This window comes from Diabrotica virgifera, chromosome 10, assembly GCF_917563875.1.
Source record: "Diabrotica virgifera virgifera chromosome 10, PGI_DIABVI_V3a".
NCBI lineage: Eukaryota > Metazoa > Arthropoda > Insecta > Coleoptera > Chrysomelidae > Diabrotica > Diabrotica virgifera.
The window spans coordinates 87,617,079-87,689,167 of record NC_065452.1 but is presented as its reverse complement, the minus strand read 5'-3'; the positions used below and the strand labels follow the sequence as shown (position 1 = coordinate 87,689,167).

General features: G+C 35.4%; 1 protein-coding gene across 1 annotated transcript in view; it reads right to left on the bottom strand.

Moving 5' to 3' along the window:
- Positions 1–70,224: 70,224 nt before the first annotated feature.
- LOC126878522 (uncharacterized) overlaps positions 70,225–72,089 on the bottom strand; it is a 19,779-nt gene continuing 17,914 nt past the window's right edge. The window contains exon 3 of the mRNA XM_050641277.1: positions 70,225–72,089. This exon is cut by the window's right edge and continues 3,086 nt beyond it. The gene's annotated coding sequence lies outside the window, so the exon portion shown is untranslated.

The following is a 72,089-nucleotide window of genomic DNA, read 5'->3' as shown; positions in this document are numbered from 1 at the left end:
CGAAATAGTATATACTGCTCAATATAATTTTATCAAAAAAAAAAGAAAAAAAAGTAAGACGTTACACTGAGAAAGGTTAAGTTTCCGCGGAGATAGTCCGAACGAGACCTTTATCGCAGTAAAACGAACCAGTCGTAATGAGCAGAGAAGATAAAAAATACGAAGAGCCATTTCGAATAGAAAGTGACGGTACCACGACAGACGAAAACGACAAGAAGGGGAAAGAGGAAGAATTGGAACGGGCTTTTAACAAAAGTCGAAAAATAAGCAGATCTCCCTCCTACAGAAATGAGAAAACGGAGGAGAATGTACAAAAAATTATGGAAATGATGGCAGGAGTAAGTTTAAAAATCGAGGAACAGTCAAGAGAACTTAGCGAGATACGTAGAGAGCAGAAAGAATATAGAGATGAAATAAGAGAGCTACGCCAGGAGAATATAACATTAAGAGAAGAAAACACGAAACTAAAACAATCAGTTTATCAAATAGAAGAACGGCTTGAAAGTTTAGAAAATCAAAAAAGGCGGGAAAATATAATTATACAGGGTTATAACATAGATACAAATGGCCCAGATATCCTAAAACATGCAATGAAAAATTTTATGCAGACAGAATTAGAAGTAGATGTACAAATAGAGAAGGCTCTGAAGTTAGGAGAAAAAGTTTGTTTGGTTGAGCTTGAAAAGGAAGAAGATAAAAGAAAAATCATGCGAAACAAAGCCAAATTGAGAAATCGAGAACAAGGTCTAGTTTATATCAACGATGACCTATCAAAGAACGACAGAATTGTACAGAAACGTGTCAGACAAAAAGCGCAAGAACTAAGAAAGGAAGGGAGAAAAGTGAAAGTAGGGTATAAGAAAATATATGCCGATCATGAAATATGGCGCTGGGATGGAATGAACCAAACGTTGGTGGTAGAGACCAAAGCAAAAAACTAAGCAATAGCAATGAAAGGAAACAAATGACGACGAAAAATGCAAAGAAGATGATTACGAACTATGGAAATAAAACAACTCAAGTCAGCAATAAAAAAGGAAAGCCGAAAAATGACAAGAAACAGTTTGCAACAGAGATAAATAAGACGGAAACGACGCAGGCAATGGACAAGGAAATAAGTAAAGATAACAAAAAGAAAACTAAAGTCAACTTGGGTACATGGAATGTAAGAGGCACATACGAAACAGGAAAACTCAAAGAATTAATTAGAGAAATTAAAAGATATAATGTAGAAATAATAGCTTTACAAGAGACAAAACAATTGGAGACAGAAATAGTAGAAGTAGAAGCCGTGGTATTTTTTAAAAGCGGGGGAGAAACCAGAAGGCTAGGAACAGGTTTTATAATACAGCGAAAATGGAAGGAAAGAGTAATGGCATTCCAACCAATATCAGATAGATTATGCACAATAAGATTAAAAGGGGACAAACGAAACATAAGTATAATAAATGTACACGCACCGATTGAAGATGCCACAGAAGAAGAAAAAGATGAATTCTACGAGTAATTGGAAAGAGAATATGATAAATTACCAGGGTTTGACATTAAAATAATAATGGGAGACTGCAACGCCAAAGTCGGAAGAGAGAATATATACGAACACATAATAGGGAAATATAGTAAGCATGAGGTGTCGAACGATAATGGCCAAAGAATAATAGGCTTTGCAACAGAAAGGCAAATGGTGATAAGAAGCCCACAATTACGCCGAAAAGATATATATAAAGGAACATGGATTTCCCCTGAAAAGAAGACAGTAAATCAGATAGACCATATTTTAATAGAGAAGAAGCATGCAAACAATGTAATAAATGTAAAGAGCATGAGAGGAGCGGACTGTAACTCTGACCACTACTTGGTGAGAGCAGAATACAAAATCGAGCATAACATAAAGCGAAACAATAAAACAACAGAAAAAATTGGAAAAAAATTCAACATAGGACTACTAAAAGATGACTACACACAGAAGAAGTATGAACAGGGAATAACCAACATACTAATCAGGGAACAAGAAACGTCAAGCCCAGACAAACAAGGGCAAAATATCAAAGAAGCAATCTTGAACACAAGTAAAGCAATCCTAGCGAAAACCAAAAGAAAACACAAAACAAAAGATTGGTATGATGAAGAATGTCAAGAAGTAGCAGAAGCAATAAGAAAAGTAAGACTCAAAAATCTCACAAATGACGAAGAAAGCACTAGAGAAGAATACAGAGAATTGAGAAAAATCATGAAAAGAAAATGTAGAAATAAAAAGAGAAAAAACAACGAAAACAAACTGAAAGAAATAGAAGAAAAATTTCAAAAAAAAGAAGTAAGATCATTCTACCAGGAAGCAAAAAAAATGGAAAGAGGATATCAAAAAAACAGCCCATATATGAGAGATGATAAAGGGATGTTGCTAAATGAGCCGGAAAAAATAATGGAAAAATGGCAAAACTATTTCACAGAACTGCTAAATAAGAGCGAAGTACAAAAGGAAACAAACCATGAAATTCAAGATGATCACATAGCAATAGAAATACCCACAGAACAAGAAATAAAGAACGAAATAAAGAGCTTGAAAAATAACAAAAGCCCAGGAATAACAGAAATATCGGCCGAAATGATAAAATCAGGAGGGAAAAGACTACAAAAAGAGATATATGACCTGATAAAAAGAATATGGGAAGTAGAAAAAATGCCAGAAGAGTGGACCATAGCAAGAATATGCCCTATACATAAAAAAGGTAATAGAATGCTATGCGAAAACTACAGAGGCATCGCACTATTAGAAATAGTTTACAAAATCTTGGCACAAAGTATAAGAAAAAGGCTAACTAAGTCATTATTCGGAAAAAATACTGGGGGAATACCAGGCAGGTTTTAGAAACAACAGATCAACGACTGACCAAATATGTGCCTTAAAAGAAATACAGACTACCTGTTACGAACATAAAACAGTACTATATGCTTTGTTCATAGACTTTAAGCAGGCTTACGACACAGTAAATAGACAGCAGATGTACGAACTGATGAAAGAATTGGGGATACCAAGTAAAATTGTCAGGATGATAAAGATGACGATGGAAAACACAACAAACGAAATAGCTTGGAAAAGGTATACATCCAAAAAGTTTGAAACCAAGGAAGGATTACGACAAGGAGACCCACTATCAACAATGGCATTCAATCTAACATTGGAAGGAATAATCAGGAAAAGCAGAATAAACATGCAAGAAACAATATTTAAAAACGGCCACCAATGCATAGCATTTGCAGATGATCTGACGCTATTAGCAACGAGCAAAAAATAACTACAAAAGTTAATGAAAAACATAATAACAGAAGCCAACAAATTCGGACTTAAAATAAATGAAGAAAAGACAAAGTATATGATAATGGGAGAGATCCAAAAAGAAACAGAGAATAACATCATAGTACAAATAGATGGAGAAAAAACATACTCGTTCAAAAGAGCCAAAGAAATTATTTACCTGGGAGCCAAAATAGATGAAAATGGGCATGAAGAAGGGGAGATAAAGGCAAGAATAGCTAAAGGAAATAAAAAATATGGAGCATTACGCACATTATTGAAATCCAAATACGTATCAAGAAAAACAAAAATAAGAATTTATAAGACTGTTATCAGACCTACAGTAACATACGCAAGCGAAACATGGGTGCTCAAAAAGTCAGAAACAGACCTTTTAGAAAGATGGGAGAGAAAAATGCAAAGAGCAATATATGGAGGTGTGAAAATAGAAGGTCAGTGGAGAAGAAGAACCAATAAAGAATTGGAAGAACTTTATCAAGAGCCAACGATTACGACGACGATCAAAGCACAGAGAATACGATACTTGGGGCACATAGAGAGAATGGGAAGTAAACGAATGCCAAAAATGGTACTCTTACGAAGACCAATACAAAAGAGGAGGAAAGGCAGGCCAAGGAAAAAATGGAAGGACAGTGTATATGAAGACTTGAAGAAAAGTAACATTGAGAGATGGAAAGAACTAGCATTGGACAGAAGGAGATGGAGAGAGGTGGTGAAGGAGTGTATAAAAAGACTGAAGTGTATTTAAATAAAATTTATAAGTCTTATAAGTTATGTAAGTTATATTAAGTTATTTATTATATTATTTATGTAATCAGAAATGTAAACATTTTAGCCCTAGGCCTACAAGGCCTGTTGCGCTTAATAAATAAAATAAAATAAAGTGTGCGTTTCATATGAAATTTCATTTGTTTTATAGACGATTCCCATAAACTGCCAAAATTTGGGCTATATGGTGTAGAAAAATGCCGTGCAATATTTTTAGTTAAAGCAAAATTGTGAATGGTATGGCTATTTGTTTCCAAAAAAAATGATTAATAGACTTTAATTATCTATTGGCTGATTTAAAAGTGGAACCACTGTCGGAGTAAACATTGGTGGGAATACCCCTGCGAGATATAAATCGTTTAAAACATGCTAAGAAACAGTCAGTTGTCATATCAGTTAATAATTCTAAATGTATAGCTTTTGTAACAAAGCAGACGTATAAACATACATAACCTTTTAGAATTTTGCTTCCTCGTCCCTTTTTCTCCTTTGAAGGGAACGGTCCTGCAAAATCTAATCCCACATTTTCAAAAGGGTGTGATATAGTAATTCGTTCATTAGGAAGTGGACCCATGGTCACTGAAGTATTGGATGGTATTACTCGAAAACACTTAATACATTGTCTCACTATTTGCTTGGTTAATACTTTTCCTGATATTGGCCAATAATTTTGTCTGATTAGTGATAATAATAGTTGTGGTCCTGGGTGCAAATAGCTTACATGGTAATGTGTACATATTAATTTTGTTAAAGCATGAAATTTTGGTAATAGGATTGGAGTTTTTATATTATTTGGTAACATTGTATGTAAAAGTCGTCCTCCTACCTTTAATACATCATTATCTAAAATAGGTGATAAATGAATTAATTTGGATTTTTTATTTAATGGTTTTTTATTTGCCAAGCTAACAATTTCATCTTGAAAAGATTCTGCTTGAACAAGTTTTATTAATATTAAAAAGGAGTCATTTAGTTCTTTTACACTTAAAAGCATGCTATCTGCCCTAGTTTTAGTTTTAATAGATATTGTAAATATTACAAGATATGCAAATACTCTTTTAGTTAGTTTATGTAAGTTTGAAAATCTACTAGTAAAATTCGAAATCCAACCTATGTGTATATTGGAAGATAAGGTTGTTTGAACTGACTGCTTAAGTTCTGGTATTTCTTTTAGTTCTCGAAGTGAATTAATCGGCAAATTATTGGGATGTTGTCTCAAGAAATGTGGCCCATGAAACCAAAGGTTGGGTTCAATGAAAGGTTCAGGAAGAATTCCGCGACTAGCAATATCTGCCGGATTTTCCTTAGTGTTGACATAATGCCAACTGTTCACAGTGGTGAGAGATTGGATTTTAGCTACTCTATTAGATACAAATACCTGTAGCTGGTGCGGCTCTAGTTTCAACCAACATAATACTATATTTGAGTCAGACCACATATAAATTGGAACATTTACAATTGATAAGGCTTTTACAACCTTATTAATAAGTTGAGAACCTAAGAGAGCTGCACATAATTCAAGTTTCGGGATTGTTAGTTGTTTGAGAGGTGCAACCTTTGTCTTTGAACATAAAATATGAGAATTGTACTCATTACTTTTACCAACACTGGATATATAAATGCTACTTGTATAAGCTTTAAGAGAAGCATCACAAAAGCAATGGATGCCAATGATTTGACTGTATGGTCCAACAACGGATCTTGGAATACGTAATGAATTTAACTGAGGCAACTGGTTATATAACTGCCTCCAGGATTTATTTAACTCTGGAGGTACAGGTTCATCCCATGGTTTTTGAAGTTGGAGCAATTTTTGAATAATTATTTTGGCAAGTATAATAACTGGACTAAGAAGACCCATTGAATCCCAAATTTTAGAAATAGTGGATAAAATTTGACGTTTAGTAAATAAAACAGGCATTTCACAAAGTGATATTTTATAACAAAGGAGGTCTTGGCGATTCATCCATTGAATTCCAAGAGTTTTGGTACTCTCAGAGTTTCCAATATCAATGACATTATTGGAAATATCATTGTTATCAACGTGAACAAGGATATCAGGAGTATTAGAAATACTGCTGGCTGCAGTATCCATGGAGTCTCCTAACAAATCAGCTGGAAACTTCAGTGGAAGTTTTACTATAAATTGGCTACTTACGGACCTGGCAGTGCTTTTGTGATATATTTCTTCACATGTATCATCATCTTTCGACCATGGTGTAGAATCTTGCATTTCTTCCATTTGCCAGAAATGTTTTAACTGGTCATCTTCGGCGATCACTCTGGTGAAGTTACATGACTCATGAGTTGTCTGATAGGGAACAACTCCATTTACAATCCACCCTAAACGTGTATTTTGAAAATTTGGTAAACCTTTTCCGAAGTTGATTTTGCCATCAATAAGGAGGTCCCAGAATAAATTGGCACCAATAATGGCATCAACATTAGTGGATTCATTAAATAAAGGATCAGATAGCTGAATATTAGATGGGAGAACAAAACTTGAAGTTTCAAAACTAGCTGACGGAATTTGGTTTCAAATGACTGGTACAACATAAAATATGGATGATTTAAAGCTATTGAACTTAGACAACAAAGAAATTTGGCATTTCTTTGTGATAACTGACACTATCTGGTTTATACCACTAACAGCAAGGTTAGATGGAATCAATGAAAGATTAAATTTTTTACAAAAGCTCTCGCTTATCATATTTATCTGAGCGCCACTGTCTAGAAGCACACGACATGGTATTAATTTATTATCACTTGACCTGACATTAAAAACAACTGTTGACAAAAGAACTTGTTTATTTTGCAACTCTACTGCTTGTGCAGATAGCTGGTGAGTTGCCATTGGTGGCATATTAACATTCTGTATACTATTTACTGATGTTTCACATGGCTGGACATTGTTATCAGAGTCCACTGAAACATGTTGAATGTCATCAAAGTGTATTAAGGAATTCTGTTTTAAATGGCACTTCAAATATGGTTTTAGTGTACACTCTTGAGCCCTGTGCCCAATTCTTAAGCAATTGTGACACAGTTTTAAATCATTAACTTTATCTAATCTGCCTTTGGTATCTAGTTTGCGGAATTGAAAACAAGAATATATATAATGATTTCCTTTACACAAAACACAACTCTTTTTCTGTGCTAAATTTACTTGGGCCGCTCTCTTATGACCTTCACGCTTTGTATATTTGTAATTAGAATTGGAATCCAGATTTAGCCATACGGCCCGCACTCCCTGCAAGGGGAAAATGCACTCATCCCAGATACCTAGGGCAGGGGTCACCAATTAGCGGACCGAGGTCCGCATCCGGACCGTGAGCTAGTTTTGTGCGGACCGTCAATAAATTCAGAATATACCTAGTGTTTGGTAATTTTGAAAATGTTTGGCCATGAAAATGTGTCCTATGTTTGGCTCAACTTATGTGTGCGAAGTCGCTTTATCAAGAATGAATTTTATTAAAAATCGGTAGAGATCTCACTTAACAGATGAATATCTTAACTCCCTAACGAGACTCAGTTGCACTAAACTTACTCCAAACTTCAGACAGGTTGTACATAAAAAATGTCATTTTTCTCTCTGATAATTTAATTTTGTAAAGTTTTTCCCCTTATTGTTATACTTACTAATCATTAATTTTGAAATTAAGTAAGCTGTAATAAAATTGTCATGTGCATTTTTTTATATTCATTTCTTCTCTACTATATGTTAAGTAGGAGTACTTTTCAGATGTGCATTTAATTAAAATATTTTTTCTAGGAGCGTTCAAAAATGTCTACTTTCGCGCACGCATTTTAGTTTAGAAAGTTTCACTTTTCCGCACACGTGTTACTTTTCCGCACGCGTGTTACTTTTCCGCACGCGTTTTTTACTTTTCCGCATGCGTGTTAATTTAGATATGTTAATATGGCCTTAAAGTAATTATAATACATGCAATAAACTAATATTTAGATATTATTTACTAATTTATTTCAAATATATCTTATTGTGTTCCTGTTTTAATGAAATTAACGCGACAATTCGATGAAATAAAATTATTTTGACATAATATTCGAAAGTCAAATCGGTAGACAATAACAGTCGTTTTGAATCATCGTCGTGGAAACCAAGATCGTCGTCATGCTAACTAATTATATTGAAAGTTTGGTTTTGACAACCTTGTCATAGAATTAATTTGTGTATGTATTTTCATATTAATTAAATTAATTGATTAAGATTTGGTAATTTTTTAAAAGACTCTTAGAAAAAATATTGTTCCTAACTCTTGCAGAAAGTCTCTTTTCCGCACTCGACTGCTTGCCGAACTCCCGCTTCGCGTCGTTCGGCAAACTGCAGTCGCGTGCGGTAAACAATAACTTTCTGCACTTGTTAGGAAAATAACTATTTCAGATTTAATAAGTTTGCAACAAACACCTTGCATTGAAACTAATGTAGAAAAGATAACACGTTAATTATCATTTTGTACTATGATTATTTCTTTTAAATTCCTCAGTTTCCTTTCTACAAAATTGAAGATGTCTAAAAACTTCATTACCATTCAAAATATAAATCCCTAATTTTTAAAATATATTCTCAGTAACAATTTACAATACTGCTGTTTTCAAAATATGTATACTGATCAGGCCCGGACTGGCCCGCCGGCCCACCGGCCATCGGGCCGGTGCGCCTTTTGCCTTGGTTACTATCTATCCATTAAAAAAATTAAACGCTGAAAAAAAAATTTATTTTGAACTGTTACACAAATATGATGCAGCTACCATTCCCCTAAAAAATGTTTCTACTTGCTTGTGATTTCGCCGTTTAACACCAGAAACCTACATAATGAAGCCAGTGGGTACAACAAAATACCAGATATCAGATAATCAAATATCGTAGGCTATTCGGTCGCCTTTCGTGGATACCAATATCCGCTCCGGGAACGCGCAGCGCCCTCGAAGACCATTTTTACGATTCGGGCGCCTTTTGTAGGTATTAATGTCCGCTGTTTCTGTTATAATAAATTGCTTAGATGCGACGAACGGCGCCCTCGAAGATCATTTTTACGATTCGGACGCCTTTGTGGGTATCAATATCTGCTCCGAGGACGCGCGCGCCCTCGAAGACAATATTTACGATTCGGGCGCCTTTCGTAGGTATCAACATCCACTGTTTCTATTATAATAAATTGCTTGGATGCAACGGGCGGCGCCCTCGAAGACCTTTTGTTGGTATCAATATCTGCTCCGAGGACGCACGGCGCCCTCGAAGATCATTTTTAAGATTCGGGCGCCTTTCGTATCCACGGTTTCTGTTATAATAAATAGCTTAGATGAGTCGCGTGGCTATTTTACGATTCAGGAGCCTTTCGTAGGTATCAATGTCATCTGTTTATATTATATTACAATAGCGTTACATCCCACAGTTGGCCTAATGAGTGCAGTTTTCTGCGCGCCATAACTAAATCATACATACAGGATTTTTGCACCCTAGAATCCTACATCATAATGAAGCCAGTGGGTACAACAAAATTTAACTCGTATCAGGTAATCAAAGGCCAACACACATAGCTCGAAAATGGCACCCAGGTTTTCTGACCTCTTTGGTTCAGTTGTGCGGCGAGCCTTAGCTTCTCCGGTATGACTCCGTCTATGCCAGGTACCTTTCGGATCTTTATCCATCCAACGGCCTCGCCGAGTTCCAACTCAGTAAAGGGTACCGCCTCTATGAAACAAGTGTGTCTTTTCCCCTTTTGTTGGATACACACCATCTTGAAACACTGTCCCCAGATATCTCTTTTGAGATCCTGAAACAGGTTACTTCACTTTTCTCTCTTCAATCATGTAATCTCATTTCTTTACTGGTTCTGCATTCGCTTTAATTCATTGATTCTCTTTTTCCTGCTTGAACTTTTAATAACATCTTCCACTCCATTCTTACTCTCATACAATTCGTTCTCTGATATTCAAGCCCCTCATTCTACCAGTATGGTTATTTTCTTTCATACCACCCATTTGACCTAACACAAGCCAACTCCGGTGCCCCACTCAGATCCTCGATCAACTCACTCACATCCTCGCATCTCAGACCAATCAAGCTAAAAGCACCCACAAAGACTTACTCATTTAAAAATCTCTTTAGATCGATATCTTCATCTTTCCGTTTCTTCCTTTTACTCGCTAGTTCAAAACTCACATATTTATGTAAGCTGAGTGATTCTTCTTTTAAAACAGTCCAGCTTACGACCCTGTTTAGAAGTAACGTTGAAACCAGCGAGATGTCCGGAAAGTATTTACTATTACCTACGAACGTAGGCGCATGGATCCATTATCATAGGTATTTCCCTTTCCCATCTTGAACTCTTTGGTTCCATGGACGATCGTTCACATTCAGGTTACCGGCGCATCCCCTTGTCCATCCTTTATTTCAAAAGTTCTAGAATTATATTTCTCTATACTTACGCACTCTTTTCAGTCAGACATTGTCATTCTAGTTGGTCGGAGTTGGTCATTCTAGTTATTCTGGTATAACAAACTCATGTATTGATTGGTATAGTACTGTTCTCTTAGCATTGTCGTACGCGGCTTTGAAGTCAACAAATAGACGATGGGTTTTACCATCGGTAACCGGAGACCGGTACACTCTCTGTCCCAGCCTCTTGGATAATCGAGTCAATATACTCTTCATATACTCAAAGCTGGACATTTGGTGAAACATAGCAATTGTACACCATCAGGTATCAAACTTGTACTTCAACATACCGATCCTTAACAGAGTGTCTGGTGATGCCAACTCCTCGGTTCATCACGTATATGGTCACGTTAGATCTCTTATCTTTAATGATTCTTTGTCGAGAGACTAAATGTGATAACATTCCCTTCGTGTAAGTACCTCTGCAACGTCGTGAGCGGCCCTCGCCCTTCCCATATTTATTTAAAGGAATTTCTAATTAGATGGTTCTTATCTCTCTAACATACCTATACGCTGTCTGAGTTCTGGTCCTTGGTGCTTTCATCCACCCTTTCCTCATCCCTTGTGGCCAGGTGTCTCTTAAGCCCCCGCTTTTCGAGGATGAGTTTTTTATACTGCGGGCACTGTAAGCTGTCGGCTCTGTAACCGGATTCTTTACAAGTGAGGCAAAAAGTCACCTCACTACTGCACTATCGTGCCTGGTGCCCCTTTGCCACATCTGTAGTAGGAGTCCGTCATGTTTTCTCCCTTGCAGTCGGTTTTACTATGCCCGAACTGCAGGCATCTAAAGCAGCGCTGGGCATGCAGTCTCTCTCGAATCTTGCACGAGTTCCAGTCAATTGGTATATGTTTTCTTTCCAGGGGCTTCTTGGCTGTGATGCGTGTCAATCCTACCATGACGTTTGTGTTCCCTTCTCTATTTTCCCTTCATCCGTGCGGGCCACGATATTCTTCTTCAGGCGCTTGGCCTGTTCTTTCCCTGCCACTTTGAGGGTGAAGTCCTCGTCCGTAGTATTCTTAGCGCTTGTGATGCTAATCGCCTCCTTCTTTGTGTCTAGGCTACCCTTGATTTGCTTGAGCAACTCGGCATGGGATTTTCTACCTTCCTTCATGATCACCTTCTGCGTCTCCATCCTACTTTCCCCGCATTCATACTCCACCTACGCGAGGTGAAAGTCCATACCCATAAATGTAACTTCCAGGAGCTTCCTGAAGTTCCTACCTTTGTAGCCTCCACTACTCTTAGGGACGCCTCTCTGGTCCCCAGTGTCTCCATGTCTTTCCTCAATTTAGAAATAATTGCCAGTAGTCTCTTGTCCCCGTCGATTTCCGTCACTCCTTTCTCTACAGGGACCATGAAAATAGTCTGACGGTTTTCCCGGTTCTCTTCCTGCTGACCCGTCCTTGTCACCGTGCTCATAGTACGAAGTTGGAAGTACTCCACCTTTCCTAGTCTGTATGTACCTCCTGCACATACTCCCAGTTCCTGTTTTTCCTTGTCAGGTCGTGGAACCTTTCCCCCTCACTGAATCCATGACCACTACTAAGTCGCATGTAGGTTTATTCTATCTTCCCGGTTTGGCGACCCTATAGTGAGCTTCTTCCCATTCGACTTTATAATGTACTTTATTTTTTAAAGCCTCTTTCTCCTGAGTTCAGAACCGTTGCGATCATTTCTATCTTTTCTTCACTAAGTTTTTCGGGAAAGAACTCTTCGAAGCCGACCTGTGTGGACACTCCTGCCGTTTCCTTAGTCGTTCCTTCCTCACCGGTTTGCTCTACTATTCTATTTCGTTTCTCAATGCTGCCGAGGGCGACTTGTCTGAGATTGCTCTCCATGTCTTTGGTGACTATCTTTAAGTTTTTTACCTCATTCTTGATCTCGACCTTCGTGTTTGTATGGTCGGACATTAGTTTCACTAAATTATTTGTAACTCTGGTAAGTTTATCCATTGTTCTTACCATGACTGTTATGTCGGAGGTCTCCTCCTTCTCTCTAGGTCTTTTCTCCCCAAGTGAGGAGCTCCTTTGCAAGGTTGTCTCCCCTGGGAGATCCGTCTTGGTCAGGTCCCTACCACTGACTGGAGATCTTCGAATAGATCCCATTCTTCCGAAGATCATAGTCTCTTTCTTCCTCTTTCTCTCTTCGCTTAGAATTTTTCCTTTGTTCCCTTTATTAAAATGAACACCTTATTATCTCATTCATACCTTGTTAAAGCTGCACCACCACCGGTGACACGCTTCATTCTCACTTCGTTTTGTTTTATTTTTTCCTAAGTGATTAAATACTTATCCATATAGTTCCCGAGATTAGGAGAGAATTATACTGTCCGGCGAGGCAGTGAGCCCTTGCCCACGCTAAGTCTTGAATTACAAAGGACTTTCTCCAGTTCTCCGAGGGCTCCGTTTGCGAGCGACTGACATTAAAAATTTGGAACGTCAGACTACGAAAACGTCCCATGTATTTTGTCGGACAGAACTTCCAATTAATTTGTTTCCCTTTCATTCAACTCTTATGCAAAAATCAGACTGCTATTTATCACCAACATAATTTCTGTCATTTAACATGTTCTACGTGTCTGACTTATTAAAATGCTCAGTTGGTAATAAATACCAGTCTGATTTTTGCATGAGAGTTTAATGAGTGGGTAACAAATCAATTGGAAGTTCTGTCCGACAAGATACATGTGACAGTTTTCGTAGTCTGACGTTTCAAATTTTTAACCTGTTACCACAATTAAAACTTCACATATTCCAGTGTTCCCATACATCCAAGTTTATCCGACTAGACATCGTTAACCTATTAACAAATTTTCAGCTTGCTATTATACAACTTTTTTTGGTACGCGGGATCCAGGCCTAATGCACTAGGATTTCAAAAAAGTTTGATGCAAAAGCTTAGAAGGGGGTATGGCGCCTTTGTTTAGAAATTGGGTTGGCGCCTTTTTTAGAATTTGGGTTGGCGCCTTTTTTAGAAGCCAGTCCGGCCCTGATGCTGATAATAACATCAAAACAATACACAATGAATTAATATTTTATTTATTGTACCAGGAAAACTTACAGAAAAGTATACAGTAACCAAAAAACAATAAAATATTATTAGTTTTCCTTTCCATATTAGTGCATGTGTGAGGCCACTTTCGTATGAAAAATGTTTCTGACTCGGTTTCTTTGCGGATTCCTGTTCAAAAATGTCCCCTTTAAACAAATCAGAAGGGTGCCGGATGAAAAAATTTTTTAAGCAAATTCAGAATTACTTTTTTGCCTCGAAAAATCTATTTTTAGGTTTCTTGGGTAATTATAAACAATAAAGGTCTCTTGTCATTTTTCTGAAAAGTTGATAGTTTTTGAGTTATAAGCGATTTAAAATCTGAAAAATGCGAAAATATGTATTTGCGATACTTGAAAACTCTAAATTTTAATAAAATGACAGATCTTTTTTATTTAAGATGACCCAAAAATGCTGAAAACATATTTTCGCGTGCAAAAAAGGTGATGTTTTGAATTTGTTAAAAAAAATATGAAACAATTTCTGCCCAAAAATTTCGCCCGGTACCCTTCTGATTTGTTTACAGAGGATATTTTTTAACAAGAATCCACAAAGAAACCGAATCAGAACAGTCAGATACAGGCAGCATAAATCCGGACCCCGGAAGTGTCATAGGTTTTCGAAACGGACCTTCAAGGAAACTAATTGGTGACCCCTGACCTAGGGTATCAAAAGGATTGAGCTCTGGTGGGACTCTTTCCGTGTTATCGAGCCCTAGGTGACTTGGTACGCCGGAGTATCTCCCAAAAATTTTCTCACGCATCTGGAGGTCGAGAGTAGCACAGCTTTCTGCAGAGTCTGGTAAAGATGTTCATTTAGACCCAGCTTTTTGATATTTTCTATAAGGTTCTTTGGAATGACTCCAGTAGTAGAAAGAATAATAGGTATTGTCTGGGTACTTTCCATTCTCCATTGTCTTCTTAGTTGTATTTCGAGATCTCTATACTTGGCGATCTTTTCGTTGTGCCTAACACGCAGATTATTGTTGTTAGGTATTGCCACCTCTATTAATGTTGTTTGCCTAGTAAGTTTATTAACTAGTATGAGATCCGGTCTATTGTGTGCCACTGTTTGGTCCGTGAGCACAGTGCGATCCTAGTATAGCTTGTAGTTGTCGTTTTCAAGCATTCTATCAGGGACGTATTGATAATAAGGAAGATGGTCGGTTTGGAGAAGTCCAAGTTTTCTAGCTAGTTCTTGGTGGAGAATCTTTCCTACTGAGTCGTGGCGTTCTTTATAATCTTTTCCGACAAACGCCTGGCAGCCCCCGGTAAGATGTTGGATGGATTCTTGGGCTTGACATCCATATCGGCATTTGTCGTTTTGGACTTGACGATCTTTTACAATGTACTTCAGGTAATTTCTAGTTGGAATAACCTGATCCTGGATGGCAAGTAGGAAACCTTCTGTCTCGGGAAACATCTTTCCTGATACCAACCAATAGTTCGACGCTCTACTGTCGACATATTCTTGGTTGACCTCATTGAGATGCCGTCCATGCAGTGGTTTACCCATCCAGGTGTTCATTTTTTCGTCCTTAGATAGGTGGTTTATGCGCATTTCTTGTTACCTCAGTTTAAGCGGTGTTGAGTCATCTACTGCGCAGATTGCACGATGTAAAGTAGATGATTCAGCCTGTGCCTGAAAATAAGTTCTTAAGTTAGCCACTTGTTTATCCAATTGCTCACCTATGTCCATGAGTCCTCTTCCTCCTAGATACCGCGGCAATGTTGTTATCTCTACTGCACTGCGAGGATGATGGTTTTGTGCCTTTGTGAGAAGTGTTCTTGCTTTCCGCTGAAGACGGTATATCGGTTTTTGACCACTTGATAATACCAAATGAGTAGCTAAGCACGGAAAAGGCGTACGTATTTAATGCCTTAAACAAATTTTTACTATTGAGATATGACCGATTAAGCTGTCTTACCCTTCGTACAAATTCAGAAGTTAGTTCGGTTTTCATTTGTTTATGGTCATTTTCCGCGCTTGCTTTACACCGAGATATTTATACATGTCATTTTCACCCGGCCTCGATGTTCTGGCAATTTTGCATATCGAAACCACCGGGCTGAACCTGTCCTCTGACTATATTTAAGATACGGCACTTGTCTAGACCGAAGTGCATACTAATATCATTAGAGAAGGTTTCTACAGTTTTTAGCATCTGATCTAGGTGTTTTCGAGTTGAAGCCGTTAATTTTAAATCATCCATATACAACAAATGATTAAGCTTCGCTACAACAGTATTATTATTTTTGATGCTAAAGCCTGAGTCAGTGGAATTCAATAGCTGAGATAGTGGGTTCATTGCTAGGCAGAACCAAAGTGGACTCAAGGAATCCCCCTGGAAAAGCCCCCGGTTAATTGGGATATCTTCAGTTTCGATATTGTTTTCACCAGGTATTTGAAGGTGAATTTTTGTCTTCCATTCAGTCATTATATGCTTTAAAAAGGTCAATATATTATCATCGACTTTATATATTTTCAATATATCGATAAGCCATGCATGCGGCACTGAATCAAACGCTTTCTTGTAGTCAATCAAAGCAGTAAAGAGATTTCGTTTTTTGATATATGCCTGGTTAGAAATGACCGAGTCGATAATAAGCTGTTCTTTACAGCCCATGGAACCCTTAGCGCATCCTTTCTGTTGAGGCTCTATGATATTGTTTAGAGCACAGTGCTGGTAGATACGCCGAGCTACACAGGATGTGACCAATTTGTACAATGTAGGTAGACAAGTAATTGGGCGGTACTTAGTTGGATCTTGGGTGTTATTTTGATCCTTCTGTATTAGATAAGTGGTCCCCTTAGTAAGGAATGATGGTATTTCCTGCGGATTAAAAATAACATAATTAATTAAAATTGACAATCGCTCATGAACACTCCAAAACTTCTTTAGCCAGAAGTTTTGGACTCCGTCCGGGCCAGGAGATTTCCAGTTGAAGCTCTTTGATAGTATTCGAGACTTCTTCAGTGGTGAAAGGTTCGTAAGGAATATTATTGTAATGTTGACAGTTGTTCGTCGTGTCTTCAATCCATCCAGCATTGTTGTTATGAGTAGCTGGCGTTGAAAGTTGGTTTCCCCAAAACTCATGAATTTCTTCTTGACTTGGGTATACTTTATTTTCATTTTGTACAGTGGGGTTAAGTTTCCTATAAAACGCCTTCTCTGAATGCTCAAAGAGTATGTTGTCGTATTTTCGGTTGTTACTGACTTTGTATCTCCTTAGACGGCCTGAATAAACGGAGAGTTTTTGTTTTAATGTGTCCATGCAATGTTCAGCTGTGTTGTTTTCCGGATCATGCAGTGAGTGTCTCGGAGTATTTCGCATTATTTCTTCAGCTCTTTTAATTAATTTTCTACTCGTTGTTCCTCGAATATATTCCGTTATTTGACCAATATCCCTACGCAACGATTCAATTTTTCTTTGCAGCCGTTTTTCCCAAGGTGCAATTCTGTCACCAGTCCTTCCGTTGTTAGTACCCCGTCGTGATCTGATCTTAACGCCCTTTACATTAGCAATATATGTTGCTGCACAGTAGATCAACATATGCAAATACTCCAATGTTTGAGCTTCTTCAACATAATTGGGTAGGACTTCAGTGTTCATAATTTGTAACAGCGCACTTAGTTTCTTACAAGAGTTTATTCTTGGTAGCGGTGGTCTGCTAATTGGGTTTGTTCCACTAAACTCTTGTACGGCTCGTGCTATTTCGTTTAACAGACTATCGTATTGGAATTATTATTATAATTATTGTGATGGGAATTATGAGAACTTTGGTCTTGGATTTCTTCCAAACTATCTACTTTCGTTTTTAAGAAATTAAAGAATTCCATTAAGGTAGGGAGTTCCTCTTTGGTGCGAAACTCTTTCCATTCTCTATAACTCTGTTTATCAAGTTTATCAGAAATAATGTTTACTAACAATAAATCACTTAGGCACTCTTTTGTTATCTGCATACTTTCAATTGAAGTGACACTATCTGACACATTATCTAACAATTGTCTTAGATGCTTTGGAGACTCTTTATTAATCGACTTTAAACTAAAAATGGTTTTAATGTGTTACTAACAACCTTTTATTGTCAAATCTCTGACAGAGAGCATCAAAGGCAGTTTGGTAATAGTCACCAGAAAATTCAATTTTATCTATTATACGTTTTGCATATCCATCCACATGTTGTCGCAAAAGATGAAACTTAGGACTCTTTGACAAAGGACTATTGTGAATGACACTAGTAAACATGGATTTAAATTCTAACCAAGTTTCTAACTCCCCAGTGAAGACTTTGATTTTCATTTTTGGTAACAAAAGGTGACTTAAAGAGTCTACTTGAGGAGTAGAACTTAAACTAGTATCACGTGAAGACTGAAATGTGTTACGTTCAATATAACCTTTCAAAAAACCCATAGCTTTAAAATACCTATTTTCAAATAATTCATTTTCCTCATACTGTTCTTTTAATTTGTCTTCCGGTGTTAAAATTTCAATTTGCAGTTGTACATCTTGAAATTCTTTTAATAAACTGGCATTCATTTCATATCTTAGTTGAATTTCTGACAGAGGTGGTTTACTACTTGGCGTAGCAGCTTTTATTATATTAACATACGACTCTAAATTTGTCAATTTTCCCTTTTAAGAACCCCTTGTTCTTATATGATTGGCTAAAGTCATTTTTTGGCAATCCCACAAACTTGTTAGCAAATTAATATTAATGGAAATTAAATTTATTCTATATTAAAACAAAACAACACTTCAAAATGCACTGTTTTGCTTAATTCAGAAATAAAAATAGGTTTATGATATAATAGCAAAAAGGACAGACTTATCTTCAAGTTTTGGACGTCGCTTGGTGTACGGTACCTTGAAAATAAAGGAATCTATTGGAATCACTTATATCTTCTAGTCTTGGAAGTCGCTTGGTGGACGATAACTTGAAAATATACCAATATATATGAAAACTTCAAACCCACTTGGAAACGTGGCTGTTGGCACCTTTCTTAATGAATATGCGGCTCTAATGACCAAATGTTAGGTTTTAAATCTGGTATGGACTGTAATTATTTGCGCTGGAACGGATATATTGCATTAAGAAAACTATATTTAAATTTGAAGTTTATTCTGACAACTTGGTAAAAATTCAATTATTTCTATATTGTTTATCAAGGTGCATGCATCACCATGCTAACGTGAATCTTCTTTTTATCTTTTTTCATCTTCTACGAAACTGTCACATAACAAAAAAAGTCAAAAAGTTCCTAACAGACCTGTCCAATGGAGCACCTAGTGCCCAGGTTCACTGCTAAGTCACGTCATCTGTAGCGTTGTCGGCACTAAATTGATGCAAACAGATTAGTCGGGGGCTTTTGGGGTTGCTGAATAAGAATACGCCTTCAGAACCGAGCCCCGGTGCATCTGGTGTCCAAAAATCCTCCAAAATCCAGAAGATAACATGCGTTAGCAGTGACCTTGGGCACCAGCTGGTCCGCGGGTCGGTTCTGATGGCGTATTTGTATACAGCGACCGCAAAAACCGCCTAGTAATCTATTCGCATGCATTCAGTGCCGAAAACCTTCGAAACTCCAGAAGATGACGTCCTCGGCAGTGATCGTGTGCACAAGTTGCTCCGGGAGTCGGTTCTGATGGCACGTTTGTTTTCATTCAGCAACCCCAAAAAACACTCGAAACTCCAGAAGATGACGTGCTTTAGCAGTAACACTGGGTACCAGGTGCTCCGGGAGTAGGTTATGATTTCTGATGTGGTATTCTTGTTCAGCGACTCCAAAAAACTCCAAGTAATCTGTTTGCATCAATTTAGTTCCGATAACCCTCGAACCTCTAGATGATGTGCCTTAGCAATGACCCTTGGCACTATTAGGTGCTCCATAGGTCGGCTCTGATGGCGTGTAGCCAATCCCCCGAGTCACAAAATATGACCCATAATTTTGACATGGTCATACACTTTTAGATGCATTTTATGCATTTTAATTTGCAATTATACATTTCCACCCATGTTTCTATAGTAGTCTTTTTTTCTGACATCATCCTGAACACAATGCGAAAAGTTGCAAGTTTCTAGGTGCTGTATTTAAAAATCGATTTATTTACGTGTTTTTTAGTGCCAAATACCCTGGTCTATGTGCGCAAACACATTTTTATTGATAGAAGACAAAAATTGAAAAAAATTGATAATTTTAAAAATATTTAATTATAAATTCATGCTATAATGTTTTAGATTCAATCATAATATCAGTTTTTGTGTGTTATTTCATTTGTTTTTATGTGCCAAATAAATATGTAAACAAGCTGAAAATGCGAGCATTATCATAACGAAAACTTTGTTTATTTGCGTATTTTAATTCATAATATGGAAAGTTGCTATTATAAAAAGTTGTTTAAAATTAAAAATTATGTTTTAATGTGCAATTATATCATTCTAATTTAAATATTTTGAACTATAAAGGTACTTTACTCTTGATCGAAATTTATATTTTTTATATACCTCGTATAAAATTTGATTGGTATATGATGGTTGCATCATAAATCTTAGACCATGAAGAGCTTTTTATGACGAATAACTTTTCTTCGCCAAATTAAAAATAAAAGAGTTATATATGAAGATGTTGTTGGAATCCATAATTTGAGAAAAATTTTCAAATATTTTTTTCCATTAGAAGGATGCACATATCAGACCATAATTTTTTATTCCAAACAACATTTCATATAGTCGGTTCGCTAAAAACTCAGACACAGCTGGCTAGTGATTTTAGTCAGTAATTTTGCCAATTTGGCAAAAAAATAATTACTAAATAGTTAATAATTACTAAATAATTAGTAATTTTGCCAATTTTGGCAAAATTGGCAAAAAACTAAAAAATTACCTACTAAAATCACTAGCCAGTTGTGTCTGAGTTTAGCGAGCCGACTATAACAACAATTTTCATTTCATAACAAATGGAACAGTCCATTTATCAGTAGGTACTCCCATTAAAGGAGAGGCCATATACTCCTATCCTATAAACCTTTTTAAAGTTTTTAATAAATTATTGCTTTCAAAATATGCTCAAATTGTATTTTTGAACATCTCATTTATTTTATGTAATAATTAAATTCACTATCAAATTAATGTCATTGATATTTTATTAATACTTCATTTAAAATTTAGTTTGACACTCACGAAGTGTCAAACGCAAATGTAAATTGTGACGTCACATTTTAGACTTTGAGGTCGATTATCTCGAAGACGGTTAGATATATCGAAATGCCGTTTTCAGATTTGGATTCAGAAGACAAAACTACATAAGAAACACATAGCATTTGTGAATTTATAAACGAAAAGTTTTCGTTGAAAATATGAATGTTTATATTGTATATATTTTGTGTTATATTTTGTTCTATTTTTGAGTATTTTTAATATGCATTTACATATTCCAGAAATTTAGAAAATATACCAGCATATTTTTAGTAAAAGTGATGCATATTATTTTAGTAATATCGTGTTGCATATTTATTCTGCTCTCTATTCATTACAAATAAAATGTAAAAAGCATATTCAAGGTCAAAAGTCACAAACGTGGGTTTTTTGCGTTTTCCAGCAAAATGGTTATTTTTATTATAAAAACATATACATATTACAAAAAAAAATTAATTACAATAATTGAAAGCATCTTGTGTTCTATGTAAACTTTTTTTGTTGCGTAATGATGTTATCTCGGGAGCAATATCCTATCGAGCACTGTTTCTAATTTCACTACCTAAAAGATCAAAACCATAACAAACGGAAAGATACAAGTGCAAAATATATAAATCGTGAACATCTGTTGGGAATTTTCAACATAATGCAGATTAAAATAGGTTTACGTTTTCAGATGAAAGATGCCAACTCGGAATGTGCACCACCCAAACATGACATTTTAAAACTCAAACGCAGTGTTGCCATTTATGAATTTTGTTTAGCAGGTACAAGGGAAAACAATATTAATACACGAAGATGATATTGTTAAGCTAGATATAATGGACCAGGCGCGGATCCAAGGGGGTCAATAGAGTCAATTGCCCCCTCCTTGAGACCTCGCCTGGCGTCTACTGACACTGTTTTTAAGAAAGAGATTACGATTGAACATAAATAGAGAATTTTGTGTCTTGTTAACTGAATAACTGAAACATAAATATGGCAGAATTCCTTGGAATCGAAAATTAATAAAAGTCTTTGGGACATAATAAATTAAAAAGTCCCACAATAAATCTGTTTATTGCTATCTATTCAATTCAATGCCAGAGACCAGATAAAAATAGTAATTGCCGGTGCTATGTAATGGTAATTTAATAATTTAATAACCCCCTCCCAACCCCCCAATAAGCGCCGCTTTTAGAAGAAAGTCCAAAGTATTATGAAATACAAACGTAAAATTGGCATTAAGGATCCGACTACTCCGCTGCTACTTGTTCTCGGTCTTACTGTATGGTGTCGAATCTTGGACTGTGAATAAAATCGATCTAACTCGCCTTGAGGCTCTCGAAATGTGGTGCAATAGAAGAATTTTAAGAGTTAATTGGATGGAGAAGATTCGAAACTCCACAATACTAGAATGTCTCAGCAAGACTACTGCGATTATAAAAAGTATCAAGAAGAGATAGCTGGATTATTTCTGACATTTAATAAGAGGCCCCAAATATAGGTTGCTACAAAATATTATTCAAGTGAAAATAGCAGACAAACGCAGTTCAGGACGTAGCAGAACTTCATGGTTGATTTAGGGTGGCAATAAATAAAATTAAGATACCTATGATGGTAACCAACGTTCTGAAAGGACATGGTACATGAAGAATAAGAAAATAACAGCCCATCCCGAAAAATAATCCTGCGTACGCCAGTCACGAGAAAAATTTTATTTCATTGCCTCCACCTTGCAAGGTTGCTGGATCCGCCGTTACAATGGACCGTGATTGTGTGACGTCAAAACGTCAAAAAGGTTTTCAAACAAAACAAAGATGTTTCACTATTATACACGTGGGTTGTTTAATCATTTGTAATTTTATTTCGTTTTAAAAATAATCTGCGTTTGATTAATTAGAATGATGGCAAAAAATAGTTAATTAAAATTAATGAAATTTTGAACTGTTTTAAAGATATTTCATATAATATTTTAGTACTTACAATATCAAATGATAATCATTGTTTTTGAACATCAGTCTCTTTCGGAAACTTAAAAGACTAGCAAGTTCTCTTCTATGAGCAGTGGTTACAAGTTACAAAGAAAACAAACATTTCTAGGAAAAGGCTGTAAAAATGTCTTCTTCTTCTTCTAGTGCCGACTCCACTAATGAAGGTTGACTATAACCATTGCAAATTCGTCTCTATCCTCTGCTTTTCTTAAAAGCGTCTGTCTGTTTAACCCTGTTCAGTTGTGACTGTTTTTCAGCCAGGATATTTATAGTCTACCATGACGTCTTTTCCTTCGATTTTACGCTTCATAATCAACTGCAACAACTCCTACTTATCAATTCTTATTTGCCCCAAATATATGCTGTATTTCTCCTTTTAATGGTGGTCAAAAGTTCTCTTTTGAGATATTTTGTGAATTTTAAAAATTCTTCTAAAAAGCCACATCTTAAAAGCTTCCAGCTTGCTCTTCAAGTCAACATTAAAAGTGCAAGCTTCGGCACCATAAAGAAGAACAGAGTGTTCCAAACTGTTCTTCAGTATCACAAATTGTGTTTACTAGCGTCTGAAGGTCCTTCTCAGTTTCAGTGATAATAAATGTATCGTAGGCATTACTAAATGTTATTTATGTTTTCACCATATTTATCTTGATCCTTTCAGTTTTCCAGTGCTTGTGTAAATTACTCTTCTGCGTATATAATATATAGTAATGGTGAAAGTGGACAAAAGAGTCTAACACTATTTAAAACTTATTGAGGTCATACATTTTCACTTTTGCTAAAATTTCTCGGTGCCTTTCCCAATAGCTTTGGTATATTGTTATGGTTCAGTTTCCAGTAGTCAGTAGATGCTCAATCTTGGGTTGCTCGTTTTTTTTTCTGTAAGCCTTGTGTTGTACACCGATTTTACTGCAGCTAGCTGGCTTATTGGGTAAACCTTACATACGAGTATACATAGCAGATCGGCAGATAGATTATCTCTTTTTCCTTTTTCTTCCGTATTAGGCCTGGATCCCGCGTATCAAAAAAGTTTATTAATAGCAAGCTGAAAATTTGTTAATAGCTTAACGGTGTCTAGTCGGACAAACTTTAATGTATGGGAACACTGGAACAGGGAAAATTTTAATTGTGGAACGTGATTTTAATTGTGGAACGTGTCATCCTGACAAATTTATGATTGTAAAAACTAGCAGGTTGTTTTTAAGTTTATTCAATAGCAAACTTTATATAATATATGAAAAAATGTTTGTCCGGAAATATCTTGGGCATTTTAAAAAGTCCGACACGTAGAACATGTCAAATGGCAGGAATTATAATGGTGGTAAATAACTGTCTGATAATAGTAATCTGATTAATAATGGTCTGATTTGGTTCACCATCTCCCTTATTATCAATAGGTCCCTGATAGAATGCTTGAAAACGACAACTACAAGCTATACTCGGATAGGACTGTGCTCACAGACCAACGAGTGGCACATAATAGACCATATCTTATACTAGTTAATAAACTTACTAGGCAAACAACAATAATAGATGTGGCTATACCTAACAACAATAATCTGCTTGGTAAGCTGTACGAAAAAATCGCCAAGTATAGAGATCTCGAAATACAAATAAGGAGAAAATGGAGAATGGAAAGTACCCAGACAATACCTATTGTTCTTTCTACTACTGGAGTCATTCCGAAGAACCTCATAGAAAACATGAAAAGCTGGGTCTAAATGAACATCTTTACAAGACCATGCAGAAAGCTGTACTACTCGCGACGGTCAGAAGTGTACGCAAATTTTTGGGAGACACACCTGCATTCCAAGTCACCTAGGGCTCGATAACATGGAAAGAGTCCCACCAGAGCTCAATCCTTTTGATACCATAGGTATCTGGGATGAGTCAATTTTCCCCTTAGAGGGAGTGTGAGCCGCATGGCTAAATCTGGATAGCCTAATTTTTTGCATGAGAGTTTAATGAAAGGGTAAAAAATCAATTGGAAGTTCTATCCGACAAAATACATGGGACGCTTTCGTAGTCTGACGTTCGAAACCTGTAAACCTGTTGCACAGTTAAAACTTCCCCTGTTCCAGTGTTCCCGTACATCAAAGTTTGTCCAACTAGACACCGTTAAGCTATTAACAAATTTTCAGCTTGCTATTAATCAACTTTTTTGGTACGCTGAATCCAGGCCTGTATCTACACCATCTACAATCGACAAATCCCAAAACAGCCGCAACTCGCAACACAACTAACTTACCATACGGAAGATTTTTGTAGTGACTAATTCGCTCTCCAATCCCATTGTATAATAAATAATAATGTACCCACAGGATCTATGACACACGGCGAAAAGTGTATTAGTCTCACTTTACCCCGTTGGTAGTTTCAAGTATATTCGGTTTATCCAATTGGGAATCATCCTCAGTACCTCAGCAAAATTCCTTGGACTCCAGCCGTTATCGTAAGGAATTTGACTGTACTGCAGGTCAGGTCAACACATTGTTGATCTGGATTAACAGCTCTATCTAATTTATTGTAAGTCCTCCTTCTCTATCTTTTGCGTCATGTAATTTGTTTGACTATTTCTTAAAAGACAAAAACAAACTACCTAAGACATAAATAATAACTAGTACCCACAGGATCTATGACACACGGCGAAAAGTGTATTAGTCTCACTTTACCCCGTTGGTAGTTTCAAGTATATTCGGTTTATTCAATTGGGAATCATCCTCAGTACCTCAGCAAAATTCCTTGGACTCCAGCCGTTATCGTAAGGAATTTGACTGTACTGCAGGTCAGGTCAACACATTGTTGATCTGGATTAACAGCTCTATCTAATTTATTGTAAGTCCTCCTTCTCTATCTTTTGCGTCATGTAATTTGTTTGACTATTTCTTAAAAGACAAAAACAAACTACCTAAGACATCAATAATAACTTATATGCATTAAGCTCCTTTAATTTTTTTAACTAGCGTGTTTATTGGGTTGAATTTTTCTGTCTGGGGTTTAATTTTCACGTCAGCTAATGTATTTTTATGTTTCAACAATTTTTTTTTCTTTCATTTTGGACCCTGTTAGTTGGTGAAATTTCCCCATTTCCCCTACCCGTAGATCCGCCACTGGGCGTAGTCATAATTTGTTCCAGTTCTTCTGGTGAAGACGCCAATATAACTTATTCTAGTTTTTTAGAAAGTATTTTTACCTTATATTCTTAGCCGATTCAAGTGATGTTAAAAAAGTTTATATTAGATGGAAGAGACTGGATATCTGTATTTAGTATTTTTTTTAAATCTTTTGTTATATATGTTGATATTTGCATATTTCATGATCCTCTATTACATAGATATTTAATGTTAATTCACATTTTCATTAGTCGAATTTAGCTTACAAAACTTTACCTGCCCTTTTCTATTATGGCAACGCTGTTAGCACATCAAAATAAATGCACAAGTGGTTAGTAGAACCAGGCGTCAAGCTGTCTGTCTTTCTTTGGACTTGGGCACATTTGGGTAGTTTTTATTTATAAGTCAATACATCGACTGGGTGTAACAACTGAGTGAAAAAAGGTTTTTGGTAAACAGGGACAGGAGAAGGTAGTAGAATAATAAAAGACCATCATAAAAGTATTTATGGTCAGTTACGATGAGTTGTTTGGTTGTACAAAAAATACTGCTGGTTGCATAAAGAATAATTATTTTAAACCATTTATTAACAGGTGATTTCTGTAAATACTTTCCTTTTAAATAAGTATAGAAAAAGAACGAGAAGAACAAAAACAGTTACAAATACAAGAAAATTGCTAATTTCATCTTCTATTACTTTCTGAGCATTTATATTTTTGATAACTTCAGCTGATATTTATGTTTGCGTGGATTTAATTAAAAACTCTTGCTGCGGCTTTAGCACAATAAGCCCGTAAAAAATAGCTAAAAAACCATATATGTACAGGTTTTTGAAGTCTCTAAATTTGGGTCCAGGCATGCTGCGAATGGCGTATCGAACTTCGTGGCGAACATCAAAGCGATCAACAGAGGTTCGCGACGTTATTGCACGGGGTCTGGAAATAAGTGACGAACCGAACCTTGTTCCGTACTTCGTAGCAAACATTTTGACGTTATATCAGTAATTGCCTTAAAACCGTATAGCCGTATACCCAACTTTTATACTTATGCATTATTCAGTTAATAAAAGAAAGAAAAATACACGTGAAAGGAAAGGTGGGAAAAACAATTATATAAAAGTAAACAATTCTCATCCATCCATTCCATCTTGATGCACTAAATTTTAAAATAACAATGACTGGAACGCCGAAAGCCGAAAGGTTCGCAAACTAGTCCAGATGTAAATTCACGGAGAACCTCGTCCTTAACCTTTCGACGACCATTTCCTTTGATACTGAAGCACGACAAATTTAATAAACATAAAAATATACTTAGACATTATTGCTATGTCATAGGCTTGATAAATTTCGTGTTACATAACTTTTCGTATTACACCGGTAAGCTAACAGTCTCAGAGAATTAAGGGAGTGAGTTTTTGAAATAAAATTTAATATAAAGAGAAAAAATAGTAATTATTGGGCGCCATCAACAAATTAAAATATATTGTCATCATATGTCTATACGAAAATTACAAAAAAAAAACTACTTGCAATGACATTCCATTGAATAGAAATCGGTACTTACCATTGATGTCTGAGGTAGTGTGTATGTTTTATTACAATAAGGATCATAGATAGATTGTGCAAAATAAAAATACATATAAGTTTAAAACATATTCATTGTTTATTTATATAAAAAAAATAGTTAAAAGGTAAAACTGAATTGGTAAGAAGTGAAAAAAACGTATTAAGTCCTTTGCGTTTTCAAAAGTTCGAAAAAAAAACTAAACAGTTAGTTACAAATATTACCTGATGATCTGCGGTTGTACTGTGGGCTGCTGGCCTCGTGTAGCTGGGCTGGAGCTCTGGTAAAGCGATACGGCGACACTTCACTTTACAATTTCTGATCGAAAGTACTATTACACAAGTTGTTTTTTAGTATTAAAATTCCATAGTCTTGTTTCATATTTAAAAAAAGTAACTGCTTATTTTGATTATTAGTGACACATTTCATCAATTTGATGATAAATAAAATTAGTTTGAGCAATTGAACTTTAGTTAAAAGATCGGAACCACGTCCCGCGAAGATTGAATTAAGTTATTCTTGGAAGAGGCATACTCTACGCCACTACTAGAAACACTATATCACTTATTTCACCTTCACCGGAACAACAACACAGGAAGATACCGGTATGGTATTTACAACAAACACATCGCTCTTGCTACTTTCACTACAGAATCTACACAAGATTCCATCTGAGCCTAACTTTGGCACAGACAAAGAAAACTGGACTCTTCACTGCATGTCAGCTCAAACTTGACTCTCTGCCAGACCAAACTTAACTAACTCTTTCAGTTCTCCTTCAAGCCCAGGTTCCTTCTCTCAACAAAAGAATTCACCTCCCACTTCGGCAACCATCAGATACATTATCGAATAAGAATAAACCAAACATTTTTTCTGCCAATAAGATAGCGAGAGAATGATAACAAGAACATCCTACTGAAGCTATAATTCTTCTTCCTAACCAATGAAAAAACGCTCATTTTCCGTAAACAGATTTCTCGTTCCCACCAAAACTGCTGACTCTATTCTAACGGCCAATTTTGAGAATTCAGACACTTGAGGATTTTATCAATACTATAGACGTTATCCATGTCGACATTCCAGCTCTAACATAAACAATTTCCAGACTTTCGTCTCAAGAGGTCATTAAATCCTTTTGATACTTAGCCGAAAACACACACGTGCTCTTTCTCGGTATTTGAACGGCAATGAAAAATATCATATCGTCACAGGTCGTGGGATATATAAAAAAAGGTTTCGTGTTATAACATATGCGTCTAAATTTATTCGTCACTACAGGATCGGACCTGATATATTTATAAGGCGGTAAATTTGAGATCGCTACAATACGGACGGATTTACCTACAACTAATGGAATGCAGTGCTTCGATGTTGCACTGCACCCTCATGGCGACGAGGTTCGGTACGTTGTTGCAGGGTGCCGTCCACACTTAAGTTCGCGACCAGGTTCGATACGGCATTCGGAGCATGTCTGGATGCACCTTAAAACGTCCCATATATCCCATGCATAAAGTGGAGCAAATAATTTAAAAATCTCGAGAGGATACAACAGATAAATGAACGTAATATATAGATTTTAAAAGCCCTTTTCATACAATTAATCGGACCAAAATGATGGAAGAGCTAGAGAATGTGGGAATCCCAGAAAAATTAAGACATGCTAACAGTGAGCCTAAACAACAGCACAGCAAAGATCAATTTCATCGGAACAAACTTTACAAACAAAAATATTATTACAAATCAACTTCAAGTAATAGCATATGCAGATCATCTAGTCATCATAACGAAGACGAAGATGACACTCATAAAAGCAGTTGAAAAATTAGATAAGGAAGTGAAGAGAATAGGGCTAGAGATAAACCAGCACAAAAAACAAAATACATGACGATAGGGAAGGACGACACAAGAACTCAGAAATATCTAATAAGACAGAACCATAAATTTGAAACTGTATCCAGCTTTAGCTACTTGGGAGTAAGAATAGGGAAAACCGGAAAAGAGAGAACAGAGGAAAGAAATCTGAAAGGCAAAAAAGCATATGGAATAAATAGAAATCTGTTGTGAAGCAAGACTCTAAGTAACAGAACAAAGACGTTATGTGTTACATATGGGATGGTAACAACCACGATTAACAGGAAGGAGGAAGTTAGCCTTATGAAGAATTAAAGGGAGAAAATATAGTCAGATATTATGTATAGATACATGTGTCAGATACATAAAATCTCTTCGCTTGGAATGGATGGGACATAATATGTATATTATCAGAGATGCCTCCCCTCAGATATGTTGAGAAGGATAACTAACTGGACCCTACTATGGCCCAGGTGTAGAGGAAGCTCTAGAAGAAGATGACTGGGTGATGTATAAGAAGACATAAGAGTAATGAATGTTAAAGACTGGAATGTTCAGTGCAAAGACAGGAAAAAATGGAAAAGAGTTACGATAGCAGCAAAGACACACAACAAGCTATAAATGACATAGAGGAGTAATCTACCTCAACGAAAAATAGAATTTTGAACGCCATGGCGTTAGCTATAATCCCTAGGGATTGAATGGTTCATGAATGAATGAAAAGTGTAAAAATAGGGGTAACTGATGACAAATTCTTAAAGACGTGCAGCTAATTTTGCTTTGTTTTTTTAACAATCATAAAAATCATTTTTTATTTTAAAAATGAAAAAATCATTTTTGAATGTAAAACGTTTCTTATATATTTGTGTGCTGTATCAGGTAAAATCTTTAATGAAAAAGTCCTTTTCGCCTTTTAGTAGATACTGGTACTATCATTTATTAACTCCCTTAACAGATGAAACATAAAAAACCGCAAATATTGAAAAAACTCGACATAATTTGGCATTTATTACCATATTTTAATGAACTAAAACGAGAAAACAACTTCCTGTTATACACTATACTATACACCAGTTACACCAAGTACAAGTTAATGCACCAAAAAAGCATCCGTTGTACGAAATGACTTCCAAACCATCTAAAAAGCTTTTATAGTGAACAATGTCTTAGTGTCTTATCCAATTCAAGTTGTAGGTGAATTACTACAAGAGAACAAGTTATTTTATGTTATTAGATTTTCCAGTTGGTTTATCAAATTTAAGGGAATAGCTGACTTAACTTCAGATTGCAATTTTCTCCAATTTAAAGCGTAATATTGTAGTCGAGGAAATATAACATATTAAATGTCTTGAAATTGCGTATGCCTTCCCGAGAATTTCCTGAAATTGGAAATTCTTATCATGAGCGAATAAAGTGAAACAAGTTATGACCGAGTTTTCTCTCCATTTCTCGGAGTTAAATTCAATTTCTATTCCATAATTACTAGATTCTCTTTATGGGAAGGAAAGGACTGAAACAGTACTTGAAAAACCATAAAATTATTTTCCCTTCAATCAATTTCAATTGCCAATAATATGTTGGAAGTGATTTTTATATGGACAAATAAAACTAAGTTTTTGTTGGTTTAAGAAAATTTTTGGTATCGGAAAATTGAAGAAAAGAGGATCTGAGGATGCTAAACAAAACTCCAAAGATAAAATGTTTTCTTAGAGTAGATATTTGAAATTTTATACATAATTTAGGATGCGTATGTGCGTCAAAGTTAAAAGACTTTTACCAAATTGGAGTTGCAGAATTAAGAACCTAGACTTATACGAAATTTAAAATCAATGGAAGTGTACCATTCTTCGTTGAAAGTTAAATGCAGGTATGTACTTTACGTGGCAGTCAGTTTGAATATTAATTATAACATTAGATTAAAGTTCAAATAATAAGGAAATAACCAGACCAATGAACTAATACGTAGAATAAAGTTGACTTGGGCGGCTTATGGAAAGGTAAGAGACATTTTTTCAGGTATTCCTTCCTTCTTCTTCTTCTTTCTTGTATGTAGACTTTAAAGCCTGTTTTTTCTTCAGTATTAGCCTACTTATTCGTTCATTTGGTGACTTATCTCGTGCTATTCGTACTATCCTATCTTTTGCCAATCTACTAATGTGTTCGTTCCACTCCTGTTTCCGTTTTGTCTCCCATCCATTTATGTCTTCTAGATTGCATGCTCTTCTTAGGTTTTTGCTTCTCTCCCTATCCAACAGACTTGTCCCTGATATTCGTCGAAGTATTTTCATCTCTGTTGTTTCTAGTAGTCGTCTCGTTTTAGATGTGTCATGTCTTGTCTCCGCTGTGTATGTCAATATAGGTCTAATTTCTGCTTTATAGATTCTTGCTTTTGTGTCTGATCTTAGGTGTTTGTTCTTCCAGATTGTGTCATTAAGAGATCCCGCCGCTTTACTTGCTTTTAAGCTTTGTGGTCGTACTTGTTCTTGAACATCTCCCAAACAAATTATATCTATTCCCAGATATATAAACCGTGCTTCCTGCTTTATTATTTTCCCATCAATTTCCATTTTACGTCGTAGTGAGTATTTAGATGTTGTCATACATTTGGTTTTTTTGTGCTGATATTATCATATTGTATTTCTTTAGCTCTACCAGCTCTTCCCATCTGCCTAAAGAGAAAGTTCTTCGATCAATGTGTGCGGCCGGTTCTAACCTATGGTGCGGAAACGCTAACGCTCGCTTCCGCAAAAAAAAATTCGAACAACACAGAGGGCTATCGAACGGTCCATATTGGGATTAATCGTTAGGGATTAAGAGACCGAATAACCAACACTGAATTACGCCTTAGATCGGGAGTAACCGACGAAATCAAAAGAATATCGACCTTAAAATGGAACTGGGCAGGTCACGTCGCGAGAACGAAGGACGACAGATGGACAAAACGTATTCTCGAGTGGAGACCCAGACAGGACGCCTATCGGAGTAGAGAACAACCAACAACAAGATGGACTGATGAAGCGGATATACCAAAATTGGATGCAAGTGGCTCAGGACAGGGATTTGTGAGGTGAACTAGGGGAGGCCTACATCCAGCAGTCGACAAGGATAGGCTAAATGATGATGATAAAGAGAAAATACGTCAGATATTCTTAGGAGATTCGCCAGATGTGTGGATAATCAGATATGTTTAATATATTAGGGGATTTAAACAGCTCACGCCTAGTAGCGATCTTTGCCTGTCTTGAGCGTACTCTTCCTTCAAATTCCTGCGCTCCAATGCCTTCCTAATATTTCCACTCCAGTACAATTGGTCTTTTACGTTTTTCTAGCAGATTCCATCTAAATACTCTACTGGCCTATCTACTTTCTTCCATCCGGAGGTGTCCAAATCACTTATGACTCCTCCTTTCCATTCAGGAAATCAGACATCAGTTGTTTTGTCTGTGGCATTCAACCTATCTCGTATCTCGTAATTGTGTCGCGCCTTAATATTCTGGCGCTTCTTCGAAGATAGTCTATTTCTACTACTCTAAACTTCTATTTGCTTGAGCATTTAAAGTCTAATTTTATACGTTACTACGACGATAACCATGAAGACGTACTGCTTTTGGTCACTGTTGGTTTTATCCATACAATTTCATAAACATCACTATAATGATTATTATAATTACAATCTGGTCATAAATCACCAATGAGCAATTTTAATTTAGCCTAAATTACTACTGTTCCTTAAAATTAAAAGCTTAGTATATAGCGTCTTTTATCTAAACTAACAAGATAGAGCGCTATTGAAACATGAACACGCGCACAAGCACTATGCTCTGCTTTTCACTATCACTCAAACTAGATCAAAAGGCTTTGTTCTCTTCAATCTTCTAATTTGCCCAGTAGTATCGAGGATCTGGATTGCCTCAATTATCTTGTGCCTATGAAGTCGTTGCTTGTAACTTCCTGCCATTTTCTTGATGATTATATCCACAGTTTTCCTTCCTAGGTTCTTATGGAGGTCACTGTCTGTCACGTACCAACGAGTATCTACAACCTTTTTCTGTATTTTGTTCTGGAATCTTTGTATGATTGTTATATTACTTGGTTTAGTACACCCCCATAGTGGACATCCAAACGCCCATACAGGTCTCAATATTTGTTTGTAAAGTAATATCTAACTTATTATACATCAACAATGTAAAGTTTTTTACAAAGTCAAAGGCAGATATCGAGCACTGAATTTATTTAATCTTGCCCAAGTATACTTTCGCTATCTAGAGCAATAATTTCAGTGCTCGATATCTGCCTTTGACTCTGTAAAATTCATATATTCGAGCGTTCAACCATTTCCTATTTTAATGTAATGTTTCTTCCAACTAGCCAATACATTTTATTTCTTAACGTGCTCCTTTCAGCGAAAATTATTGACATTTTAATTATTTCTATCTAAATATTGTTTTACTTTTTGCAGTATTTTTTCTGAAAATTAAATTATATCGTTTTTTTTTCTACATAAATTCCAACAGAAAGATTTTGGCTTGTTTGCTGTTTATGTGATTTGTGTAAATGTTTAGTAATCCTCCAATGTTAAACTCTATTTTCAGGAGTCCTCCTCGCCAATTTTCTCCGCGATTGCATTTTCGTACAGGCGGTCACCCCGTCCAATATAAATCTTGGCACTAAAGGCGGACATCGCATCAACAAAAACATCCACAGTATATCAATTTTAACACAAGGGGGCACACGATTTAAATTAGAGCGAAAAAGCCACAAGTTGTAAGGAAATTGGATTTATTTTTCAATATAGTAGGGCATGCGAGCGCTGCTGTTATTAGATTTGGGTAAATTGAACTCAGCGGAAAACCCACACCTGACGGTTTGAGTGAAACACAAAACCGCAAATAAGAAAAGAATGTTTTGTGCTCATCACTCATCACATGTTTATTTTTTGCTCAAGGCAAACTTTGATATGCATACCTCATTTTTAAGATAGCAATGGTGGGAGTGTAAATAATTTAAAGAAATCATTAAAAACATTACAGGGTAAGTCTTGGATGTTTGCCCTTGCCCCACTTACCTAAGAGAAACCTAATGTACAAACTGATGACTTTGTAGTGCACAGAAGGTATTCTACTTTAAAAAAAAAAATGTAGAACTTCACACAAATTATTAATATAAGATGAACATTTTTTTAATCAAGATCCCATTTAATTTGCAATATGTAAACTTTACAATAGGCAAATGCTAATGACAGTAACAAAACATTTAGGAAAACCGTTAAGTGACAGTTCCCTTTTACTTATCTAAGGTTGGGTTTGGGAAACTTAACCACTACACAACACTACATTATTACTCCAGGGTAATAAGCTAGAAATAGACCATGTTCGGGACACTCAAAGATCCAGGTAGCTGACTACTTTTTTAGTTATTGTAGACCTATAGGAAGGAAACTTACCTGTTTCCTGCCTAGAGTTCGCGTTCGTTTTTTAATTATTAACAATTTAGTTCAAAAATCGCGATTTTTTAGATTGTTTGCACCCCATTCAAAAGCTAAATAGTTGACATAAAATTACAAAATTTAATTTTAAAAAACCTTCAAAATGCCGATTTTTGAAAGTTAAAAAGTTAATTTGTTGCTACGCAAACTGCAAAATAAGTGAAAATCGTTATTTGTTATCTAATAACTTTTACTAAAACTACCTTAGAACTTTAGTGTTTCACCCAAAGTTAGGTATTTCGGTACTTAACAAACCCTCAAAATTTGAGACCGATCCATTAATTAGTTGAAGAGTTATTCTAATGGTTTGTCCCAGAGACCTTTATTTTGCAATAACATAAGACAGAAAATAATGAAGATAGGGCAATTCTGAGTATGTCAACTGAAAGTAGAAGAGTGATAGTATCAAAATGTATTAAAAAAGATAAAAATTAATCAATATAATCAAAAATCCTAATGCCAAATTTTTGAAATTTTGTAGTTTATAAACATTTAGAATAACTTTAAAAATATTGTCCGTAGAAAAGATCCTTTACATATTAGAAAAGCTGGTATTTTACACGAATTTGTAAAAATGTAGTTCAATTGGCGACTAGTCGTAGTAAGTGAAGGGGGAGCTGGGAGCCGACAAATGAACGAGTTCAAAAACTAAAAAAGGCAACTTAAAACTACTATCATTTTCTATATCTCGAGATCTTCTGAATATATTTTGATCGTTCTTTTTTTAATGTGTATGTAATTTGTCTGTACATTACAAATATGCAATTTGTCTAGACATTTATTAATTAATAAACAGTCTAATTTGTTTTTGAAATAATAATTTTTTCCCAAAAATCCATGATTTTAATCATACTATCGTTATTAATCATAGAAAAAGTTAAGGTATACTTTAATAAATAAATTATCTTCAATAAATAATTATCTAATAAAAATCATTTATCTATTAAAGTGTCCTTTAACTTTTTCTATGATCATTGATGTTACTATGATTAAAAAAATAGATTTTTGTAAAAAAAAATATTTTTTCAAGAATTGTTTAAACAAATTAGAATGTTTATTAATTAATAAATTTATAAAAAAATTGCATATTTGTAAAGTAGGTATCAATTACATAGAAATTAAAAAAAGAAAGATCAAAATCCATTGAGTTGATCCGGAGATACAGAAAATTATATTCGTTTGAAATTGCTTTTTTAAAAAAAATCGTTTTTTTGAAAAATCGTAGAGGGTGCTGTGAAGGTACAATGATTGTGCAAATTTTTTAAGCAAAAATACAAATCCCATTATTTATAACGGCATTAACGAGATTCCTTAATTATTATAAACAAATTAGCTGTGAATTTAAAAAAAACATATGGCTGACTTTGTCCCAAATGAACCCAGGCTAAATTTTTTTATTTGAAAATTCGTGTTGACATAGGTACTATCTTTTCGAATATATAAAAACATTGTTTCTACGGACAACATTTTTAAAGGTATTCTAAATGTTTATAAACTACAAAATTTCAAAAATTTGGAATTAGGATTTTTGACTACAGGGTGTTTGGTAAAGAATGGACCATAGCTTAACCTCAGGTTCCTGAGGTTAAAATATGCCGATTTAAGCTAACTTACCTTAGTACAAAGTTGACAATAACCGAGATACAGGCGGGTGTCAAAGTGAAACATTTTTTTATTTATTATTGAATATTTCCTGACAGGCATGAGATATCAACACGAAATTTGGTATGTGGAGGTTTTTTGGGACGAGAAAACTAAATTCCCTACCAAAAATTATGTGTTGCTCAGAGGGCGCCACATACGCCTTTCAGCACTGATTTAATAGTTTCAATTTTTTTATCCGTCACTCCGTATAATTTTGACATTAAAATTTTTATTCCCCTATTAGTTTTACTTAAAAAACTCACTTTCATCTCCATAAACTCAACCGTTTTCGAGATAAACGCATTTTAAATCTGCGGTGCAATATAATTTTTAGCCTATCATTGTAGTTATGTACACCAGAAAAATAACTTAAAAACCATAAAATTATCCAAAAATGTATCGCAAATTTCTTCAAATGGAATTTGCGATGCAATTACATAAATTTGAGAACTGGCACAATTATTATAGTTTTAAGTTATTTTTCGGTTGTAACTACAATGATATGCTAAAAATGATGGTGTATCGCAGATTTAAAATGCGTTTATCTCGAAAACGGTTGAGTTTAGGGAGATGAAAGTATACCTTTTTTAAGTAAAACTAATAGAAGAATAAAAACTTTAATGTCAAAATTATACAGAGTGAGGGATAAAAAAAAATTGGGGAAAATTGAGGGATAAATAACAACACATAATTTTTGGTAGGGAATTTAGTTTTCTCGACCCAAAAAAACCCACATACCAAATTTCATATAATCTCATACCTGTCAGGAAATATTCAATAATAAATAAAAAAAAAAGTTTAAATTTGACACCCTGTATCTCGGTTATTATAAAGTTTGTACTAAGGTAAGTTAGCTTAAATCGGCCTATTTTAACCTCAGGAAAATGAGGTTAAGCTATGGCCCATTCTTTACCAAACACCCTGTATATTAATTATTTTTTTTTATCTTTTTTAATACATTTTGATACTATCACTCTTCTACTTTCATTTGGCATACTCAGAATTGCCCCATCATCATTATTTTCTGTCTTATCCTATTGCAAAATAAAGGTCTCTGGGATAAACAAATAGAATAACTCTTAAACTAATTAATAAATCGGTCTCAAATTTTGAAGGCTTGTTAAGTACGCCAATACCCAACTTTGGGTGAAACACTAAAGTTCTAAGGCAGTTTTAGTAAAAGTTATTAACAAATAACGATGTTCAATTATTTTGCAATTTTCGTAGCAACAAATTAACTTTTTAACTTTCAAAAATCGGCATTTTGAAGGTTTTTCAATTTAAAAAACTGAATTTTGTAATTTTATGTCAACTATTTCGCTTTTGAATGGAGTGCAAAAAATCGAAAAAATCGCGATTTTTGCACTAAATTGTAAATAATTAAAAAACGGACGCGAACTCTAGGCAGGAAACAGGTAGGTTTTCTTCCTATAGGTCTACAATAACTAAAAAAGTAGTCAGCTACCTGGATCTTTGAATGTCCCAAGAAAATCCTAATTACTCTGGACTATATAGAACAGTACCAAGGTTCGAAAATCTGACAGACAGATCACATGGAAGATGCCTTCTTAATATTCACTGGACTGGTCATACTACTGGGAGAAGTGAGATATTTGTTCTTTGACAGATTTTATTTTAAGATCATCAGCAATAATATTGTTAGTTACATAGGTACTATGGAGCGTTTACGATGAACCTAAGTACTTTGGACTGGAATTTTTCTTGAATTTCGATATTTGAGTGGGACGAGGTCCCCCACAATTGAATTCCGTAGCTCCATATCAGTTTCTGTGCATCTTCTTTTTGTTGCAAGAGCTGGCCATTGAAAGCTACAGTTGGGTAGGAACCTCGTCGCAGAGTGTAGGTGACATGCATTGATTAAGTTTTATTTGCTTTAATTCGCCAGGTTTTTAGCCAAGAGGAAATAATATTCAAGTAAGTCTGCAGGATTTGAGAAGCAATGAAAGGATATTTGTGACATGCTATAACAGCGGTATCATCTGGATATGTTGCAATGGTTATATTTTTGCTAGTGTAAGATCAGCTTCCCTGGAATACACTCCCCTGGGGCAGACCAGACATTATTGGAGTAGATCTTATGGTTTTGATCCTATTGTTGTTTTGTCTTCGTGGTTTGGATTGATAGAAGCGTCTATTTTGAAAGTAGAATTTAAGGATAAGGAAAATGTTCGGTATGATTTTTCTGAGTTTGTATCGGTTCATCGTGCCAAACTTCGTCGAAGGCTTGTGTGATATCTAAACAGGCAACACAACAGAGCAGTATTCTTGTTCATATTTACACAAATACTATGTGTATACAACTAAATAATGTGTGTACTACCTATAGGTACAACGGAAAGAGGCCAAAGCAGTAGGTCTTCTTGGTGATCGTCGTGATGTAGGCTATGTGGCTAATAATTTAAATTTAAGAGCATTATCTTTTACTCAGGCCTTTTTTGACCTCCTAACGTTAATTCTATATCACTAAATGTGCATAATATGATTTGGGGAAAACCTAACGAACGTTACGCCAGAATTTGCTTTACCTAAAAAATAAGATATAAAGTGGATAAGGAGGTTGTGATGTAATTGTCTGTCGAAACTTGGGAGATTTCTACTATTTTATTTATTTTTATTTTTAGGCACTAATTTAAATAAAGGAAGACTTACTTATATTATTTTATTTACATTGCTTATTTATTTAATAATTACAAATAACACCAACTAACACATCTAATTTATTTACAAACTCAAATTTATGATTTAATTAACTAAACATAATAATAACTAATAAATACATTTCAATACATCCGATTCGAATACATTAAATTACGCGACGCGCTTCGATGAAGGAATGACTGGCCTGTGCTCGAATTCCTGTTTTTAAATACTCTGACAGCGGTCGTCTCGAATCGCCGTGGAAGGTCTGGCCTTTACTCGTAACGCCGAGAAGATTCAAGAATAACTAGGCCGGGTTGTGAGGCGTCACATTGCCCCCTCCTTAAAAGATTCCGGGAACCTTGTCGGGACTGGAACTGGATGCTGGTATCTGCAACTGGACCCTCTTTTACAACTCCCAGTTGTATAAAAGTGACAGGGGACGGTCTTCTCTCCGCACCAGTAACTATGCGGATTGCAACAGACTAACACCTGGACCTCGGTGTCTTGGAAAATTTCTTCTACCATATTTCGGATAACTCTCCAGTCTAATTGGCTGCATTCTAACTTTGGCATGGCTAACTTTTGCACGTCGGACTCCAACACGTGCTCTCTCAATTGAATTAATGCATCTTATACATCTTGGTAGGTAGGTTGGTCACGGACAGTGTCTTTTGTCACCAGATAGAATAGGTAACGTGATGCATCTTGGAGTTTCAATGCTTTGCCAGGAGCTGGCAGTTGGCATTGAAGTTCTGCAACTCGACCAAACTTCCTTCGGAAGGCGGATGCCAACCCTCGTGCGCTTTTGATACTGGCCGGGATGGTATGGGCCAGCGAATAGTCATCGGGAAGTGCGAGAAGATCTCGCTTTTCTTCAGTGGTAACACCATGTCTTGCTTTACCGGTACCTCCGTAGGCACCCATGAACTCTTCAAAGGTAAGGTCAGGTATTTCTCGAACTTGGTTTACTTCCACTTCTTCATCTACGTCGTGGTCTCCCTCGTACGGCGCCAACCGGTTATGGTGGACTATCATCGGCTTTCCCCTAGGAATCTTGCTTATTCGGTAGATAACGTCATTAATTTTCTTGACAATGAGATACGGACCTTCCCAGAACTGCTGCAACTTGGGAGAACAACCTGTTCGCTTCTTTGGATTATAAAGCCAGACTTTGTCGTTCTCCCTGAAACATCCCTTCTCGGCTTGGGTATCGTATCGTTTCTTCATTCGGTCGCTAGCGATTTGAAGATTAGAACGGACCAACTCATGTATATCGTCCATTCTTCTTCGCAATTCATTCACGTAATCCTCACCAGCAACATCTTCTCCAGGTCGACATCCAAACTCTAGATAACTGGGTAGACGCATCTCACGTCCAAATAGGACTTTTGCTGGTGTTTGGCCCGTTGATTCATTAACAGCAGATCTATAGGCCATTGCGAAGAACGGAAGGTACTGGTCCCAGTCTCGTTGATGATTGGACACCATCTTTGTCAAATACTTGCCGACTGTCCTATTCATACGCTCCACCATTCCATCCGATTGTGGGTGATAGGCCGTGGTTCTTGTCTTCTTCATGCCTAGTTTATCACAGATTCCTTGAAATAGATCGCTCTCAAAGTTCCTTCCTTGGTCACTATGGATCTCCAGAGGCACTCCGAATCGGCTGATGCAGTCTTTGATTAACACATCTGCAATAGTGGTGGCCTTCTGGTCTGGAATTGCGTAGATCTCAACCCATTTAGTGAAGTAATCCATTACCACCAACATGTATTTGCATCCATTGTCACTTTCTGGAAATGGCCCGGCAATATCCAAAGCTATTCTTTCAAACGGACTTCCAACATTGTACTGTCTCATAAGAGCCTTCCTTTTCCGGTAGGGTCCGTTACTTGTAGCACAGGTAGTATATTTCTTACACCAGTCCTTCACATCGTCGGAACTATTCATCCAATAAAATCGTTCCCGAATTCTCTGAAGGGTCTTCTTTACACCAAAATGCCCTCCTGATGGACTGTCGTGTAACTGACGAAGTACTTCGGCTACTCTGCTCTTTGGAATCACCAACTGTTTTCTCCTCACTGAACCATCATCATTTTCTATTACTCGTTTAAGCAAGCTGTCTTCCAAGATAAATGAGTCCCACTGGGCCCAATACGTCTTAACTACTGAGCTTAGGCTTGATATTTCTTGCCAAGATGGTCGACGATTTTCTTCTTTCCATTTTCGAATCTTCTGTAAAACTGGATCTTTTTCTTGTTCTTCCTTGATCTTGGTAGGCGTCCACTCGTCGTTGACCACTGTTGTTCTTAGTACTGCTGCTTCCTTCAACTCTGTTTTGTTGCAATGGGAACATTCTGCTGGACACGGTCTTCTAGATAGAGAATCAGCGTTCCTGTGGCTAACTCCGGCCCGATGCTCGATCTTGAAATCATATTCTTGAAGTCGTTCAATCCATCTGGCTATCTGACCCTCTGGATTCTTAAACTGCATTAACCATTTAAGGGCGGCATGGTCGGTTCGGATTAGAAACTTCCTTCCGTAGAGGTATTGATAGAAGTGTTCCACTGATTTTACTACTGCTAGAAGTTCTCTTCTCGTGACGCAATAATTTCGTTCAGGTTTTGAAAGCACTTTACTAAAATATCCAAGGACTCGTTCCTGTCCTCCTTGAATCTGCGACAGCACTCCTCCAATTCCCACATTACTTGCATCCGTATCTAAGATGAACTCTCCTTCTGGCAGTGGATACCCTAATATTGGCGCTGTAATTAAATGCCTCTTCAAAGTTTCAAAGGCCGTTTGGCAGTCTCCATCCCAGCAATAATCCCTTGCTTCCTCTGTAAGTCGTGTTAATGGCTTAGCAATATCTGCAAACTTCTTAATGAATCTCCGGTAGTAAGTACATAGTCCCAGAAAACTCCTCACGTGATGTTTATCAGTTAGTTCAGGCCATTCCTTAATGGAATCGATTTTTCCTTTATCCACGGCCACTCCTTCTGTGCTGACTATATGACCTAAATAATTGACTTTACTTTGAAATAGCTGGATTTCTTGGGGTTTAACATTAACTGGGCAGCTTTAAGTCGATTAAAAACGTCTTCTAAATTCTTCAGGTGGTCTTCAAACGTCTCTCCCAAAACGATTATGTCGTCTAAATACACCAGCCACGTTTTCCAAGATAACCCTCTCAACACATTTTCCATAAGCCTCTCAAATGTCGCAGGAGCGTTACAGAGTCCAAACGGCATAACGTTGAATTCCCATAATCCAGATCCTGTCGTAAAGGCCCTCTTCTCTTTGTCCACTGGATCCATTTCTACCTGCCAATATCCAGACTCCAAGTCCAACGTAGAAAACAATTTACTTCCAGCCAATGTGTCCAACGTATCGTCGATCCGAGGCAGAGGATAACTATCTTTCTTGGTAACATTGTTCAACAAACGGTAGTCCACACAGAACCTCGTAGTTCCATCTTTCTTCTTGACCAGGACCACCGGAGAGACCCATGGGCTCGTAGAAGTTTCTATCACCCCGTCTTTCTTCATTCCTTGAACAATCCTTTCAGCTTCCTCTCTCTTCGCCTGTGGTAATCGTCGAGCTGTTTGACGAATTGGCCTAGCGGTAGCAGTGTCAATTTTATGTTTGGCAACTGTCGTTCTTCCTGTCTTTCCTCCTTTTTGTACGAATATGTCACGATATTGCCTAAGAAATTCCCTTAATATCCTTTTTTCCATTTGATTTAGAGATTGGCCTGCAACTGCAACCATTTGGTCGAACTTGTCGTTGGAATTATCTGATGTTGTCGTCTGCCGGATTATGGACGTCACGGGTACACAAGTTCCTACTTTTGTCTTTGTCCCCTTCTTGATGGTCACTGGGTAGTCATTGACATTAATCAATCTCACGGGAATTTCTTTAGCAGAAGTAACCAATTCCTTTCCAATTATGATTCTTCGGCCAACCTCCTCGTCGTGGTTCCATGGCTCCATCATAACAGGTGTTCCTTCTTCTACAATTCCCTGTAGCCGCGCTACGATGATCGTTTCACTCCTCGCAGGCACAACTGTATCTTCTCTAATAGCTGCTAGCATAGTGCTGTCATCATGTGGATGAAGAAATACCTCCTCGTTGCCAACTTTGATTACCCTGTTCTTAAAATCCAATTGAAATCCACGCAAATTCATTACGTCCATTCCTTAATATAACATCTTCGATGTCTGCAACTATGACAGTATGGACAAACTTTTCTGCTCCAATCCCCAATTGTATCTGGATTTCTCCGTGGATGTTGGCATTTTCACCTGTGGCAGTCCGCAGTCGCAACCTCGTTGGTAAGAGTTTCTTACGACTGTTTATAACTGACGGTCGTATAATGGTCCTGGTCGCTCCGGTATCCACCAACAAAGTATACTTTTTACCATTTATTTCTCCATCTACATATACATTATCTTCACGACATTTCAAAGAAGCTATTAGTATTAGATGGTCTTTAGAGGAGTTCTGAGTCGAGGCTGCCCCCCTAGGGTCTGTGCGTTTTCTTATTTCCTGCTGGCGAGTTTCTTGATTTGCGTTCTTCCTTAAACTCCGTGCGTACCCCTTTTCACCACAATTGCAGCAATTCATGGTCTTCGTTTTCTTCGATGTAAAGCCTTTCACCATATTTACCAGCTGGTCAAGTTTGTCTTCATCCTCTTCTTCTTTCCTTCCACAGTCCTCACTTTACTGTATCCACCAGAGGCCTGGGTAGCTGATTCGTATTCGAGAGCGGCAGATAAGACATCGACCAGCGTCTTGTGACGAGCTAATCGCAGTGTTCTTTGCATTTCATGATCACGAAGGCCATCAATAAATGTTTGAACAGCCAACTTTTCCATCATGTCTTCGGGAGCTGTTGGATATGCATATCGTACCAACCTGGCAATATCGACCTCGTATTCTTGAAGAGTTTCATCTTTCTTTTGTCTTCGATTTTTAAACTGCGACTGATAGACATGCTCTAAATGTTCGTGCCCGTATCGCATATTCAGTCTCTTTTTCATCTGCTTGAAGTCATCTGTCTCCTCTACGGCTATGGTCTGGAGGACATCCAAAGCGTCGCCTCGAAGAGCAATAGTGAGGTTTACAGCTTTTTCTTTTTCGGACCATCCGTTCGCTCTGGCCGCCGATTCGAACTGTTTCATGTAGTTGTTCCATGATGACTTTCCGTCGAAATTTGGCACCTTAACACGAGCATGACCTACACTCCCTTCAACTATCGACCGTGGCTCCAATTTGTATTTGGTTTCATCATTTTTAATGTCTGTTAAGATGGGTTCCATATCTTTGTCTACTTTTTCCGTTTCCTCCATTTTCTTTTCTATTTCCTTGATCTTTTCTTCAAAAGTAGATTTTATGGACGATATCTTGTCGTCAAAATCCGAAGTGACTTTAGAGATCTCGTTAGTCATTTTGCTGTCAAGGGATGAAATATCACCCGAAACTTTCTTCTCTAACGATGCAATGTCTGTCGAAACTTTCAAAACATCCGAGGAAACTTGGGAAATTTCACTAGAAACCTTTTTCTCTAACGATATAATGTCTGTCGATACTTGGGAGATTTCACTAGAAACTTTGTTCTCTAACGATGTTATTGACGAAATTAAAGCAGCATGCTTGTCTTCAAACACGTAAGTTTCTGGATCATGACCCTTTTTTAGTGCGTTCTTCAGACGTTCAACTAGATCAGCCTTTTTGCCAGTAGAACTCAGGTCCCTTTCTTCGAATTCAAGTCTCAGGTCTGCAATTGTTAGCTTACACAAGGAAGGCATGATCACACACTTTATTTATTACGATTTATATTTAGTTATTATTAAAGATTTCACACTGTATTAAACCGAGCTTATATTACTTATTTATTTTTTATCCACTTCTGATCACCAGTGTGATGTAATTGTCTGTCGAAACTTGGGAGATTTCTACTATTTTATTTATTTTTATTTTTAGGCACTAATTTAAATAAAGGAAGACTTACTTATATTATTTTATTTACATTGCTTATTTATTTAATAATTACAAATAACACCAACTAACACATCTAATTTATTTACAAACTCAAATTTATGATTTAATTAACTAAACATAATAATAACTAATAAATACATTTCAATACATCCGATTCGAATACATTAAATTACGCGACGCGCTTCGATGAAGGAATGACTGGCCTGTGCTCGAATTCCTGTTCTTAAACACTCTGACAGCGGTCGTCTCGAATCGCCGTGGAAGGTCTGGCCTTTACTCGTAACGCCGAGAAGATTCAAGAATAACTAGGCCGGGTTGTGAGGCGTCACAAGGTTCACAAAAGAAATTCAAAATAAAAATATAAATGTTTAAGTGGTTTCTTTCTTCTTCTTTAGGTACCGTCTCCCCTAAGGAGGTTGGTATTCATCACAGCTATTTTCACTTTTGCGATTGCAGCTCTGAACAAGTCGATGGAACTGCAATTATACCACTTGCTCAGATTGTTGAGCCAGGAGATGCGTCTTCTATTTGTTAACTTTTTCTATTGGCACCCCTCTTATGTTTAAAATGTCTTGTTGTTGTGTTTTGGAAATTGTCATAAATTCTGTTTTATTAGCGTTAAACGTTAGCCCGCTTTCCTCACTAGCATTTACTACATTATCTAAGAGTGCCTGTAGGTATTGTATATTCTCTGCAATTAGTATAGTATCGTCGGCATATCTGATATTGTTGATGGGTCTTCCGTTGACTTTTATTCCAATTGTTACGTCTTCGAGTGATTTTTTAATAATTAACTATATTAAGTGTTATGTTTATATGGAATAAAGCCAAACTTATTGGTGTAATGAAAATTACATTTTTAATAGAATAGAATAGAAATATGCTTTATTGTCATGAAAAATTGTACAATTTTATCGACAAAGCTTATAAGAAGTGAAGAAAACAAAACAATAACAATCAAATTTACTAAAATTACATAAATCGTCAATAATATATTTACAATAATAACAATAATAATGAAGTTAAACAGAAGTAATCAATTGCAAAATTTAAGTAAATTGCAAATGCATAGTCTACCTAGTAATCAATAAGTTTAAAAGTTAAGCTGCTGCATATGACACCCAAATATAGACAAAAAAAATGATAATAAAAATACTACTTGTGCCAAGGGTACTGTAATTTCTTAGTTATTTATTAAGAAAATCTTCTACTGAATAATATTATATGGTCTTTCAGATAGGTAGGCTTTTGTCAGTTTACGGAATTTGGGGAAAGATGCTGCAGATTTAAGTTGTAGAGGGAGATGGTTGTAAAGTTTTTTTGCGGAATATAATATAGATTTCTTTACTAACTCAGAGGACGGGGTCGGCATATAGACGTCAAACGTAGAATTTCTTGTGAAGTAGTCATGATTAGGTCTTGGTGGAAAGACATGTACATGTTTACGAATTAAGCAAACAGTTTCTAAAATATACAAAGATGGAAGGGTTAAAATTCTGTGATCTTTGAAGTAACCTCTGCAATGTGTTGTTCTTCTGAGGCCAAACAGATATCTAATTGCTCTTTTTTGTAATTTGAAAATAACATCGAATTGGGTAGCTGTACCAGAACCCCAAAAAGGAAGACCATAACGAAGATGTGACTCGAACAAAGAAAAATATGTTATTTTGGAAGATGCTAAATTGAGTTCATTCGAAACAGATCTTATAGCATAGCAAGCTGAGGATAGTTTCTTCCTTAACAAAACGATATGGTGGGACCATTTAAGGGTGCTGTCTAAAAAAAATACCAAGAAATTTTACAGAATCAACGGTACTGATCTGGCTGTTATTAAGAGGTAAGGGTTGAAGGACTCCTTTATAAGACAATGCTACTGTTTTATCTACGTTAAACGAGTGTAAATTAGAGTCAGACCAGGTTTTTATTGTAAGTAGATCAGAAGTTATAGTAGCATGAAGAGTTGCAATATTTGAGTTGCTCCAAGTGATACTGGTATCATCAGCAAAAAGCAAGATTTTTCCATCGATTTTTAAACTAGTGATGTCATTAATAAAGATAAGGAAAAGTAGAGGAACCCAATACTGAACCTTGAGGTACCCCACATACAATGTTTTTGAGACTAGAGTCTGTATCATTTGCTCTAACCAGTTGTTTCCTATCATCCAAGTAAGATTAAAACCAATCTAAAGAAATACCTCGAATTCCGTAGAAATTTAGTTTTCTTATCAAAATGTTATGATTTACACAATCAAAAGCTTTGGCGTAGTCACAAAAAACGGTGGAAGTGTGAAGATTATTGTTCAGTGCTTGATAAACCTCATGTAGTACAGAAAAGATGGCATCAGTGGTGCATTTATTATTTAAAAAGCCGAACTGATTTTGTGATAAAATGTTGTTTTCAACTAGAAAGGACATAAGTCGGGCTTTTATGAGTCTCTCAATAATTTTGGAGAGTACCGGTAGTAGTGCAATAGGTCTATAATTGCAGGTATTAGATATTTCACCACCCTTATGAAGAGGAATAATGATGGCTGTCTTCAGGCACTCTGGAAATTTACATTTCTCAAAGGAATCATTAATTAGTGAGATGAGGACTTCTAACACATTTTCTGGGAGATTAGAAAAAATTTTTATCGATAGACCATCAGTACTACAGGAGGATTTGATTTTGATACTATTGATTGTTTGGATCAGTTCAGATTTATCGACTGGTTTTATAAAGAATGAATTCGAGACCTTTCTTGAATTAGGGAGATAGGCAATGGGATCTTGTTGTGGCAAAATAGTTGATGTAATATTTTTACTCACATTAACAAAGTATTCTTCCCCGTGTGGGATGCGGGCCGCCCAAGTAGAATTCACCCACAGTATCTCCTGACTTGATCGTAGAAGGCGACTAATAGGAGCAGCATTCCGCTGTCCTCTTCCTTGAAATCCTGTCGACACCTAACCCTCAACGACCAAACCCCGATACCCACCTCCAACTCACCCCGCGTGAGATTGGAGTCCTTTTGCCCGTGGGTGAATGGCAAGGGCCGTCTGGACGTGGGGGAAGCGGGGCATGTATATGTCGCGCAACCTATCAAACTGCGTTCAGAACGTCCAAACCAGACACGCACTCCTATAATAAACACGCACTCGCACGAAGGAAATGTCGTTGCCACCTCCAGGACCACTACCCCCTGAGGCTTGTCTGGAAGCTACAGTCGGCAGCCCCGGCACCAGACTCGGGTGCGGAAGGCCAATAACCTACCCATCTTAAATTTTATATTATTACTGAAACTTTGGTAGAAACAAACCGGACGGATCAAATGTTGACGACTTTGGCATCACCGAAAACACGGACACGATTTGGTTGCTGGAATGTAAAAACACTGTATGAGATTTCTAAACTGGCTCAAGCAGTAAAATAATTAAACAGATATAAATTAAGCTTTGTTGGTCTATCGGAAGTAAGATGGTTGGGCAATGGTGAACACCATACCCAAACAGGAGAACTTCTATTATATAGTGGTAAAGAAAATGGAAGTCACGAGAGCGGAGTGGGTCTTCTACTCAGTAAACAAGCCAAAAAAAGCCTCATTTCATGGAAACCCATTAATGACAGAATTATGACTGTCAGATTTTATACCAGATACCGTAAGATAACAGTTATTCAGTGCTATGCTCCTACGAACACATCTCTCCTCGAAGATAAAGACATTTTCTACGAACAACTAGAACAAACAACCCAACAAGTAAACAAAGGCGATATCCTAATAGTGATGGGCGATATGAACGCCAAAGTTGGAGAAGATAATATTAATTTAGAAACCGTAATGGGCAAACATGGCCTGGGATTGATGAATGAAAATGGAGAGCGCTTTACAAATTTTTGCTCCAATCACCGTTTAGTTATTGGTGGAACCATCTTCCCACATAAAAATATTCACAAGGTAACATGGACTGCCCCTGGTCATACCAGAGAAAACCAAATAGATCACATCGCCATATCAAAAAGATGGAGATCATCTCTTCTTGATGTACGAAATAAAAGAGGAGCAGACACCGCAAGTGACCACCATCTGTTAATTGGTACCATTAAAATCAAGATGGCAAAAAACAAAAACAAAATCACAAGAAACACCAACAGACCCACATATAACCTGAACAAATTAAAAACTCCTCCAGGAAAACACATGTTTGGGGAGGAGCTTCAAGTAAAAACAAGAGAACGTGAAGTAAATAGCTGGGAAGATTTGGCAAATGTTCTGACAGAAATAGCTGAAGACAAACAGGGTAAAAAAGAGAAAGATAGAAAGGAATGGATATCAGATGAAACTTGGAATCTTATCGAGGAAAGAAAACAACGAAAAAAAGATATCTTGCAAGCAAGAACTGTAGAAGGAAGAACGAACCGACAACAAGAATATGAAACACTAAATAAAGCAGTTAAAAGGAATGCAAGAAGAGACAAAAGAAGGTGGGCTGAAGAACTGGCAAAACAAGCAGAAACAGCTGCACAACACAACAGGACTAGAGAGCTGTACCAAATTACCAGACGATTAACAAAAAATGGGCCCAACTGTTCGAACATTGTAAGATCCAAGACAGGTGAATTACTTACTACAACGGATGATCAAGTAGAGAGATGGAAAGAGCACTTTCAGGAGATGCTAGGCACGCCCAGGGATAACGCGGATGAAATTGTCGAAAACCCGCAGAATGTAGACTTGCATATATCTTGCGAGTCCCCTTCCAAAATGGAGATAATAACAGCTATCAAATCTCTGAGAAATAACAGGTCCCCGGGAATCGATAACATTGCTGCCGAACTACTTAAAACTGACCCGCATCTAACCGCTGAACTTTTGCTCCCCATAATCCGAGAGGTGTGGGAAACAAACCGCATTCCAGCGGGCTGGAAAAAAGGTAATATTATTAAGCTTCCAAAAAAGGGCAACCTCACACTGTGCAAAAATTGGAGAGGAATAACCTTGCTTACCGTCATAATTAAAATTTTTACGATCATCATACATAAAAGATTAACAAACAAGGTTGAATTTCGAGCGAATCAAGCAGGTTTTAGACCAGAATCTTCCTGCATAGATCACATTAATACAGTGAGGGTAATAATGGAACAATCGGTTGAATGGAACACACCTCTATACATGGTCTTTGTCGATTTCGAACGTGCCTTTGACAGCCTGTCTCATGCTGCTATATGGAAAATTTTAGAGCTAAGAAACATTCCTCATAAAATAATTTCCATTATAAAGTCACTGTACACTGAGGCGACGTGCAGCGTGACACACAATGGGGTCAACAGTGACGAATTTGACGTACTTACTGGAGTCAGACAGGGATGTGTGCTTTCTCCGTTTCTGTTTAACATAGCTCTGGACTATGTTCTCTCCAAACTAGACTTCGACACAAAAGGGATACAATGGACGTTAACCACACGCCTAAGTGATCTGGAATACGCCGACGATATCTGCCTGTTAGGACAAAGGTTCCAGGATGTGGCCGACCAATTGCAAACACTATCCACTGAGGCCAATAAAATAGGTTTAAAAATCAATATTGGTAAAACCGAGTCGATGAGAATAAATGCAAGGAACAACACGCTATTTAATATCGACAACAAGCAGATTGAAAATGTGGAGAACTTCACGTACCTTGGAAGTGTCATAACAGAAAACGGAGGTACAGAAGACGATATTCGTATGAGGATACGAAAAGCTCAACAAGCTTTCAGCATGCTTAACCCTGTTTGGAGGTCTGGAGAATATACTACAAGGACAAAGATCCGAATATTCCAGTCAAATGTTATGTCTGTTCTACTCTATGGATGTGAAACCTGGAAAGTGACAAAATACCTTACAGACAAATTGCAGGTATTTGTTAACAAATATCTACGAAGAATTGTTCGTATTTTCTGGCCAAACACCATCAGAAACGAAGATCTGCTACACCTGACCCAACAAAAGAGGGTAGAAAATGAAATAAAATACAGAAAGTGGGGGTGGATAGGTCACACACTCCGAAAAGATAGTTCCAGTATTGCAAAAAATGCCCTAGAGTGGAATCCCCAAGGAAAGAGAAAAAGAGGTCGCCCAGCACAAACTTGGAGAAGATCCATCATGGACGAGATAAGAAGTCAAGGAAAGTCTTGGAATGAGGTGAAGGCCCTAGCGCAAAATAGAACCCGATGGCGCGTTTTCACTGAAGCTCTATGCTCCACTTAGGAGTTCAAGAACATTATATATATATAACAAAGTATTCATTTAGATTTTCAGGGTCTGGAAGAAATGACTAATGTTTGACGTTTCGAGTTCCATTCCGGAAATCCTTCTCAAAAAGATTTTTTTTAATTCTGGAAAGTTTTATTAGGTTATGTCTTTTCAAAATCGACATACTTGGCCTCGATCTTGTATTTCACAGAATGTATATGGTTGAAAAATCTTAGGGTCTTCTAGGTGTTATTACCCTGGGAATATCAAATTCTGACTGTTTGGTGTGTTATTTGTTTGTAGCAGTGATTTTGCAACGTAACATAGATTTCTGTTTGTGTATTGTGTGTATGTATTGTGTATGAGATTGTAGATGAGTTGTTCTTTAAGTCCTTGTTCTCGACTTCTTATTTTAGTATTGGCAACCAAAGCCTGTTAGGTTGTGCTGACGGGTTGTTACACATTTTTTTGTGTTAAGTAGGATAAGGACTGCTTCTTTGATCATTTCCTTTTTTATGTCTGTTTATTATATGATTATTGATTCATCTTTCCATTGTACTCTGTGCTTGTTGTACCAGGCATATTTTTGATTTCTCGATGTTTCTATTTCTCAATTTTCTGTCACAGTTCTTGATGTATGTTTTATGCTCGTTTATCATGACACTTAGTGGTCTTGTAAATTCTCGCACGTAGAAATTGTTGCACTCACAGAGTATTTTATAGATGCAGATTTTGAATATTTCTTGTGTTTGCCTTGTCGAACTCGTCTCCTAATGGGAATGACATTTGTATTTTTGTCTACTTATTATACTATTATAGCTGTATTTTGGTATGTATTATAGCCTACACCAGTGGTTCCTAACGGGGGCGATACCGCCCACCGGTGGGCGTTGAAGAGAGATAAGGGGGCTTTTTGGGTCCAAGGAAAATTGGGGGGGCGTTGAGGAACAGCTGCCGCCCCCCTAAAGTAACTCATTGCTTCTTTGCTTCTAACAACTTTGCTTTTCGCTTCTCACACAGAAATAGAGAAGGTGAATCCGAAAATATAAACGAAATGCACAAAATGCATTTTGGTTATGCACCGTGCAATTTTTTATTTATCACTCAGTCCAACACTGCAACAATTTCGACGTTGCAGTCGAACGTTTCAGTTTGGTTCATCCTTCGCGCAGCGGCATGGTCAGGCATAACTTAATCATTCGAGATTGTTTCGCTAAAGCAGGGTGGTGAATTTTTTGTGTGTTATTTGCAGAAAGTTGCAGTGCATTTATTAGAAATATATTTTATTGTAATACATATTTGTCACAAAGGTAAGTATCTACGTGGCATTTATATCACTTACTATAATTCTTTATTATTTTTCCCTATCGTAATTTACGAGGTATTTGTAAAAATGTAATAAATCTAAATTTGTTTTCTTATATGTATAGTTATTGTAAAATATTCAAAAAGTACCAACTTGCACAAACTGGATCAAGGTAAAAAGTTAATTAGGACCTACCTACACTGAGAGAAGAATTGGGGAAAAATACAAAAAATCTTAATAAAATTTACTATACTGAATAGTAATCTGATCATAGACTGCCAAAAATAAACTATTTACTGAATATAAAGTTATTTTTATAATATGTGTACAGTATGGTAATTTTTAATAAGTTGTTTTGTAATTTTTCCTCAAATTCTTCTCTCAGTGTATATTTACTTGTGGCATGTTTTAAATTTCTCGACTACTTGCTTGGAAATTCCGCCACTCTAAAATATTGATTTTGCTAACTAAAAAAATATTTAAAAGTTTATTATTTAAAATTATCAAAGCGGTGGCTACAGCATATTTATTTTTACAGATATACCTACAGTATGTCCGATCCAAAGAAAAAGTGCAGACAATACAATGTCGAATATTTGAAGTATGGTTTTATTCAGTCGCCTTCTAATAAGGCATTACCAATGTGTTTAATTTGCCAGAGAGTTTTCTCAAATGAAGCCATGAAACCTTCACGATTACAAGAACATTTGACCAAAATACATCCCGACAGAAAAGACAGAAATTTATCATATTTGGAAATGCTCAAAAAACAACATTTCAAACGTCCAACTTTAGCTAGTATCTTTTCAGCAGCATCAAAGCAAGACGATGATGGGCTACGTGCTTCTTATAACATTTCCTTACTTATAGCTAAATCAGGAAAACCCCATACTATTGGCGAAGAATTATTACTGCCAGCTGTAAGTGAAGTTTTGCGGACTGTACTGCACCAGCCGGCATCTGATATTATTAAAAAAATTCCATTAAGCAATAATACGATACAGAGACGAATTGACGAAATGTCTGAGGATGTGGAGCGTTCTCTAACTGATTATTTAAAGACTACTGAGTTTTCTTTACAGCTTGATGAATCAACTCTGCCAAACAATAAGTCTTTACTTCTTGCCTACGTTCGCTTCATAAAAAGTGAAAAAATCTGTCAAGAACTGTTATTTGTAAGAACACTGGAAACAGATACTAAAGGCAAATCGATATTTGATGTTCTGGAACACTATTTTACAGATAAAGGTATACCTCTGGAAAATGTCATAATTGTTGCTACAGATGGTGCTCCGGCAATGGTTGGACGACACCGCGGACTGATAGCATATTTGAAAAAAGCGGTACCAAATATACTCGCCGTGCATTGTGTAATTCACAGACAGCATCTAGTTGCAAAAAATCTTAGTGATCGCCTTCATTGTTCACTACAATATGTAATTACTGCAGTTAACAAGATCAGAAGCAGTGCTCTCAATGATAGACTGTTTAGAAAACTGTGTGATGAAAACGACGAGATTTTGAATCGTTTATTGTTGCACACAGAAGTTCGATGGCTTTCGAAGGGTACCTGTCTAAAAAGATTTTATGATCTCTTTGACTCAGTTTTAGAGTTTTTTGAAAGCAAAGATGATTCTTTGAGAGACAATTTATTAAAATTTAAGAGCGATATTGCTTATTTAACTGATTTATACGATAAATTTAATGAAACAAACCTGCAGCTACAAGGTGATAATTTGAATTTGATCAAAGCAAAAGGAACTATTTCCTCGTTCGTGTCAAAACTTAATTTGTATAGGCAAAATTTGGGTCGGAGACAATTTCATCAGTTTCAAAATATTTCCTCTGTGGAGACAAATGATGAAGACATTCTGGTATATTGCCAGCACTTGGAAGCACTTCAAGAAGATTTTAGGAATAGATTTCAGGATATCCTTGGTCTGATTATTCCAGATTGGGTGCTAGAACCGTTCTCAAGTTTAGAAACAGCAGAATTATCACTACAGGAGGAATTGATAGAATTGTCAACAAATGAAGAGTTAAAAGTGAAATTTAAAAATGGATATCAAGAATTTTGACTGCAATGTCAAATTTCAGTATTATATCCAGCTTTATGGGCTGCATCAAAGACGTTTTTCATTGCCTTTCCTTCATCGTATTTAGCCGAAAGAGGATTTAGCATAGTCAGCAATTTATTAACAAAGAAGAGAAATAGACTGTCCATAGTGGAGCGCGGTGATTTAAGATTGCTGATGACAAGTATGGAACCAAATATTGACAGATTACTATCATTACATCAAGCTCAGCCTCCTCATTAAAAATGTTATATTATTATTATATTGTTTTTTATGATATGTATTTAAGTTAAAGTTTGATCAATACATGAATACTGTATTTTTGAATAAAACATTTTTTTTAATTTGTTGTTGAAGGGGGGCGTTAAGTATTTTGTTTTTGGAAAAATGGGCGGTAGGCCGAAAAAGGTTGGGAACCACTGGCCTACACGTACAATTATTAATAGATTTTTCATGGTCCACATCTCGATACTGTCAAATGCCTTTTCATACTATACTAAGGCAAGAAATATGAGTAGTTGGTATTCATTTGCCTTCTCTATCAACTTTTTCATTATCATCAGATGGTCAGATATACTACATCATTTGCGGAAGCCACCCTGTTCTACTGGTTGGTAATTGTTATGTATTTAATAAAACTATGGACCGACTTTGACTACTTTATTGAAACGCATTCATTTGTATCTTCACAAGAGACCAGATGGACATCTTCAACATGACATCATTGCCGACATTACAGTGTTCTGTCTGCGTGTGACATTTCTTAGACAGCTCCCAAAGGGTATTGGGGTGTGTTCCGAAATGCCATAACTTAAATAAGTAAATATACAACATTTCTCCCGTTCTTTTTAAAGATTCTATCTGGTAGGTGCTTTAATCATTCTACCAGATCTAATGTTGAAGCGTTTTATATGTCTGCTCTGATGGGATCAGGGGTAAGACTAACTATAAAAATACTGGGGGTCGAAATGGGGCTAGTAGAAGGAACAGACACATAAAGCTTCTTTGCGAACGGCAGCTCATGGGTTGTGCGGTGGCAGGTCGTGGAATCGTTAGGGGGGATGAGAGGGTTTAAAAGAAGACTAACTACCATATTAACAAAGGATACTTACTCAGACTGGAGGACTTTCCTACTATTTAAAGAAATTTGGACGCCGTTTGAAAAATCCTCCAATACACATATTTGGTACTGACTGTGGTGCATTACAGTACTTACGAATACCAAATGGGGACATTCATCTGAGATTCCTCTGTTGGGTCAAACTGGGGCTACTTTTTACCATCTTTCTTTGGCTTCTATACCATATTCCTTTTTTTTGTTACTCTAAAACTTATTTCACTTGTATTAGACATCTGGTTAATAATTTTCCAAAAAAAAGGTTACACAAAATAAAATAGGTACATTTTTAAAACATTTATTTTGTACCTCATTTTTATTTAGAAAAAATATTCTTTGACAGGAAATGAATGATAAAAACAACTATAACTTTTATATGACTTTACCATAAATAATAAAGAATTTACAATATTTTCTTACTTCCAAAAATACACAAAGTTTATTCTTTCACATAATTTTTACATAATATATTAAATTTCTATTTTATCGGGCAGTGTATTCAAAACAAGATTTGACTTATGGCTGTCAAATGTCACTGCCATTTTATTTTATTTTACTTACAAAAAAATTTCGATCATGGAAGCACTATATCTTTATAAAAATACTTAAATTTCTTTTACCAAATTAATATCCACTTGGAATTTTATCAAACACAAAAATATCTCATACCTTTTTAAATGTCACACTTCGCACTTAACCAAAATTTTCCATCCATCTAAGACGAGGGGGGAGGCATTCAATTCTAAGGAAACAGTAAACAGGGCCAAATTGAGACCAAATGACATCGCTTCGGGAAACTTCAATACAGTAATTCATACGGGAACATGACCATAACATCATAAAAACAGGAAAAGCTTCTCAATACAATAGAATCGCGCACTTCTTTACCGGCATAACTACGTCACAATACTGTATACTCGATTTTCACATAAATATATCCAACGTAATGGAGTGGAATTTTCTACCAGTATTCCACAATATTCACAGGACAAATTGCAAGTCCTTCACTTCGTTTACCATAACGAAAAAAGCCAATTTTAAGCCGGTAAGTGCGGTTCTTTGGAGTTCTACGGGAACCAGTGTTTACCTTTCAAACATACTTTTAGAACTAATATTCTTTTCGGCGGGGTACCTAACCTTCCGAAAATTCTCCTTGCGCGTCAAGCCGAAGCATTTCTCGACCGAAGATGTTGACCAATCGTCCGAGACAACTCAACGATCTTTCAAAATTCAGACCAATAGTAACAAAGGATGATTCGCGCTCAAAAGAAAGGGAAATATACTCGGGACTTTTTAACGAATCCTTCTAGAATAAATATGTTTGCACAAATAAACAGGAAATTTCCTAACGTTTCCAAATGTTAAGCAATAATCCGTTGTACTTAGAAACAGGGGTGGTTCAGAATATTTATGGTAAACTACTTTATAAAATAAATAAGAAAAATATATATTTTTCTTGAAATAGGATATAAAATTAATGAATTCTATTAACAAAACATTGTAGCGGAAATTTTTAATGTTACAATGTGTAGAGGTGATTGAATAGGTGAAGTTGTAGTTGTAATAGAACTAGCAGCATGCTGAGTTGTTTCTAAAACTGGCGACTGAATAAAATTATTTGGTGCAACTTCAAATTCCATGACATTAGTCTGATTCTTATTACCTCTATCTAAAATTAACGAAGTGCTAGCACTTATTTTTGGTTGCACAACTACATTACGCACCTCCGGTAAAACACTATCTGCTATTGGTAAAGTCTCATAAACACTACTTCTGAAATCATCTGAATGAACAAACTTAATATTGTCCTCTATTTGAACAAGGTATGTACTAAAAGTTAGGACTTTTTTATTAACACCCTTTTGCCACAGCTTAGTACGCTTATTTTTTTATAAAAACATTTTGGTTTATCTTATATAAAGATCGATTAGTTATGTTATTAGATTTAATACATTTATTTTGACTTGATGGTTTTAACAAATCAAAGCGTGTTCTAGGCCTATTTTTAAAAACAGCTTCGGCAGGTGAGACTCCTGTTACAGTCGAAGGGATATTTCTGTAACTAAAAAGATAATTTTGTAACTTATTCAAAACTAATTTCTCTGACATATCTTTTCCCTTTACTGAAAACAATGTTTTTTCTAAAGCTTTTTAATTGTTTGAACGCCCCTTTCAGCCAACCCATTACTTTGTGGGTGATATCCTGGTGACTTAAGAGGTTTAATCCCATTTGCCTGCAAAAATGACACAAATTCTGTAGAATTATATGGAGGACCGCTATCAGAAACTAGTTCTGTTGGAAAACAAAAATTAGCAAAAATAGTTTTTAAGTCATAAATTGTTTCTGAAGCATCTGTGCCATTTTTCATCATGTTGATTTCTAGCCATTTAGACTTTTGATCCAAAAGCAACAAAAAATTAAATCCAAATTTCTTAAAGAAATCAATATGAACTCTAAAAAAATTATGTGGTGCTGATGGCCATGATGACAATATGCTATTATTATTAGTAAAATTTTGATTCTGTTGACATATGTCACAAGATGCTACAAATATTTCTATTATCTGATTCATATTAGGCCACCAACAGTAGGATCACATTAGCATTTTACTACGTACTATTCCATGATGCTGTTCATGAAATAACTTTAAAACTTCATTTTGCAAGACTTTTGGTACAACTGTTTTATTCCCTAATAAAATGCAATTGTTCTCCACAGACAACTCATTTCTTTTTTTAAAATATGACTTAAACTAGAATCTAAGACATAATTCAGCCACCCAGAAATAGTAAAAATTTTTACCTTAAGCAAAATTAGATCTTTATTTGATTGCTTGGCTATATCTTCTCTTCTGCATTAAGAGGTATTTGATTAACCAAAACGAATACAAAAAATCAGAAACCTCTGTTTTATTATTACAAGGTAAACGTGACAATCCATCAGCAAGAAACCCATTATGAACAGCCAGCACGGCACAGCCCGGCACGGCACAGGACAGTCCAAATTCATTTGTATAGTTTTAAATGCAACGTAACCCATTATGAGCAGCCAGCCCGGCCCGGCACAGGCCAGCACGCAAACGGAACGGCCGAAATTCTCCGAGTAGAATAAAATCCGTTGGAGTCGAACGGCCTCTGAACGGCCAGTCGGCGCCAGTGTGTCATAATTGTTATAAAATATTATATTGTTGATTTTTTAATTGAAAGCGCGTTGTTTCTTTTGAAATAATATGGACGAAATTTTAATTGAGAGTGTCAGAGAATACCCATTTTTGTATGATGCATCGGACCCAGGTTATCACGATAGCAAGAAAAAGGACAATGCATGGGTACAAATATCCGAACATTTTGATCAATGGACAGGTACGTACATTATCTTTTAACCATGAATTCGTTTTTTTAACATGATGCATATTCATTAAAATTGTGTAGTTTATGTCTTTTAAAAACTTTTATTTTACGATAGTTTTTAAAATATATCATAGATGACATGATGCGTTTCTAAAATAAAATTAAAACAATACATAACATTTTTCTCCTATATAGAGATGGGCTAAATTATGGAATAAATTCATTTTCTCTAAAATGGACGGCTTTGGAGAAAAATCCCGAAACACGTCGATTTTTATTTTTAAATTACAATTTTTTGGCATATATTTCATACTAGTGACGTTATCCATCTGAGCGTGATGACGTAATCTATGATTATTTTAAATGGGAATATGGGTCGTGTGGCATCTCATTTGTGGCCAAAAAATACTTCTTTAATTAAATTAATTGACGAAAAAAGAAGAATGTATGCAATTTATTTAACTCAAAATACTTTCTAATGATGTCAGAAAATAGAAAAAAATGTTTATTTGGCAAAAAACATTGCTTTTCCCTTAAATTAAATGTTCAAACTGTCAAGAGGTAGGTGGGAGGCTGTTTGTGATTTAATTTAAGTGAAACGAAATGTTTATTTGTGAAATAAACATTTTTTTCTATTTACTGACAGCAGTACAATGTATTTTGAGTTAAATAAATTACATACATTCTTCTTTTTGCGTCAATTAATGTAATTTAAAAATTATTGTTTTGGCTACCCTGTATAAATAATGATATTATTGTTTATATTACTGAATAGAGGATTGAACACCCTTTCAAATGAGATGCCACACAACCCCTATTCCCATTTAAAAAAATCATCGATTACATCATTAAGCTCAGATGAATGACGTCTCTAGTATGAAATACAGTGGAAGCTCGATTATTCGTCAGGGCACCGGACCAAGGGTATGACGGATAATCGAGAAGGCGGTTAACAGAACATTAAAAAAATAAAAATCATACTGTTATGGCGACACACAGATATTAACTAATAATTTGTGTGATGTACATTTTTATTTTCGGCTTGCGATTCTAAAAATAGAACTCTAAAAGTATGGTATCATTTATCATTACCTATTTAAATTGAAATTTAATCCAGAGCCCTGAATAAGAACAAAAATTATTTACATAAAAAATGCGGTGATGGCATAACTGCACGTGTACATTTCAATGAATTTCGTTTGGCTTATCGCAATGCTCAAACAAAATGAATTGATGACTCAATTTTTACTTGTGTATACAATATAACTTAATGGACCCTGACGGTTAACAGAGGTGACGGATAATCGAGGTTCCACTGTATATGCCAAAAAATTGTAATTTAAAAGTAAAAATCGACCTGTTTTGGTATTTTCTTCCAAAGCCGTCCATTTTAGAGAAAATGAATTTATTCGATAATTTAGCCCCTCTCTGTATATATTTTATTAATAAAAATACATTATCATTTATGGCAAATGATCATTTTTCCGGTGCCGTGCCGCGCTGGCCGTTACAAATGGGTTTTTGGACGGGCCGGCCTGTGCTGTGCCGTGCCGGGCTGTGCCGTGCTGGCCGTTCATAATGGGTATAGGTATAGACGAACCTTTTCTATATTGAATGCCATATTGATACCCAGATAATGTAACTGCCCATCGTGTGATTCTAGATGCAGCAAATGTCGGGATACCTTTGTTTTTTCAAATATGAACTGTAAAGGTTGATGATCCGTAATTAAGACAAATTTTCTTCCATACAGATATTTATGAAATTTTTTATTGCAAAAATAATTGCAAGGGCCTCACGCTCTAAATTGCTATAATTTTTTTCGTTTACAGACAAAGTACTTGACCCAAACATTACTGGTTTTTCAATATTATTTATTTTATGATTTAAAACACATCCTACACCATATCCACTAGCATCACACGTTACATAAATTGGCAGACTAGGATTATAATGGGTTAAGATACTTTCAGAGGTTAAAAGTTCTTCACTTAATTGAAATGTTTCTTCACATTCTTATGTCCAGTTCTTAGTGAAATCAATACCAGACTGACACAAACTACACAAAGGTTTTAGTTTACTCGACAACATGGGGATAAATTTTCCATAGTAATTTAGTAACCCTAGATAAGACTTTAACTCTGTTGATGAATTTGGTAAAGGTGCAGATTATATTGCATCAACCTTCTCTTGAGTAGGGTGGATACCATTAACATCAATAACATGCCCCAAGAACTCTATTTTTGTTTGAAAAACTTACATTTTTTTTTCATTGACTTTAACATTAAAATCTAAAAGTCTTTCTAAAACCTTTTGCGCATATTTTCATAACATTCCTGCAAGGATGCACCAAAAACAATTATATCATCCAAATAGCATTTAGTTTCACTCACACCTGACAAAATGGTCTCTATAATGGATTGAAAAATGCCTGGAGCCGAGCTTACACCATAAGTAAGTCTAGTATAATATGAAAAAAGACCTAAGTTAGTATTAATAACCAACAATTTTTGTGCTGACTCACTTACTTTTAATTGTTGATATGCCCCCTTCAAATCAATGACCGAGAAATATTTTTGACCGCTGAGACATGCAAAAATATCCTCAGGCAGGGCTGCGTTATCCATTAGGCAATATAGGCAGCTGCCTAGGGCGGCAAATTGTGAGAGGTCGGCACAGGGGCTTGAAATTTTGATTTTGACAAGCATTATATAATATACAATACATTATATTACATGATGTAATGATGAAAACTGAAAGTATTTTTTGTAAATTTCAGTCATTTTCAGTTTCAAGGGAGGGGGCAACTGCCTCCCCTAACCCTATCAAATGACACCCCTGGGGCGGCAAAAATACTGTACAAAAAAATATTTGTATTTAAAAACTAAAATCGAATAACAAATATGTATATTCATCATTCATCCAGCAATGAAATAGAAGTGGGCGTTCGTTTCTAAATAAAAGAAATTGCATTCATATCAAAAATAAAACAAACATAGCATTCTGTTATTTTAAACCTAACACTATTCATCCAAAAAAACGGAAGTCATAAATTTAGTGATTATTGGGCTGCCAGAAGCTCCGAAAAGACGGTGAATTGACTGATCACATCAATATTGCACATATTGCAGAAACTAAAGATTAAAGTAGGAAATCGAGTTAGAGTTGGAATTTTCAAACTGAATTATTACAAGGATATAATATTCGTGTCGTCGCACTGATATAATACTCCAGCCAGGGAAATAAGCAAGAAATAGACCATGTTCGGGACAATGAAATTAATATCAAGGTAGCTGACTACTTTTTAGTTATTGTGGACTTGACCTATAGGATGAAAACCATCATGTTTCCTGCCTAGAGTTCGTGTTTTTTTAATTATTAACAATTTGGTGCAATCAACGCGATTTTTTCCATTTTTTGCACTCAATTAAAAAGCTAAATAGTTGACATAAAATTACAAAATTTATTTTTTTAGAACATTGAAAACCTTCAAAATGACGATTTTTGAAAGTAAAAAAGTTAATTTGTAGCTTCGTAAACTGCAAAATAACTGAAAATCGTTACATTTATTAATAAGTTTTCCTAGAACTAACTTAGAACTGTAGTGTTTCGCTTTACTCAAAGTTGGGTATTGGGGTACATAACAAAGTCCCAAAATTTGAGACCGATCCATTAATTAGTTTAAAAGTTAAGTATTCTATTTGTTTATCTCAGAGACCTTTGTTTGCAATAACAAATGACAGAAAATAATGAAGATATGACAATTCTGCGTATGCCAAATGAAAGTAGAAAAGTGATCCTATCAAAATGTATTGAGAAAAGATAAAAAATTATCTAATATAGTAAAAAATACTAGTTTATAAACATTTACAATAACTTTAAAAATTTTGTCCGTAGAAAACATCTTCTTACATAGGTATTCGGAAAGATGATATTTTACTCGAATTTTTAAAAATGTAGTTCAAATGATGATTAGTCATAGTAAGTGAAGGGGGAGCTTCTGCGTTGATTGCACATTGCACTAAATTGTTAATAATTAAAAAACGAACGCGAACTCTAGGCAGGAAACATGTACGTTTTCATCCTATAGGTCAACAATTAAAACAGTTGTCAGCTACCTGGCGGAAGCCGAAAAATGCACGAGTTCAAAAACTAAAAAAGCAACTTAAAACTATACTACCATTTTCTATATCTTGGGATCTACTCAATGAATTTTGATATTTCTTCTTTTAATTTGTATGTACTTTTGTGTAAATTACAAATATGCAATTTGCCTAGACATTTAATAATTAATAAACAGTCTAATTTTTTAAATAATTTTTGAAAAAATAATATTTTCTCAAAAATCCATTTTTTGTAATGATACTATCATTATTAATCATAGAAAAAGTTAAGGTATATTTTAATGAATAAATTGTGTTCAATAAATTATTATTTAATAAAAATATTTTATTTATTAAAAATACTTTAACTTTTTCTATGATCATTAATAGTATGATAGAATTGATTCAAAAAATGACATAACCCAGACATCCAAAGTGAAAGTTATCCTCGAACACCAAATTGTTCTATATCGTCCATATAATGTTCAGAAAAAAGGTACACTTTTTGAGCGTCGGGTTTGGGGGGAGAGGGGGGAGAAGTGGAGAAGTCGGTAAATTCGTAGTTTTTTACGTTTTTCGTCAATATTTCTAAAACTATGAGGTTTAGCATGAACAACATTTTATACAAAAATGTTCTACAATAACTTTGAATAAAAAATGTCCTATACATAATCCTTCTAAAATGAACGATTCCAAAGTTACGGAGGTAGTATAGTATAATTGGTCCAAAAAAAGGCCCAACCTAGACATCCAAAGTAAAAGTTTTCCTCCAACACCAAATTGTTCTATATGATCCACATATTGTTCAGTAAAAAGTTACACCATTTTGAGCGTCCAGTTTGGGGCGGGGGAGATGGGGGAGAAGTCGGTAAATTAGTTATTTCTTTACGTTTTTCGTCAATATTTCTAAAACTATGTTTAAGCGTAAACAATGTTATATACAAAAACGTTCTATATAAAATTTAAAACAAAAATGGTCCTATCCTTAATTGTTATAAAATCAACGGTTCCAGAGTTACGGAGGGTGAAATGTGGAGGTTTTCGACACTTTTTATATTATTTGGGCAATTGAAGATGATTTTGGGTGGTGAGGTTGACGTTTAATTCTTCAAAGGATTATCACTAACATACCATCGGCCACTTAAATAGCAAATCCTGTTAAAGAAAATTTATTTCAATCAGTAAAAATATTATAAATTGCTCAAAAAATATAAAAAGTATCGAAAACCTCCACTTTTCACCCTCCGTAACTGTGGAATCGTTGATTTTATAACAATTATGTATAGGACCTTTTTTGTTTTAAATTTAATGTAGAACATTTTTGTATAGAACATTAAAGCATATTTTTAGAAATATTGACGAAAAACATAAAAAAACTACTAATTTACCGATTTCTCCTCTATTTACCCCCCAAACGGGACGCTCAAAATGGTGTAACTTTTTACTGAATAATATCTGGACCATATAGAACAATTTGGTGTTGGAGGAAAACTTTTACTTTTAATGTCTGGGTTAGGCCTTTTTTTGGACCAATTATACTATACTACCTCCATAACTTTGGAGCCGTTCATTTTAGACAGATTATGCAGAGGACTTTTTTTGTTTCAAATTTAATGTAGAACATTTTTGTATAGAAGGTTGTTCATGCTAAACCGCATAGTTTTAGAAATATTGACGAAAAACTTAAAAAACTACGAATTTACCGATTTCACCCACCTCTTCCCCCCAAACCCTACGCTCAAAATGGTGTGACTTTTTTCTGAACATTATGTAGATCATATAGAACAATTTGGTGCTGGAGGATAACTTTCACTTTGGATGCCTGGGTTTGGATATTTGGATCTAGTTATACCATACTATAATGATATGATTAAGAAAATAGGTATTTGGAAAAAAATAATTTTTTCAAGAAATGTTTAAACAAAGTAGACCCTTTATTAATTAATACATTTACAATAAAATTGCATATATGTAGAGCTCGGGAAATATACACTTAAAAAACCCAAAAATATGCATGCAAATATGCTAAAAAAACAGTTGAAATATGCACTAAAATATGCTTTTATGCATTTAATGCATATAAATAAAAACGCAGTAATCCTTGTTTTGAAGGTATTTAATTATTTATTTTATGCCAATGGCCTTATCTGTCAAGGCATTTAAGCTAAATAAAAAAAATATTGAAATATCTATTACCTACATCGTTATATTCATTTATTCTTTATATTTATCATCATTCTTTATTATATAATTATTACAATTAAAACTATAGATTATTAAATGTTTTCTAAATTTTCTATAGAAAAACTGAGCCGTCTATCTGATAATATTTGTTTATACACGGTATTTCTACTTCACATGAAGTTAAAGGAGCAAACTTAAAATATTGTATAATTGAGGGTTTTACCTATAAAATTAAGTTATCTTCACATTTTCCCATCTTAATAATATTATTTATTTGAATTATTTTTTGATATCCCTCATTTTTCTTTAAGACTGTGCAAAATTTTTGATGCACTTTTTTGGTTTCCCCAATGGTGTTTAATTTTTTCATTTAATGAATAGATAATTTTAATACTTTGGTCTAATGGGTTTCGCTTTTCTAATTTAGTAATTGCTTCAGCAATATTTACATAATTGATTTGGATATGTGTCAAATTACTTTTTAATAACGGTTTTTTAAAGCATCCACACATTTTTTATAGCTCCTGAGTTATCTACATCTAACTACAAAATGACGTATCTAATTTCCTCAAAATTATCGATTATGAAATTTACAGAATTAACGATGTTCCCCATCTAGTTATCACAAGTTCAGGTGGTAAAGGCACATTAGGTAAACGGTCTTTATACACCTGTACTCGCAGAAGGACTTTTAAAAATATTTTTTGTATTTGATACAAGGGTATTGACCATTGGAAATTCTGTCCTTACAGTTTCTGCTACTCTATTTAAAGCGTGTGCTAAACAAGTAACAAATTTGAAAAAAATATTTTTAAATGTTGTTTACCTTTGGTCATATGGCGCAACATCACTTAACAATAACATAATTTTTTTAAAAATTTGACTGCATATTGTAGATCTTCGTCTCCTTTATTCGTCGTATCCTTGCCTTATAAATTGTAAAAGGCAGTGATTAAGGATGTTAACAGAAAGTGGTTCCACGAGAATTTTTAGATTTATTGTTTAGCTGACTTCTCTCATTTCTCTTTAATAATTTTTTCTGTTGTTGTCGTTTGAGGTAAAAAAGTCTAAAAATATGCAATTTTAATAAATACATATGCACTTATAAAATTTATCCAAAATATGCTAATATGCACTTAATATGCATTTTGCATATTTCCCGAGCTCTACATATATGTAATGTATGTAGAAATTACATACAAATTAAATTGTTAATAATTAAAAAAACGGACGTGAACTCTAGACAGACACGGGTAGGTTTTCTTCTTATAGGTCTACAATAATTAAGAAAGTAGTCAGCTATCTGAATATTTCAGTTGTTATGAAAATGATGTAACAGTGTGAAATAGCTTCAGTGAAATAACAGTTAAAAAATAACGGCTACTGCTATCGCAACACATTCCTATCTTATTTGCGCATGTTTATACTAGTGCAAATTGCAAATTATACATAATCATAATTTTTCATTTTTATGTAAAACATTCTGTGTTTATTTTCACCGGTCAAAAGTGAATTCATACCATACTGTGATCAGTGTGATTTTTGTTCTTCTCACTTGTGTAAAATATTTTTTTTTATAAATTCTATGTTCCTCATTTTAATACATTTCCAAACAATACATTTCTTATTTAAGGGACCGTTCAAGTATTACGTAACGCAGGTTGGGAGGGGGGTCAAAAATCTTCAAAAATTGCGTTACGTAGGGGGGAGAGGGGGGTCAAAAATCTTCAAAAATTGCGTTACGTAGGGGGGAGAGGGGGGTCTAAAATCTTCAAAAATCGTATTACATAATACTTGAACGTTCCCTAAATAAAAAATTCTGCTTGCATTTTTTTTTCGCAAAAATGGTACATGTTTGAAGGGCGGCTACTAGAGAATTGCCTAGGGCGGCAATTGACCTAAACGCGGCCGTGTCCTCAGGTAATGGCAAAACACAATGATCTGCATCTAATGCTTGATAAAGTTTTTTAAAGTCTACACAAATCCTAATTTCATTTGAATTCTTTTTAGGCACCACGACTATGGGACTAGCCCAGTTACTATGTATATGTCACTTTTTTTTTAAATTCCAGACTTTATCATATTTGATAATTCTAACTTAACTTTTTCTCTTAATGCATATGGCATATCATTAGCCCTATGAAATACTGGCTGAGCTCCCTCTTTCAGTTTAAGATCTACTTCAAATTTTTTTATGCATGAATCAGGCTCGGCCTCAAAAACATTTCTAAACCCCTTCTTCAAATCTGACACTAAATTTAAGACATGCATTTTATTATTTGTTAACATCTTTTTATTTTGACTTTCTGACTCGGAATGACATAAATTTATGGACTCTGGACTACTTTTGAAATTTGATACATTAAAATTAATTTTTTGTCTCCAATTGGGGTTAAGTATGTTTAACCAGTTTCTTCCTAACAAAGGTGCCAATTTATGACTACTTTTTAATACTACTAATGGTAAATTGACAATTTCATTGTTTGATTTTACAAGAACATCTGTTTCACCTACTATTGACACGCCTTGACCAGTTAGAACTCTTAAATCGTATCTTACAGAATATAATTTTAATTCAGGAAAATAGTTATTAAAATCATCAATATGAATAACTGACCTGCAAGCACCACAATCTATTTCAAAACAAACCTTCTTACTTTCAATTTCCAGCCATACCTTCTCTGGAGGGACCTTTCCTGACTCTAAGGTAGACAAAAAACCTAAAATAAATGAATTGTTGTCCTCTTCTTCGTCTGAATTTTCTTCCATTGCATTGACATTACCACTTCTGCAGACACGACTTGTGTGCCCAAACTTCTTACACTTAAAACATTCCCATCTTTTTGCTGGACACTTTTCTGGCTCGTGTTTCCTACCACATCTGAAACATGAATTCAACTCTCTTCTCTGACTTCTTGACTCTTTATTTTGACTTGGACCAGGACTGCTGTATTTGGTATTCTTAATGACATTTTTATTTTTAAATGACAACTTGTCGAAGTTTTCTGTTACACAAGATAAATTACTCTCAGCACCCATTGTTCTCACCTGACCTTCTGCAAGTTCCATTGCTAAAGCTGTTTCAGAAGCTTTGTCAAGTGGTAACTTGTCCTCTGATAACAACTTTTTTTAATGGCATACGACCTCGCACCACAAACTAACCTGTCTCTAAGACATTCAGATAAGAATTGACCAAAGTTGCAGTGCTGTGATAACTTTTTCAATCTTGTCACAAAAGACTTTATAAGTATTTTCGTTTTGCTCTTGAATTGCATTATAAAATTTACAACGTTCAGCCATCACAAGCCTTTTTGGACTAAAATGATCTTCTAATGTTTGTTTTAGTACTGCAAAAGACTTTTTTCTGGGTAAATCTGGAGCTAGTAAATCCTTCAGGACATTGTAAGCCTCTCCCCCTATTAACGTTATTAGTAAAGGCACTTTCTTGTCATCTTCAACCCTATTACAGATTAACAACTGTTCTAGTCTCTCTATATACGATGAAATGTCCGTGTCTCTAGGATTGAACTGATTAACGACATTTCTTGACCTTGCTGTACAATGCACAATACTTTACACGCGGCCAGACTTCAGACGACTAATTATTTACGGACTTTACCTGCTTGGATTCGATCGGGACTCGTCGCCAAAATAATGTTATGTATTTAATAAAACTATGGGCCGACTTTGACTACTTTATTGAAACACATTAATTTGTATCTTTACACGAGATTAGATGGACATCTTCAACATGACATCATTGCCGACATTACAGTGTTCTGTCTACGTGTGACATTTCTTTGACAGTTCCCAAAGTATGGTATTGGAGTGTGTTCCGAAATGCCATAACTTAAATAAGTATAATTTTCATAAACAGTTTGTATACTTGACTGAGCAACGACATATTACGTCTATCATTCTTTAGATTGTAGATCATATTTGTCCCCTTTTTTGTAAAGGAGAATAACTAAGCTCTCGTCAGTGCCGGATTTAGTTCATGGACCGCCGGGGGCTAAGTCATACTATACCGCCACTCTCCAGTAGTATAGATGCGTCTTAGGTTAACAATTCATTAAAAATATTTTAGCCTCTCGTTCCAGTCTTTGGGGTTCTGCTGTTTGTTTTCAAGCCCGGCAATTACACCGTCATGTCCTGGAGCTTTAATATTTTTATTTTTTAGCTTTTTCTATTTCGAATCTTTCTATATTTGGTAATACATCTGATCTAACGTTTTTATATTTATTTACTTAGTTATTTCTTAACTTTTTCTTTTGTTGGTTCATTAGATTATGAGGCTTTGCGAGCTGTACAAGGTCTTCTACAAAAGTCTTGAACTATCTTTGTTAGGTTAAGTTTTAATTTTATATTTCGTCGCCGTTACTGCAATAGGTCGTATGTCTAAATAGACGATTTTTCAGAAGATGAAAAAAATAATATAAACTTCAGAAATTTCGTATTTTTTATTTGATTTTTTAGGCATACTATGTTTTTGCCAAATTATTATTAATACATATGTCGTATTCACATGTGATATTTTAGAGTATGCTAGAACAGATGATTTTGGTTTGGAAAATGCCTTAAACTGAGAAGTGAATAATTTTGACGTACGACCTATTGCAGTAACAGCGACGATTTGTACTTCTATTCCTTGTTATTTGTGTCTTTAATTTTGATAATTTTGTCAATGCCCAGTGTTGGACTTAGACATTTCAAGTCTCTGTTGTTTTCTATGACATGCTCTATTAAGCTCTCATTGTTAATATTAGAATAGGGTAAAATTATAGAAAAAAAAAGAGTTTTTCTGCTTTCGGCATGTTTACATTTATTTCAAATCAACTATATAAAAGTGAAAAAGTTACAAGTGAAAGACGATCGGTAGTAGACGTGAGTATGACAATACAATTGGCTGCTGTGTCAACAGTAGTGGCCTTTGGAGATATAATAAAACAAACTGTGAAGCAGCAAAAACAAAAGTAATACAAGTAGGTCAAGGGCCACCATTGGTAACACATATACAGTGTGTTCCACAATTAATTCGACAAAAGCTATTTTGTGTATTTGGTATCTGTACGATTTTTTCCAATTAAATTTGCAAAAGTATAACCTTAAGGCCTTCAAATCTTAGCTAATACGCAATAAGTGCATATTTTTAACAAAAACGAGCAATTTTGAGAAAATAATTGACATTTTGATGCTAGATGTAATCCCTTAGCTTTTGTCAAATTAATTTTGGGGCAGCCTGTATATACAACTCATTACATACATCACAAAAATATATAGTATATATAGATATATGTTTATAAACATGTATAAAACTTATGACATTTATAGTGAAAATAAATAGTGTTCATTACCCACCAATTTAGGACATTTAAAGTATTATTAAAAATCTCTTTTAAGTAGCAAAAAAATATCATATATATTAAAAGGTTCGCTTACATCAGGCAATATAATTTTGACATAAGCAGTTCTTATTTAGATTGGTCACCCGAGAGCTTCTATCACGGGTCTCGGCGCCGGGTTGGTCCAGATGGGGGTTGAAATACATTTAAAATGCAAATTCGTTACAAAGGCAGACAATTTTATGAGTTACTACTCTAATATTTAAGGAACTTTTTCTTTCTCATTCCCTCTTTATACTAATTTCAGAATTGGAGGGGGAGGCGCTAATGGCAGTGGTCAGAGCTGGCACCCATTACAACTGTACAGAAATATCTGAAACCACGAAGGTCACACAGGTAGAAAATCAAGGAGAGAGGACTTCAATTGAACGCGTTGGTGCAAAGAGTAAACATTTTTAAAATGCATTGTGCACGAAGCCAGCGGTTTTGCGATATTGCCGGGTAAAATCGTCTAATAGTTGTTTATTTAGAATATATTTAATGTTTTTTTAATAAACATGAATATAAGAAGTGCCGTGAAATATAGGACACTAAGTCCACAATCCCGTGAAATTATACACAATGTTTAAAATTTACGCAGAGAAAATTTTACTGTGAAACAGGTAACAAATTAAAACCGAGAAACCTTTGAAGCATGATTGATCTGACAACGTCGCGTAACCACGTTTTCGATCTGTCTGACCGTGGCGGTTTCAGATATTTGTGTAGACTTGTACACATTAGTCTCTCCGCGCCCGTTCTGTCGCCTCCAAGAAACTTTTTTAATGTAGGCACGAAATACCGTACAAAGATGCGAAATAGAATAAAACTTAAGATAATTGAGCAAAAGAAATTTCGAATAAGTCATGAAAGAATGTGAATTCCTTAATATTCATTATGAGTAGCAATACGAGCGAAAATCGATTTCAAAATTGAACACAATCATTTTACTAAATCCAACAATATTTTTCTTAATTTTATGACAACAAAAACATCGATATTTACATTAAATGGAATTAGAACAACATTATTTGTTTTTGATTTTTTTTCTTTTTTTTAACAAAATAAATATTGTTAAAATCAAATATTTTATCGATCACAGACGGTTCAGTTGAAGTCTTAACGCTATATGTCTATGCAGATTGTTATGTGCGCAAATATTAACTAAAAACAAACAAAAGAGGGAATTTTTAGGACCAATATGTTTTTGAAATCCCTTTGAAAGTTTTTTTGAAATGGAATAGAAGAGCTACATAGACAATTAAAGTTACTTAACGCTA